This window comes from Lemur catta, chromosome 1, assembly GCF_020740605.2.
Source record: "Lemur catta isolate mLemCat1 chromosome 1, mLemCat1.pri, whole genome shotgun sequence".
Classification (NCBI taxonomy): Eukaryota; Metazoa; Chordata; class Mammalia; order Primates; family Lemuridae; genus Lemur; species Lemur catta.
Genome location: NC_059128.1, coordinates 56,665,838 through 56,737,926, shown reverse-complemented (window position 1 = coordinate 56,737,926; position 72,089 = coordinate 56,665,838). Strand labels below are relative to the sequence as shown.

Here is a 72,089-nt window from a genome sequence, read left to right as displayed (position 1 = left end):
TCCTGGGTTGTTTGGTTTTCATATCTGCCTGTTGCTATAAGCGGGAACCAACCGAACAATGGGCCTGCTCACACTGGGGCCTTTTCCAGAGTGACACCGTCTGGCCCTGTGATTCTTCCATCTTGCAGGGATGTGAACCACGAAGGACGTGTCTGTTTCTGGGCCACAGCCGGACTCCAGGAAGAAACCAAACAAGGATGGAAACTACCCCTAGAAGAACTAGCAGCAGTGGAAGAACTTGAGATCTCTTGAGGGAAGCATAGGGGCAAGGTCATAGAAGAAGTAATAAAAGCTGTTTTTTATATTATTTCTCTTTACTAAAATACAACAATAAAGAAGACACTGGATAACTAGAATTACTAAACACATTTCACTATCTTAAATTAATAATGACGGGTATGATGCAATTATTTTTCCATTTACCATTTAATGTTTACATAAAAATATTGCAGATTTTTTTCTTCCTCAAAGTTTGAATAAGATGAAACTTCTAGATCTGATAACATGACAACTAAAAATATCTGCAAATGTTGGAAAAATATAACCAAAAAAATTTTATTGTTAGGTACTATTATGGTTTGGATGTTTGTCCCCAACAAATCTCATGTTGAGGTTCAATCCCTAGTGTAGCAATGTTCGAAGGTAGGGCCTAACAGGAGGTCATGGGGGTGGTTCCTTCATAAATAGATTAGTGCCCTCCCTCGGGAGTGAGTTCACACTGTATTAGAGAGCTGGTTGTTAAAAAGAGTCTGACACCTCCCCACCGCCACCCCCTGCATCCTCTCTTGCCATGTGATCTTTGCACACACTGGCTCCCTTCTGCCTCCTGCCATGAGTGGAAGCAGCCTGAGGCCCTCACCAAATGCAGATGTCCTATCTTGAACCTTCTATCTGTCAGAATCGTGAGTCAAATAAACCTTGTTTCCTTGTAAATTACTGAGCCTCAGGTATTCCTTTATAGCAACACAAAACAGACAAAGATACTCAACTGAGCTCACAAGAGCAAAAGTTGAGGGCCTTTATGTGACTGGGTGGCTGGGAGGAGGGCAGGGAGAGAAAGATGAGAAGAAGGACTAAGGATGAAGTCTTGGGCCCACAGTGGGAAGGAGTTGAAGCTAAGTCACATGTAGATTTGAAATCTAAATATCTAAATGTATGTATGCTTGTGACATAGGAATTGCCAAGCCAAGAAATAAACATAAATATTGTTCCTGGGCTAGTGATTCCCTCAGAGTGTCTAAAAATAACAAACACAAATCCACCATTGAGAGAGTCTTTCTCAATTCAGGCTGCTTAGAATTCATAGATGCAGGCTGGGTACAGTGGCTCATGCCTGTAATCCTAGCACTCTGATAGGCCAAGGTGGGAGGATCGCCTGAGCTCAGGAGTTCAAGACTTACCCTAAGCAAAAGCCAGACACCCCGTCTCTACTAAAAATAGAAAAATTAGCCGGGCGTGGTGGCATATTCCTGTAGTCCCAGCTACTTAGGAGGCTGCGGCAGGAGGATTGCTTGAGCCCAGGAGTTTGAGGTTGCTGTGAGCTAGGCTGACACCACGGCACTCTAGCTTGGGGAACAGAGCAAGACTCTGTCTCAAAAAAAATAATAATAATTCACAGACACAAAAAATCCCCACTAAATGAACTTACAGTAAATAACAATAATAATAAAACATACATAGAACTAATTCAACATGAACAAGAGTCAGCAGAGACAACAAACTAGATAGTAGTTGCTGAAACAAAATAATAAGTATATTCTTAAATATTTTTAGATGCTATTTTTATTTTTAATTTATCAGTTGAAAAATAAAAATTATATATATTTATTGTGTATAACATGTTTTTAAATACGTATGCATTGTGGAATGGCTAAATTGAGCTAGTTAACATATGCGTTACCTCATATACTTATTTTTTGTGGTGAAAATGTTTAAAATCTACTCTCTTTGCAAATTTCAAGAATATAGTATATACATTGTTATTAACTATAGTTACCATGTTATACAATGTATTCTTAAATATCAAAGAAATAAAAGGACAATAAACACCAATGATAAAAAAAAACAAGGGGAAGAATAGAAACATCTGAGAAATAATCAAACAGAATGATAGACACAAGGAAAAATAATAAAACTAAAAATTCTTTTGTCACATGTTACAACATGGATGAACCTTGATGACATTATGCTAACTATAATAAGCCAGTCACAAAAAGACAAATACTATTTGATTCCACTTATATGAGCTACCTAGAGTAGTCAAATTCATACAGACAGAAAGTGGAGTGGAGGCTACCAGGGGCTGGGGGAGGTAGCAATGAGGAGTTGTTTGTTAGGCACAGAGTTTCAGTTTTGAAGGATGATGAAAGGAGTTCTGGAGGTTGACTGTGCAACAGTGTGAATGTACTTAACACTACTGAACCATGCACTTAAAAATGGTTGGGATGGGGCTAGGTGGGTGGCTCATGCCTGTAATCCCAGCACTTTGGGAGGCTGAAGCAAGGGAGAGTCAGTTGAGGCCAGGAGTTTGAGAGCAGCCTAGACAACACAGCAAGACCCTATCTCTATAAAAAATTAAAAAAAACTTAGCCAGGCATGTTGGCATGCACCTGTAGTCTTAGCTACTCCAGAGGCAGGAGGATCCCTTGAGTTCAGGAGTGTGAGGTGGCAGTGAGCTATGATCACACCACTGTGCTCCAGCCTAGGTGACATAGCAAGACCCAGTCTCTAAAAAAAAAAAAAAAAAAAAAAAATTATTACGCTGGTAAATTTTATGTTATGTTTATTTTACTACAATTAAAATAAATTTTTTAATTCATTTGAATGGGTTAAAAGTGGGTTAAAACTGGCTGAAGCAAAGTTCAAACTGCCTTTGAACCCCGAGACTTATACATGGCTTAGGCAGGTTTCTTCACCTCACAACTTCTTGATCAATCAGTGGAGGGCAATGGCAGCACATCTGTCACGGAGCAGTTGTAAGGAGTAATGAGATGACACAAGGAAAGTGAAACGCGCCGGCCCATAATGCTCACCATCACATTCTACTCTGCTGCATACTTCACCTCCCTTTCCCACTCCCACCCCTCAGCTCCCTTTTTCTAATTCTTCCAAATAGGAATGATCTACCTTCCTATCCCAGAACTTCATTTCTGGGAAGAAAAGATATAAGAGGCAAGTCTGTCTATATTTCAAATTGCCCAAAGAGGAATAGATTGGTATATGGTAATTTTCCAGAAAAGTCAGGCATTCTTAGGCATGGTTCTCTGACCCTGTGTAAGTAAGAACACTTCTTTCTGCCCATCAATGGTTTTTTTGGACAAAGAGAGTAACTTAAAAGCACCAACACGCAGAGGTGCAGACACCATTTTTCTGAGAGATAGTGTACCTCATTTCATCTAATCTAAGACACATATATTTTCCATTTTAACATACTTGAAATTGGGATTATCTAACTGCTGGTGTGTCATAATTTAATTGAAAATATTTTTTTCTTCCTTAGTGGAACATAAAATAATGGTGTATCTGACAATCAATGGCTTCTTCGATTTGATGAAACATAATTATTTTATAAACCAGAGGAATATCCTCAGCATCTCCTGGGGCTGTCAAGATACAGAGAAATAAGAGGTAAATTAGGGAAGGGGGTACTCTCATACCCACAAGAGCTTTCCTAAAACTTGTGTTGGCATCAGTGTTTCTCTCTGGGTTATTCACAGTGGTGCTATTTTATAGATGTTCTAACATCTAGAAGGAACACTGATGTTCAGGTGGTAGGCACTGCTACAGACCACAGTTCTTTCTGACACACATCTATTCTGATTGGTCAGAGCTCATGCCATACCAATTATTTACATTTATAATATTGCCCTGGGCTATAAATTGTCTCAAATCTGTTTAGGAGGTAAGCAGGGTATAATTCATAAGTATCTAGTCTCTCTGAACACATTCACTTTCAATAAAATGATATATTACCTAACTGGATATGAATGTTAATATTGGATTTTCATGTTTACACCACTGTCAACGATTTGGGTGCTACAAAGAAACATCGTCCAGAAATTTGGAAACAAGACAAAGCTGTCTTCTGAGAATTAAGAAATAAATCAACATGTAATGAATCAGAACAGAGAAATGCAGTCCCATAAAAGAGTCAGAATGGCCCAAGCCTTCAAAACAAAGCTATAATCTGATTGAATACATTAAGTTGTGTAACAAAAGAAGAACAGGCCAATTGGGAGCAGGTTGCATAGCCTGCAAAGCTTAAAAAGAAAGAGTCAAAGCTGGCAGTGTCCACCTGAGGAGACGCCTTGGGGAAAAGTACCATGGCCCAAAGACTAGACCTGTCTGGGCAGGTGATAGTTTTGTCACTGTGCTGAAGATAGATCCACCTTTACTTGATGCCATTAAAGATTGGACTCATATAACTAGCTACTCCTGTTCTAGCTTCTTGCTCACCAAGCAACCCTCCGATTATGATTTGGCTTGTCAAGCATGGCATCCCTACAGGGGAAAAAGGTGCTGGGCTGGACAACTCAGGCAAACAGTCCCTTCGGCATTTATAATTCTTGTTGCCTCATAGGAAATTAATAAACCAGCCTTGTTTCCTACATCACTGCCATGACCCTGGCTAATAGAACATCATCACAACTACTCCCACCAGCTATGAAAAACAGAGCCAAGCAGAGGAGGGAGGAGGCTTCACTAAATTCACCCTTGACCTCAGAGAGGCAGTGAAGCATGAAGCATCCCAGCATCTCCTTGTGTGATGGAAGTGGTACAGTCACAGCATTTCTGGGATGTGCTATGTCCACAAGGATGAGCAAGACAAGGTTCCAGCCATGAAGGAGCTCATTTCCTGCTATTTGGTATACAGTCCAATAAATAGTAGCTGAATTAATGAATGGATAAACTGCAGAGCTTGCAGGATTTAGCATTTTTGTTTCAGTCAAGGAAGCAAATCCTCGGCACACGTTCCATTGCTGCAGCTTTTCTGTCTTCCTGAATCCTACCAGACCCACCTGGACATTGCCCCTGCTCACTGTTTCACCTGACCTTTTCCCGGCCTTTCCATCCCAGTGAAAGGGGTATCAACCACCCACCTCACGTTTCCAAACATCACTCCTTGGGAGCAGGAGGCAATTCCTGTGCTCTTGCCACAGTCCTGGGACACTTAACTGCCCTACATAGTTCCCGTTTTGGGTTTTCTGTTTACTTTTTAGATAAATCTTTAACTTCTCTCCTCATGACCCTCTGAGATTTTCATTATTCTCTAGATTTAAGAACTTTGACCCTAATTCCCTCACCATCCATCACTATTCTCACTTCCTTATTTCACAACACCTTGTCTGACTAATCACTGTGATTACTATATATTTCTTTATTACTAGCACCTAATAACATGGGTCCTATCATTCCATTAATTAGGTGAGGACAAAATGCCATACATGATTACAACACATTTGTCTCTCTAGCGTGGCCTCTGGACTGTGGCTGTAGAGCGTCTCCTTGGCGAGCGTGTGATGGCAGGGATTGACAGCGTGTACATTATATTCATCCAAAGAACTAAAAAAATACGCTTGCTTGGGCCCCGCCCCAGAGATTTAGTTTAACTAAATTAAATTAACCAATTTAATTTAACTGACTTCCTTTCTAATGTGTCCTGGTCTAGGATGCAGCATGGGGATTTTTCAAGAGATTCTAAGGTGCAGCCAAGGTTGAGAAGCATCACTGTAGTGCCGACCTGGAAAGGCAGGCTGAGAACCCACCCTAACCATCAGAAACCATTTACTGAGGCCTTGCACTTTGCATGTGTGACTTCATTTGGTTCTCACAAGCACCTGTGAAATGTGGGGTTTACTAACTCCATTTTATAGAGGAAGAAACTGAGGCTTGGAGAAGTTCTGTAACTGATCCAATTTTGCACAGCTGTGAAGTGCAGAGCCAGGATTTGGAATGTGACATTGACTTTATGAGCAGATGTCCTGCTCCTACTCTCTGTGCCACCCTGCCAAACCCAAACTAAAGAGAGCATCTGATTTCAACCCCCTGCAAGCCTGCGGTAGCCTTCCTCTACACTGGTGACCTATGTCAGCCCTTGGCTATGTCTGTAGGAGGGTGTGTGGGCTCAGCCAATTGCTGAGGGGACTCTTGCTAATAGACGTTTATGGGTAAGCACAGTGTCCAGATGATGCAAAACATTGTAACCCTTCCCATTCAGTCCCCTGTGTCCTGTGTCCCTGGGGTCTCTTCACACTCCAGTCTCTCTTCTCTTCCTTCACTACCCCCTTGGTCTTTTCCCTTTTTGTCTATCATGCCCCAGGTCTCAACTCCTTGGAAGGGCTGTGGCAGAAACTTACTAGGAATCATTGGAGGAGACTTTTGATCCCAGAATGGAATGTCCATGGAAATAAACTTTCCTGTTGCTTGAACTGTCTCGTATCCTAAGTTCAATGCATTACTGTGTCCATCAATAGTCTGTTTTCCTCTATTTTACCAGAGTCTGCTCCTGGGGAGGAGTAAGGTGAAAGAGACATTCGGGACGAAGAGCTGGAGACAATCTTATACTGCCTCTCATCACAAGCAGCTTGGTACTTACTCAGAAGCAGTTCGCTTCTGTCCTGCTTTCCCCACTGCTGAGAGGAAGCGCTTCCCAAAGACAAGCCTCGCCAGGCACTGTGGGCACAGCCTGTCCCACCTGAGAGCCCTTGACAGGAACCGTAAGTTAAGGGCCCCAGGAGGAGTGTGAAGGTTGCAGAGGGCCTTTTCCTCTCCTCAAAGCAGGGCATGTTAGGCTGCTCCTGGCCCAGGAGGACACTTAATTCCAAATCAAACAAGGATCGCATCTGCCGTCTGCTGGTAACCTCGTTAGCCAAGTTGTGAGTAGGAGGGGAAACAGGTGCTTACACGTCTTTTCCTGCACCCACTCCCTCGGCTTTGTCATCCCTTTCTGTTCCCTGCCTTCCTGGATGACTGTCTGCTTCTCACCCTGATGCCCCTGCCAGGCCATGTAACAAAGATCCCCAAACATTTCGTCTGAGACTTCAGATAACCGGTTTGTTAGTCAGGGTTCTCCATAGAAAAAGAACCCATAGGGGTGTGTGTGTGTGGAGAGAGAAAGAGATTAGTTTAGATTCATTTATGTTAAGGAATGGGCCCCCACAATTATGAAGGCTGGCAAGTCTGCAATCCCTGGCACAGGCTGGCCATTCCAGCAAGACGCTGATGTCTTGAGTCTGGAGGCAGAATTCCCTCCTCTTCAAAGAACCTCAGTCTTTTCTCGTAAGGTCTTCAACTGACTGAGTGAGGCCCACCCATAATATCAAGGGTAATCTGCTTTCATCAAAGTCTACTGATTTAAATGTTAATCACATATAAAAAAATACCTGCACAGCAACATCTAGACAGGTGTTTGGCCAAACAGCTGGGCACCATGGCCTCGCTTAGTTGACACATACAATTAACCATCACAATCAGAGTGAAGGGAGGATGTCAACTAAAAAAACCTATGAGAGAAGGAACTACTGCCCGCACCTGTGCACCCTTTCTCAATGGAAACCTTGAAACCCTCGGAAAAGGATTTGGAGAAAGGACAAGGAAGGGGCACACAGCCCCACAGTCTATATTCTGAGCATAACTCCCTCCTTCTTGAACCACTAAATAAATTCCTCATCCTCCGCATTGGATTTAAGCCATTCGACTTAGTATCAAATTTGTTGCCGAGAGACAAAAGAACTGCAAAGAAATCTGAAGCTTCATATATTTTCATATATTACTTCACTCATGGAATATTATTGTCAGTATTAATGTTAGTAAAATTTTGAAATGTTTTATGTAAATGTAGAATAAAGTAAACAAAATATATTGATATTATTAAGAACTAAGATTTTCAACATAAGAGAAAAGAGACACCTATAAAACAGAGTTAAGTGGGGGGAACAAACCACTATAGTGTTAAATTGGAATTGGAATTATCAGTTCAAACACATGATTTTGTTCTTTGGTGTGTTTCCTAGCTTTGTCCATAAAGGAACTAAGCCTAATGACATCCTAGTAGCAATGACCACAAATAATACCCAACCCTCAACTTTTAAAAGGGCTCTTCAGAGAAATGGCTGCTTCCAGAGCTTGGGCAGAGGACACAAAAGATAAGCTAAGTGATCTACACAATTAATGCAGTCCCTATCAAAGTACCATCATCATTCTTTACAGATCTAGAAAAAATAATTCTATGCTTTGTATGGAACCAGAGAAGACCTCATATAGCCAAAGCAATCTTAAGTAAAAAGAACAAACTGGGAGGTATCAGTCTACCAGACTTCAAGCTGTACTACAAGGCTATAGTAATTAAAACAGCATGGTACTGGCACAGGAACAGAGACATTCACCTTTGGAACAGGGCTGAGAATCCAAAGATGAAACCATCCACATATGGTAATCTAATCTTTGACAAAACAGACAAAAATATACACTGGGGAAAAGAATCTCTTTTCAATAACTGGTGCTGGGAAAACTGGATAGCTACATGCAGAAGATTGAAACTGGATCCCCACCTCTCACCTCTCACAAAAGTCAATTCAAGTTGGAGAACAGACTTCAACCTAAGGCATGAAACCTTAAGAATTCTAGAAGATGTTGGGAAGACCCTTTCAGACATCAGCCTAGGCAAAGAATTTTTGAAGAAGACCCCTAAAGCAATCACAGCAGCAACAAAAATAAATAAATGGGACCTAATCAAATTAAAAAGCTTTTGCACAGCCAAGGAAACTATCATTAGAGCGAATAGACAGCCTATACAATGGGAGAAAATATTTGCTCTCTACACATCTGATAAAGGGCTGATAACAAGAATCTATCTAGAACTTAAAAAAATCAACAAGAAAAAACCAAACAACCCCATCAATAAACGAGCAAAGGAAATGAACAGAAACTTTTCAAAAGAAGACAGAATAATGGCCAGCAAACATATAAAAAAATGCTCAGCATCTCTAATCATTAGAGAAATGCAAATCAATACCACAATGAGATATCATCTAACCCCAGTGAGATTGGCCTCTATCAAAAAAATCCCAAAACAACAAATGCTGGTGAGGATGTGGCGAGACAGGAACACTCTTACACTGCTGGTGGGACTGCAAATTAGTGCAACCTCTGTGGAAAAGAATTTGGAGATACCTCAAAGAGCTAAAAATAGAAATACCATTCAATCCAGCAATAGCACTATTAGGCATCTACCCAAAAGAGCAAAAGACATTCTATAATGAAGACATCTGCACCCAAATGTTTATGGCAGCACAATTCACTATTGCAAGGATGTGGAAACAACCCAAGTGCCCGTCAATTCATGGGTGGATTATTAAAATTTGGTATATGTATACAATGGAATACTACTCAATAATAAGATCTAGCACCACTTATACTTTCCTGGGTAGAGCTTGAGCCCATTATCCACAGTGAGGTATCACAAGAATGGAAGAATAGGCTCCACGTGTACTCGACGTCAAATTGGCACTGACTGATCAACACTATGGTGCTCACACGGTAGTAATATTCTCCAGGGATTTGGGGGGGGCGGGGAGGGTAGACTCACAACTAATGGAAACAGTGAATATTGTAGAGGGGAAGGGCATGCCTCTAATCCTCACTTGGGTGAGGCAAAGACATAAAATGTAACCAAAATGTTTGTACCCTCATAATATCCTGAAATAAAAGGAAAAAAAAAGATAAGCCAAGGACAACAACTTCCAGAAAGTAAACAAGTGTTATATCAATAGAAAATGGGAGGGAAACTGGCAGCATCTACTAAAGTTAAATGTACCCTGTGAACAAGCAATTCCCCTACTAGGTATATGTCCCCCATCCTCAAAAAAATGTGTTGACCTCAAGAAACAGAATGTACTAAGCAGCAGTATTATGTATTATATAGCAGCACATAGTAGTCAAAATCTGGGCTGGGCACAGTGGCTCACGCCTGTAATTCTAGCACTCTGGGAGGCTGAGGCAGGAGGATTACTTAAGCCCAGGAGTTCGAGACTAGCCTGAGCAAGAGCAAGACCCCATCTCTACAAAAAATAGAAAAATTAGCTTGGTGTGGTAGCACATGACTGTAGTCCCAGCTACTCGGGAGGCTGAGGCAGGAAGATTGCCTGAGTCTAGGAGTTTGAGGTTGCTGTGAGCTATGATGACATCACTGCACTCAAGCTGGGATGACTGGAGTCTCAAAAATAAATAAAATAAAATAAAATAGTCAAAACCTGGAATCATCCTAAATGCCCACCTACATTAGAAAGGATAAATAAATGGCAGGAACAATGAAAAACAAGAGACTACCATGAGACCCAACATGGAGGAATCTCATCTCATGAACATAATGACGAGCACAGGAGCCAGACAGAAAAGAGCACATGCTTGATGATTCCACTTACACAAAGCTCCAAACCAGGCAAACTGATCAATAGGCTTAGAAGTAAGGCTGGGGTACTCCTGTGGGGGCAGAAGTGGTATGAAGAGGGTGTGATCAGGGCTTCTGGGCCAATGTTCTGTTTCTTTGATCGGAGAGCTGGCTATACAGGTGTCTGCTTTGTGAAAAGTTTTTCAACTATAGACTTGATTTTTCTGTGCATTTATCTATATGTTATATTTCAATGTAAAAATTTTACTTAAAAAAAACAAAACCACCTTGAATGGGCTCCCACTGTCCAGATTTGGTACAATTCGAGCATCAAAAAGAATAATGGGCCAGGCATGGTGACTCACGCCTCTGATCCCAGCACTTTGGGTGGCCAAAGCAGGAGAATAGCTTGAGACCAGGAGTTGGGGACCAGCCTAAGCAACATATGGAGACCCTGTCACCACAAAAAATAAAAATAAAAAAAATTAGCCAGGAATGTGACATGTGCCTGTAGTCCCAATACTTGGGAGCCTGAAGCAGAAAGATCACTTGAGCACAGAAATTCAAGGCTGCAGTGAGCTATGACTCACTGCGCTCTAGCCTGGCAACAGAGGCAGACCTTGTCTCCAAAAGGAAAAAAAAAAAAAGGCGGGAGGGTGAGGAGAATGATGGTAGCTGGTTATTAACTGAAAATACACAAGTCTCGGGGCAGGGCTTGGGGAGAATAAACAGGACAAGCTCTTCTTTACAAAAGAAAGTCACACATAAATGTGGAAGAAATGACAAAACTGAAAGATCACAATTCTGTAACCCCTGATGTAATAATTGATCCATGTAACAATCACCAATGAAAGCTAAAAAAATTGGATGAAGTCTTGTTAACATACAGGATATCCATAGAGTACTAAAGTATCGTCCCAGGGACTGCTTACTTTTACAGAGAAGAGCAATTGTACCTTTGCAATGGAGAGGTCTGGTGGTGACAACCTTAATCTAGTGATTAAAGTTTGCATCACAAAAGTGGAACAATGTGGCAGTGGCAGTACGGGCCTGCTGATACCACGCATATTAAACAAGCAATCTAACCTTAAGGCACTGGGGAGTCTTGACTACATTAGAATCACCTGAGTTTTTCACGCTCCCAATGTCAAAGATATCAGAATCTATATAAGGACCCAAAGCATCAGTAGTTGTTAAAGCTTCCCAGGTGAATGCAATGTACAATTAAGCTATTCTGGACAAAAACATATACCTGAATCTGACTTCTATTAATAGGTGAAGGAATATATAGAAGACAGAACAGTGGCTCATAATGCTGGCTTCATATTAGAAACACCTAGAGAATCTTAAAATTAGGGCCACCTGGGCTTCATGCCGGAGATTCTGATTTAATTGGATTAGTGCAGAACTCAGTCATTTGTATTTTCTTGTCTAGGTTTTAAGTTTTATTTAAATAACCTCCAGTGAGAACAGAGAAGACCAATTACCCCTTCCTTATAAGGCCAACTAATCAAGACAGGTGATTCCGATGTGCAGACATGCTTAAGAACCACCGGGAAAGAGGAACAAGTTGCCATCATGAGGAAACAGTCAAATCTACAATTGGGACATGCTATAGGACCACTAGCCTGGATTCTTCAAAAGGTCAACGTCATGGAGGGAAAGAAAAGAGAGAGGAATTATTCTATGTTAAAATAAATTTTTAAAATGTAATGTGTGCATTAATTTCATAAAAACAGCTATAAAGACATTTTGGAAGAACGATTGCAGAAATTCAAATATCAAGTTGATTTTAGGTGATAATTTTTTAGTAGGGATAATGACATTGTGTTGCTGTAAACAAAATATCTGTGTTCCAAAGCAATGCTTGCTGAATATTGAGAAGTGATGTGTCATAAGGTGTATACAACTTACTTTCAAATGGCTCGACTACAAAAAAAAAAAGGTACATAGAGGGAAATACAGCAAAATATTAACAATTGTTAAAGCCGGGCAGAAGGCATCTGGGAGTTCATTGTACTAATCTTTCAACTTTTCTATGTTTGAAATATTTCATACTAAAAAGTTGAGGAAAAGAGAAAAATTTTAAATAGAGATAAAAACCTAGTCAACAAGGCCATGTAATGTCCATTTGTTTTACTTCCCTGAAGGAAAACCTACTCACAGCTCAACCTCACTCAACCGACCTTGCACCACACCCAATAATTAAACGCTGCATTTCTCAACCTTTGCCCACTAGATTTTAATAGGAGTTATCTGAAAAGAATCTCTCATTGAAACGAGTGGAAAATGCTGGGTTATGCAGAGTTTATCTATAATCAGGCATGGTGAATATCACCTCTTGCAGTGACTGGCCTTCCAAGAGGATTGACAGTGATGGTCCAAAAACAACTTTTCTTATCTCGTTTGGGTTTGAGAATTGGGCTTCCTCTGGTCTCTTCCAGAAGCACTTCAAAGCAAGAAGCCGGCAAATATTCTCATGACACAATACAAACCATATAGAAAATAAAAACTAATTTGCCTTCATGCCCTGTCTAGTCCCTTGTGGGATGGAAATGCCTAAGCCATGCTGGCTGGGCTCTCCTGGTAAATATTTAGCAAAAGAAAGGAAGCTTTGAAACATGACAAATGGCAAAAGGCTCTCTCAGTCTTTTCCCCTAGAGTCATCAGGGGCTCTGTCCCCTCTGATGAGAGTACAAAGCAGAGAAGACACTGCCGGCCTGCAAGGGCTCACAGTCTACTGCAGTGGACAAACACCATGCTTCCAACTAGGCAGACTGTAATAACCACCACAACAAGGGTATTTCCAAAGTGGGTCGACAGAAGAGGAAGTATTGATCCATCTGTGGGTGTTGGGGAAAGATACCCAAAGCAGTTCCTGGGCTTTTGACGGATGGAAATGCCCAGGAAATGAAGGGAAGGGCGTTGTAGGCAGGCAGAACCACATCAGTAAATGCACACAGCATGGGAAGGCGCCCAGCGTGTTTGGGAAGCGGCGCCTGATTGGGGAAAGATAGGACCGAGATGGCTTCCCTTCCTTGCAGGGCAAATTTTACTTAAGTGATTTGCCTATCTCCTGTCCTTTTTTCCTCCTCCTTCTCCTCCTCCTCTTCCTCCTCCTCCTCTCTTTCTCTCTCTTCATTAAGCATTCAAAATACATCTTACACAGGAGGAACTCAGGGGAGGGAGCACATTCCATAGTGGAATTCTAAACAGGGCTTTCCTAGGCTCAGAAATTATCAGTGACAGGATAATGATTACTTGATAAGCAGACTGTAGGTGTCAGGGCAGGAGATTTCTGGTCACCATAGTGCTTACACTGAGGAGAGCTCTCCCTGAAACTAGGTATCTGGGTTCTAAAAGTAGGGCAATGCAGCCACTACATCTTAAGAGCAGATGAGTTTTTTCAGTTAATTTTAAATTACACTGTCTTTACCAGTACCAGTCACAAAATAAAAATGGCTAAAGTTAATTGTGTCAAACACTTTTAGATATCATTTCTTTAAAAAACTCCCAAGAACTCCAGAAAATCGGCATCATTATTACTGCCATTTTACAGATCATAAAACTGAGGCTCAGAGTTCAGTAACTTTCTTAAAGTCATACAACTAGTAAGTGAAGCAGCTGGGATATGAATTTCATCAGCCCAACTCCAAAGCCTACGCTCAGTCAATTTCATATTGTAAGACACATTTAAATAATAGTTCTATTATGTTCTATTGCTAGGAACAAAAAAGCTTTTATTTAGGTTTCTCTATACTTCAGACTTGCCAAATTCTTGCTAATCTTCTGTATTCCCCATAGCACACAACACAGAGCTGGCACCATTGTTCACATCCATGTCGATTCATAAGAAACATGTAAGGAAATATTATACTGGAACCCTATACTAGTAAGAGAAAATTGAGAAACAGCAAGAGACTTAGTGGGTTGGTTGGTATGTCTGTCAGTCTGTGCATCTGTCTGTCTCTCCCTTCTTTCCTCTCTCGAGTGTCTATCTTTCTGTCTGTCTGTCTCTCTCTGTCTCATGCCTGTGTGTGTCTCCGTATGTCTGTCTCTATCTTATTTCTCATTTTGCCTCTAAGTCTCTCTGTTACTATCTCCGTCTCTCTCTCTCAAACACACACACACAGACACACACATACACAATTAAATTTCAGAGCTGCACGCTGCTTCTAGACCTGGAAGAAATAAATAACCTAGAATCAATTTGATATAAAACATCCCTATCAGAAGCCTCAAGTCCCCAAGAACTCAAGTTACCAGCTAAAGGGAGCAGTAGCTTGCAAGCTACATGACATAGGGCAAGTTACAAACCTGTATGGATAGTAATTTCCTTGTCTATGAAATGAGTAATGTTGTAACTACTACAAAGAGCTGTTATGACGATTAAATGCAATAATGTGTATAAAGTTCTTAACAAATGCTAAGCAAATAGCAACAGTGCTACTTACTATCATTCCATTATTATTCACAGAGTTTTGTCTTTAGACACTCAGCATCTAAGCATAGAACATGGCACACACTTGGAGCTCAGAGAAACAAGGTAGAAAGAGACAGACATACCAAGACACACAGACAAGACATAAGACAGACACAGAGAAAGCAAGGGAGAGAGACTGAAGAAAGTCAGACGTGCGCACACGTGAGGGAGCAAGCAAGAGAATAAGAGAAAGAGACACAGGGAGGAAGGGAGAGACAGGCAGATGCAGACTGATAGGCATGCCAATCCACCCACTCACCAATCTTTTGCTCTCTCTTTCTAAATTTTCTTTCACTAATATGAGTCCAGTATAATGTCTCCTTACATGCTTCTCATGAATCAACATGAATGATGAACAAGGTCACATTCACCATTCCACCACCAGACTGCCCGTGCTACAAAGAGGAGTTTAGACATGAGGAGGAGGGTGCCCACATCTGGCGCCATGTCACAGAAGTAGTGAATGGCTGGCTAAGGAGAGAGGTGACCAAGGAGCAGTCTGTGCTGGCACTCCCTGAGGCAACCCTCAAGGAGAACAGGGTGACCCCACATCCATCAAATACAGGGTATGCAAACCCCATGACCTTGAACTCACTTGCAGAGGCCTCATTAATCGAATGAGAAGGAAACCATTCTCCTTCCCTGGCAGAGCCACTGAACCACACCATAGGAACTTTGCTCCACCGATAGTATAGGGCAAACTTGTATCCCCACATCAAAGGAAAAAACAACTCAGTCCTCCAAAGAAGACATTTAATCCAGCCAGGAAGACTCCTGGATCCTTTCTGTGCTTGTGTTGGCCCTTGGTATAATATTTTTCTGTTGTTGCAGCTGTAAATTGTGAGCTTTTTAATACCTGTCATCAACATACTTTGACAAAATCAGATGAGGATGGAGGAAGACACATTTGGAACAAGCAGATCTTCTGGGAACAGGTGTTGAGCAAATCACTGTGGAAACAATACTTTCCTTTCACATGGCTCCAGAGGAAGACTAATCATGGGGAAAGAGTTGCAGAGCACCAGGGTTCTAATGCATAAACTGAACCACCCCACCCCCAGCCAGCTGCATTCCTTAGACTGCATGGGGAAAAAAGGGATGTTACTAACAGGATGGTAAGCTGATTTCAACTGCATCAGCGTGATCTCTTTCCTCCAAGGAGCAGGCTGGGACACTGCCCTTCTCCTTCCCTGAGGACAGACCTTGTGCTGCTTTAGTTCCTCACAGCCACCTTCCTGCTCCCCTCCTATTGCTTCCGTGTGGCTGAAGCCGGCTAATTTGGGCCATAAAGTGTTGTTGCGCCACTGTTACGAAGTGCTTCTGAGCTCTGTAGCTCCAAAGGTTACAGAAACCTGGGAACTCTCCTCTGCCCTTCCAAATCAAACCCACTTCATCTTGTCAGCAAAGGACAGTTGTGCGGACCATCAAGCTGAGATGGAATCAGAATCCTCAACTGTCGTAGACCCTGACAACGCCTGTCATTTGTGGGAGCCTCTTCATACCTTTGAATTTCATTTCAGAACCATTCCTCAGAAATAAGAGGCTTCCAAGGAATAAAGAGTTGCTCAGCCTACCCACTTGGTCTCAGATCCCCAGCAAATGGAGTCACTGAAGCCAACAAACAGATCATTTACTTTCATTTCTAAACAAGTACAACTAATCCTGGAGACAGATGGTGGTCATGGTTGCACAACAATATGATGTACTTACTGCCACGGAACTGTACACTTTAAAATGGTTGGAATGGGCCAGGCGTGGTGGCTCACGCCTGTAATCCTAGCACTCTGGGAGGCTGAAGTGGGTGGATTGTTTGAGCTCAGGAGTTCAAGACCAGTCTGAGCAAGAGCAAGACCTCATCTCTACTAAAAATAGAAAGAAATTATATGGACAGCTAAAAATATATATATATATGGAAAAATTAGCCGGGCATGGTGGCGCATGCCTGTCGTCCCAGCTACTCAGAAGGTTGAGGCAGGAGGATCACTTGAGCCCAGGAGTTTGAGGTTGCTGTGAGCTAGGCTGATGCCACGGCACTCTAGCCCAGGCAACAGAGTGAGACTCTGTCTCAAAATAAAATAAAATAAAATAGTTAGAATGGTAAGTTTGATGTTATGTATGTTTTACCACAATTTTTAAAAATTTAAAAAGAATAAATCAAATGCAACATTTAAAAACAAAAGTACAGCTAAGTCCCAAATAGCTTAATGATTGATGATGTATTATTATTAAATTATTTTTAGAGAGAATCTCAGTGGTACAGAGAGGTTTCCAGCTTTTAGGATTCATAAAAATCAAAAGCAGGAAACATGACTTTCTATCAAAAAATGCCTTTAAGTAAAAAATCAGTGCACTCTGTGAATATTGTCAGTGAGTAAGATTTTCAAAAGAATGCCACTAAGCTTTTCTTCCAGAAACTGGTTCTTCCACAATTGCAGCTTGAAGAACATTCAGATCACAGGAGTGGCTTATAAGGGCTTCCAGCTCTTTATTTAACGATAATACCTTAAACAGTCTGTTCTCATGGTACCTCTCAGAAATGTGAACAGACACAGTGAACATAAGTAGAAAACAGTATTTGTTTTTGAAGATGGTAAAATGTAGGCATGAAAAGCATAAAAGACTGAGCTGAGATCATTCCAGGAAAAGAGAAGTTCAGATTCCATACCCAGAGTATCTGGCCCATAGGCCACCCTTTCCCAGCCTTCTGGCCCAAGATCACTTAAGAAACAAAGATTACTCACTGTAATTTAATTAACTCCAATAAACATCCACCCACAGAAGCACTTACTGTCTGGAATCACACCTGTTGACTCACCTAGGAGAGTCCAACACAGAAAGCCCCAAACCTGGGGGAAAGTTCCCAAATGCAGCTCACCCTTAGGGAAAGGGAGAAGATGCAATTAATTGTTCATAACTGTCAGTTTCACCTGCAAGGAGTAATGAGTGACCTTTAGAAGGTCTTGGGGGCCAGGGAAGCGGGCCAGATCAGCACAGCTCAGGTTCTAACTCACCATAGATGGTACAAGTGACAAGGCACATCAGTGAGGAGCAATCATGGGAGCAGAAAACCCAACGACAAGCCTAAGAAAGAGAACAGCTATCTGTTGAAAGAGCTCTTCTATTGTGACTCAAGCCAAGATGGACCAAAACAAAAGAGAAAGCGACGGAATCTGTTAGGAATGACTCTCACAGTTCCCTACCATCCTACCCACAAACACGTCTGCATCTACCCTGGATTTCACATCCTCCCTGGTCTCAGAAGAAAAAAACAAACCATCCTATTCCCAACTAGGGCAATCCTTAAATTCTGGCTCCTACTGTGGCCCCTTCCTTACAGGTGAGTCAAGCTATCCATCTCTCCTATTTCTGTCACCTTTTCCTCTATTGCTGCCATTCCTTTAGCACAGTGGTTCTTAATATTTGTGGATCACAAATCTGTTGAGAAGCAGGTAATTTTGCATGCCATTTCTAAGGGGTTGATAGATTCCCAGAGCCCTGGAGCCCAGATAAGGAATCCCTGCCTTAGCAAAACTCCCTTCTACCTTAAACCTTAGCTGCTAGTGGACATCCCTCCTTCCTTTCAAAGCAAACTTCTAGTATACAGACTTTTGTGCCCCTTTCTTCCTACTCTTTCTTCAATCCACTGCCCTCACTCCACTAAAATTAATCCTGCTACTTACCACTCACATCCTAAATGCCAAACCCAATGGGTATTGTTTTCACTTTCATTTCACCTCCTGCTGTATGTCACAGTGACCCATTCCATATCCTGAAACTCTTTTCCTCAGTATCTTGACACCACTGTGATAAACCCGCCTTCAAGCCTGGTCAATAATTTCTCCTACTCTAGGAAATGCCCCTAACACCCAGCTGAGCCCCCAGCCACCAGGTGTGTATACTTACATGCCTCCACTTCCCCACCATGGTCGACCGGCCCAGGGGGCGCCTCGCCAAGTGAGACCAACCGGTGACTTCCGTAGAATTTTGGAATAGAAAAGGAAACACATTTCTTGCATTTCCCATAATGATCTAGTCACAAATTCCAGTTACATGCCTATATCTGCACATATGATTACCCCTGTATCTTTATAATACATTCCCTTTTTTCCTGCTGTCAGCTTGCATTTGGCTCCTATGATTTACCACCTAAAGAGTCCTGGCTGATGTAAACTCCACTGCTCCTGACTCACTGCTCTCTCTCTGGCTGCTGCTTCTCAGTGGGCAAGTTTTCCTCTGTCTGCCCCTTAAACATGGACTTCTCTCTCAGGATTGCAGGGCATAATGATCAGTCAGACAGAAAAGTAGTCATATCAGTGAACCAGATTGACTGAAGCCTTTGGATTTCACCGAACCAGACCGGGCCTCACTCAGAGTAAGCTACTTGTAACACAGGTTTCTATGGGAAGATAAAACCAAGAAAAAAATAATCTGAATAAATAGCTGCAAAGCTGATTTACATTAAGCTATACTTTAAAGAAGAGAGAACCAGGGCCACCAAAAAAACGTATACACACACACACATACGTATACATATATATGTCTAATTTGGCAGATCTAATAATTTGGACAATTTCTGATATAATAGTCAAAAATCTAACTATAAAACGGTCCAGTCCCCTGACATTAGAATCTCTCTGATATGATACACTAGGAGGTAAAAACATCAGTTACTGGTGAACTACTAGAAGTAGCTGGCCTAAACCTAACTATGACTCAGAATGTAGGCTGTCCCATAGGACAGCTGGCCTAGACTCTCAAATGTCTCAGGTCATGGAAAAATCGAGGAAGGTTGGGGAGCTTTCTAGACTGAGACTACAGAGAGCTGACAGCCAAATGCAATGCATGAACCTTGACTAGAGCCTAGATTTTTAAAAACCATCTATAAGGAACAGTTTGCAGAATTTGAGTATGGACAAGATTTGGAATAATGTTATTGAAGTAATGTGGATTTTCTTTGGTGTAAAAATGATGCCATGGCTATCTAAGAGAATGTCCTTGTTCTCGGGAGACGCAAGCTGAAGTATTTAGGCTTGCACCATCACGATGTGTGCTGTGTGGGACTCCTCCATTATCTCTCTTCTCTTCTCTTTCTTCTTACTCTACTCTTACGTACTCAGCCACCCTTCCACTCTCTCACCTGCTCTACACACACTTCCCTGACACAGCCACCCACAAGAGTAACTCCCAAACCAAGATCTGTAGCTCATAACTCTCTGCTGAGCTCCAGACCTGTGGGGCCACTTTTCCACTCAATGTTCCCATCCTGAATGTCCCAGCAGCATCTCAAATTCATTACGTTCAAAGCCAAACTCATCTTTCCTCTTCCCAACCCCTCCCCCAGAAAAACTGTTCCTCTGTCTTCTCTATCTTGATAATGTCAAAAGTTTCCAACCAAGACAGAAACTTGTTTCTTGCCCCATATCTACTCAATCACCAAATCCTGTATACCTCGTAAATCTCTCTTGTCCATCTCCTCTTCTCTGCACTTGCATTAGTTTTACCTTCATTGTCTCTCCCCCAAACTAAATATTATAAAAGCATCCTCACTGGTCTTTCTTGCTTCCAATTTATCTTCTACCCTTCCACCAGAGTGGATGTTTCAAATGTAAAAATCTGATCATACTCTGCTCAAAATTCTTCAGTGGCTCCCCAGTGTCTCTAAGATAAAATCTAATAAACTCCTTTTCCATAGCATGCAAAGCCTTTCATGATCTTCATCTCTGTCTTCATTCCCAGTCTCAATCTCTCCTATTCCCCACCTTGAAGCCAGTTCTTCAAACATACTAAATTACTGTGCTAACTCTGAGTATGTCCCGTCCTACAGAGCTGCCAGGCCTCTGCACATGCCATTCTCCCAGCTACATACCATCCCTGCCACCTCTGTACCAGTCCCTCCCCACGCGGCATACCAGCACGCTCCCACTAGAGAAGATATGTCTGCTGGAGCCTTCTCTGCATTCCCCGGTCTGCTTAGGAGCTCCATATCTCCTATAGTCCCAATAACCCTGACACACAACCTCATTAAAGCAATTTATCTTATTGTATTAAACTATTTGTTTAGGCAACTGCCTTCCCAACAGACTGTAAGATTCTTAATGACATGAGACCTTGTTTTTAATTTTTTTTAGGTGCCTAGTCCATTGTCCTAGTTTAAAGTAGGCAATCAACAATTGTTTACTTAAAAATTGTCATCCCAATAAAATCATTTTCTTTGTTTTCAAGGACTTTATTTCCAAATTATAAAGAGCTATGACCTGCTAAAAAATAGGAACAAGAAAAAAGATTGGGAAGGTAAGCAACTAAAGGAAATGAATTACTAGAAAATAGAAAATAATTCAGCTCTTTCCCTCTCAGCCTTGAGAGTAAGATGGAGAAAGAGGGACTGGGAAGATTAGGGAGCTGAAATGCAAAGGAGAAAAATAAGCTCGTTTTGTATATAAAATGAATGTAATGAAAATTTACCTACACCTCCATATTCTAACTTTATATTTTAAAAAATATAATGTTCTGTGCACATAAGAGGTGGTAACCAAGGGAAAGAAGGGGAGCGGGGTGCGTTCTCATTCTCTGACCAATAATCCAGAGCTTCCAGTGAGCACTAACACCAAGGAATTTGATCTCAAAGAGGGATTTTTCCTATTTTGCGTACCACAAATCACTCTCAAAAAACCTAGGTTTCAACGACTATGCAGCAAAAGTCCATTTATTTAGAACACATTTACATGTTTAACTTCTTCCTATAACTATTTTTTGTAAGGTAGAGTAAGCTTTAAGAACAAGAACAAAAAAAAAAACAGCCAGGCCAGTGGGACTGTTCGAGGGAACTCCATTGTGACTTCTTGGTAGCTGTATGAGGACAGTGGCCAGTGCTCAGGCGGTCTCAGAGGAAAGCTTGCAAGCTTCCTGGGGGAAACACAGGCCTTGATTCCAGGTGGCATTGAGAACTCCTTTGACGGAAACCTTCCATCTGCGGAGGAAAAGAATCCTCCCTCTCATTCCCGGAGCGCTCAGTCGGCCGGCAAGGTCAGCGACGTTTTTCCAGTGACTGGCTCGGCCAGAGAGCAGAGGAGCCCTCAGGGGCTGGGAGACTCAGGGAACCAGATGGCGGTGTCTGGTCAAGGGTTTCAAGGTCTTCTTCAAGGTTTTCCTTTCCCAGAACTCCTCTGTCTTCACTTTATCAAGAAAAAGTTCCTGAAGGAAACCTCGTTAGTGGCCTCTGAAGGACATAGGCAGGCAAGCAGAGCCCAAGGGCCCCGTGGGCAGACCATGAAGGACATCGAGGACAAAGAGGCTCACATAAAGGCGATTAAAAATATCCAGTCACAGGTGCCTCGTTAGCGCAGTAGGTAGCGCGTCAGTCTCATAAAAATATCCAGTCACCTCTGCAGCATAAAGTAAAGAAAGAGAGAAGGAAACATAGAAACATCAGGATGGACCAGGGTACAGCAGCTATTTACCAGCAAAATGAAGAAAGAAATGGAAAGCCAGAGATAGCTTTTGAGAAGAGTTTGTTGAAAAACTATTTTAGATGAATTACCATAAAAGTATGATTAACAAGCAGGAGAATTTTAAGGGGAATATTAGATATTCGGCCTTCTGCATTCAGTTGTAAGGGACAAGGAACTAGTCAAGCTGTGGAGATGACAGATAAACCAGGAATGAAGTGAAAAATTTGAAAAATCCCTTGAATAGGGATGGCAGGATAATTGTTTAAGGCATGAAGGCAGTAATTTAGTTTTAAAATGTCACCACCATTAATTCTAAGTTTTATTGTAGTCTGTTAGGGAAGAGTTCTCTGGGGAGTATGAATAACTGCTTCTTGAAATGGAAACCCTGCAAAAACAATTGACATTTCTACCATCTTTAAGGAATAGGACTTTAAGAAAAATGACTTCTCAGGTGGCTATCTGAACATCAGGGCCTGAATAACTAACATTCATCCATGCTTTATGTCACCCTCATTAATCAGCTCCCATTAACAATAGTGCCATACATGTAATTATATGGCATAGCATTATGTTAAATATTTAAGACAATCATATTGCACCATGTCTTGGCCATGGTAATGTATTGCCCTAATTTGAGTACACATGTCAATTTTTCATAGATTTTTATCTATATTCATGATTCAAAGGCCATTAGCAAATTAATAACCAAAAGAATATACAGTAGATACCTCTGTAAGTCCATAATCTGTTGCTTAGCATATTTCTCCTCACTTTTTTTAGCTCCTTAAAACCTATTCAGTTTTCTAAAAATATGCTTGACCTGTTTCCCAACTGCCTTTGTTCCTGTGTTAGGCTATTTTTTTTTTTTTTTTTTTTTTTAGAGATAGGGTCTGGTTATATTGCCCAGGCTGATCTCAAAAGATTATCCCGCCTCAGCCCCCTAAGTAGCTGGGACTACAGGCTCACACCACCAAACTCAGCTTGTTAGATTTTTAAAATCTAACACATGTGATTTTAAAATTACATCACTCTTGTATACTGAGTCATTGAAATGAAAGGTGAAGGAAATGAAACAAAATAATACACTATAAGGTAATGCCAGATTAAACTAAATCCAAGATCTTGCACTAAAATTTAGCTTATCTACATTTTTAACATAGAACAAAACTCATCTTTTAAAAAAACTCATCTTTACAAAATTTTCAAGTGCTTAACAGAGGCTTTTGTTCATTACTCCTTACAACAACCTTACGGAGAAAAAGTCAGCACTATCCTAATTTATATAATCAGAGAAGGCAAGATCCTTGCCCAAACTTCTCCAACAAACAGAAGAATGAGGATTAAAACTCTGTTCATACGTTCATAGTCCATTTTCTCCTGCATGTGTTTTTGTGAAGATTCTGCTTCAGGTACCTGGTCTCCCCTGAGCTGCTCGCGTTAATCATCACCCAGCATTAAATCAACAAACTCCTGCTGCTCCACCCTGAGCCTCACGGGACAAGTGGCACTGTCAGAAATCAGCACTTGACCTGGCTCTGGAAGATGGCCGCCTCTCTCTTCGAAGGACACCCCTCCTCAGGAACCCCTAAAATAAATTTTCCTTACCACTTAAGTCAGATGAGCCCCAACATGCTCTTCTAATCTGGTGAAAATCTATCCAGCTGTTTTCACTTGATGTAATAAAGAAGAGGCAGAAATTGTGTTTTATCCGAATTGTGTTTTATTGTCCTGGATTCTGGGACAAACTCTGGTAATCAGCAACACATGGTCTGACACCGTAAGCGCTGCCCTGGTATGTGGTGCTGTTTAGAAGGCCAGATTCTTATTTCTCCATCAGTGGCCTTTAACAAAGTGCTTGTTAAAATGCAGATTCATAGGTCTCCAGACCTACTGAGTCACACTTAGAGGCGAACATGCAGTGAAACCAGTGCCACAACCAACAGCACTGTGATTCTTATGCAATGTGACGTAAGAGACCCCCGGGCTAGACTGGGACTTCTCAAACTAGACTGCATGCTTCGTGAGGGTGGGAACTATTAATAGCTCTTAATCATCCTTTAGGCCCAGTACCCAGCTGAGGTGCTTAATCAATGTCCATTGATTGAATGCATGTTAATTGGATGTGTTAATTGGTTGTGTATTATAAGTGTCCACAGTCTCTTATGCTAGCATTAGTTCCTGTGTAATTGCTTAGGAAGCAGTGTACATAAAAACTTATACATTGCTATAAACAGTGTAAACACATACAAACTCTTTAAGCTGATTTTTAGCTTTGTCCTATTCGCGCTGCATGGAGTGCAAAAAGCATGGCTGCCCCCCGTGTGGACCTGCTCCCTCCCAGCCTAGGTGCATAGATCCTCTAGTCACTCAGGTAATAACCCTGGGCACTTTCAGGCAAAAATTCTAGTGTGGTCAAACTGCCAACGTCCAAATTCGTACCCAATTAAAACTTCCCTACCCCCCGGTTGGGACCTGCCTTAGCTGGGAAACGCCTGTGCAGATGGGGATGTGGGACGCAGTCAGCCCCCTCTGCTGCCCCGGGCTGCTCCCCAGGCTGAGGGAGTGGAAGGCGGGGAGAGAGGCCGGGACAGCGAAGTCTTCCTGCCCTGGTGGAGCTGTCCTCTGAAAGCGGGCTTCCGTGCAGCAGATACGCAGCTGCTGGCTCTTCCTCTTCACTGGGGACCCTTCTTTCTGCTGAGGGACCTGCTCTTGTCACCAATACGGCAGGACCTGCCCCAACTGGCCACCAGGGCTGCCCACCTCCAGTCACTTGATGCTGGGTTCACCTTGCCCCTCCAGAAGATCCTCTTTTTTGAGCTAACTCAAGTGCTACTTCCTTCCATGGTTCTCACCTGTTCCCAACTTAGCCTTCCACCTGTGGGCATACAGTTCCTCCACCATCACCTCCTCACCTCACTCTGCCAGCTCTCATCAGAACAAAACAGGTACCAGTCCCTGCACCCTGAACCTGAGGCTCCCCAGCTTGGCTATGACCGGGGAGGGCACTCTGTCCTGCCCCCCAGGGAGGCACACTGACAGCTCTCCCGCCAAAAGAGTCCCACTGGCCACTCCCATGATGGATCTTCACCCTCTTCACCCTCACCTGGAGCAGGTGAGCCGCTAACGCTGCAACGCCAGTCCCATAATCTCTCAGCAAGTGCCGCATAGGTAGTCCAGCATGTCATGAGGAAAGGAGGACATTTGTCACCTGTCACAGTGTTCTGAGACAACTAGAAAGTCACATCTAACATCCTGTTACATTAGTCTGACTCTCAGTTACAAGCAAAAAGACTCACTCAATTCATCTCAATTAGTGGAGGTTTGCGATTAGAATACTCACTGAAATAAGGAACACTAAAATATTACGGCAGCTCTAAAATATTAGAGCAGCTGTACCCGGACCTCACAGTGACTAGAAGGCAGTTCAGAGTGTAAAACAGATCTAAGGACCAGAAACTCTCATCGCCGCCCCAGCAAAGGAGTTTCTGGACTCCCCTGTCGTGGGGACTGAGCTGCCTCTCTGTTTTGGGGGCCACTCCTTGTTTTGCTCCCATCCACAGATGCCAGCTCCTACTCTAAACTCTGTTCCACAGGACACAAGTGTTACAAAAGATGTCAACAGGTGACAGTTCTGTTATCCAGTAAGTGTGGGAAATGCTAAGTTAACGTTAGAAAAGCTTCTTGGTGGTAAGAGAAAGCCGTTAAATAAAAAAAAAAAACAATAAAATAGAAAAGCTTCTTGGAGAAGCCTCAGGCTTTAATAAACATCATGTGACTCACCAGAAGGGCAAATTAAATGAATTAAATAATGTGCTGTTTCCCAGGTGCTCTTGCCTAGGAAACCCCATTTAAGGAACACCTGTGAACCACAGGTGAGCCACAGCTCAGGCTACACTGCTGGGAGCTATATATGCCCTTTCTCTACCTCTTGACATCAGCATATCTGTGGCTTTGAGGGCCAGTGTCACCTGCAGACTGCCCTCTCTCTGTGTGTGTTTTCAGCTCCTGCTCCCACAATCCAATAACTCTCTCTATATCTTGATTCTCTTAAGACAAAGCAATTGCTTGTTCCAGTATGGTCACCATCATACTAATGTGGGCTGATCCTTGGTACCAAGCCATATTATAAGCCACTGACCAACCTACAGCCTAACTTTGGACGAGACGCCCACCCCTGACCCGGAGGGTGAAACAAAATATAACCCCCCCACACCCTTAGCAGGAGACTCTGAAGAGAACAGCGCCAAGACTGACCACCCTAAAACACCACAGTCTCTCTAACCCCTTTGTGACAGCCCACCCGCAGAGCAAGAACAAGGACCAGACTGCAGCACCCTGACACCCTGAAAGCTCCTTCACTTGGCGTACAACCCTGGGGGATTGTAATCGTTTGTATCTAGGAAACAAGTTAAACAAATGTTTTCCAAGAGCCTTGTGAAATATACTGTGATCAGAATGAGACTAGGATCCATATTCGTTCCTCTTCTCTGAGTGTCTTCACTGAATGAGGCACACCTCAAGCGTATATAGCACATTGACTTCTTCCCTCAACCGGCTGCGCAGCTCGTATATCAAGGCTAAATTATATTTCAGTGTTTTTGATCACTATTTCTCCATATGTTTAAAGTCTTTAACAACTAATGGTAAACCAATAGTAAATGATTTTTTAACTTAACCCAAAGTAAAAGAATAAATGCAAAAATATTTTCTAGGCTTCTGTTTTTTAAAATGCTTATTTGCAACACTGAATTAAAAACCTGCGTGGGTGCACTTTGGTCTTCCCAGCATGCCCTTATGCAGCCCTCCTCATCTTCACCTCAGCAGTGACGTTCAGCCCCATGTGTGGAAAGTACTGGTTCATTAACCTTCTTCCACAGACTGGATCATAAAAATGCACCTTCAACATTATGAAAACACAAGTCGACCAATGTCTCTGAAGGTCAATTTAAAAAATCATGCCCTCCTCCAGGCATTTCCTGTCAGGGCTATTTGTGAATAAACGGCAAGATAGAAGACTCCGGATGAGGAAAAGAGGAATAGCATGGTGAATGTGATTGTGCGGCCTAGCCCCTAACTGCCAGCCCACTCTTGATGCAGTTAGGCTGCCCAGCCCACCAGCATGAATTCTTCCAGAGTCTGCCCCCACCCGCTGGCCCCACTGGAAGGGGAGTCCAGTGGAACAGCCTAAGGCAACAGGACATGCACCTGGTTGCTCCGCCAGTTTCCATCTGCTGACAGGGTTCTCTCTTTCCACCAGCAGGATAAGACATAACTGGGCTTTATCAAGGACCTGTGGCCCACTGGGACATCGCTGCCCTCCCTTCTCTACTGTCACTATGGATGGAACCTGGCCCTATATGCCCTTGCCCTTCTGCCTAGGGACCCTCCCTTGCCTTCCCCACTGGGACCTAGCAAGGCAGGAGGCAGCACTAAGGTTGGTTGTGTTCTGCCCACGCCCTGTGTTTTTGTGTGTCATCGTCAATGTCCTTTCATGTGGAGAAAAAAACTAATCTGTTTCCAGTTCCACCTCCTGAACCAACAAATTAGTGATGAATTAGACTAATACAAATGGTGCCTAAGACCACTGGGGAAAACAGACAATAAGGTTTTAATTAGGATACAGGGTCAGCTGCATAAAGCAGAGAAAATAGAAGTTAAATAACATGTTTTTTCTCCCTCATGGGACAGTCTAGGTGTAGGTTGAGGGCCGCGGAGCTACCCATTCTGTGAGGTTGTCCAGAGACCGAGGCTCTTTCCATCTTGCTGCAGCGTCATCCCTTGAAGGTTGCCGTTGTCTACAAGGTTCAAGATGACTGGCTGTCACGTTCACATTCCTATCAGCAGGGTGAAAAAGACGGGAAGAAGAAAGGCCTGCCCTCTGTCTTTAAGATCACGACCTGGAAGTTGCACACCTCACTTTCCCTCACGTCCCACTGACCAGATGTAGCCATGTGGTCACAACTACTTGCAGAGGATGCAGGGAAATAGAGCCTGTATTCTAAGGGCAGTCATGTGCCCAGTTAAGGATGAGAAATTCCATCTTTACAGAAGAAGGAGGAAATGGACAATGAGGGGAACCAGCAGCCTGTATCACAACAGGCAATTACAACAGTGTGGGAAGTGGTTCACGTGGAAGACGAGGTGCAGTGAGCAGGCCTGGGAAGGCTTGAAGGGATAAGAACATGTCCCAGAGCTTAAAATTTCTGAGACGCTGGCAAGGTCCAGATGTGGCTTGGGGTGAGTGGCTAGAGTAGTAAAGGTAAGCCGGTTCCACCTGGGATGAGTGGAAGACTTTCCAAGCGAGGATGCCGTGTGACTGTGGACATGGAACCCCAGGGGATAATGCTGTGCATTAGGGTGGAGGGAAACATTGGGCGGAAGCCTAGGTGGTTGAGACAAAGGCCTCTCTGAATTGTCATTCTTGGGAAAAGGTAGAATGAAAGTCCTACCCACAAAAATAGGATGTTGGGATGAGGCCGATTTTATACATATTATATGAGGTGAGAGAGGGAGACCTAGGTAAAAGTATCCCACAGATAGCTAAAAAAAATAGGTTTTCCCTAAGTCTGGAAAGCTGAGTTACAAATAATGCCTATCTTTGAAAACAACATTGTCAATCATAAACCATTGTGCATAAGGGGGGCAGTGGCAGTGGCCGAGTTGGAACCAAAGCTGGGAAGTAGCAGAGATGTAGGTGAGATCAAGCCAATTTGCATAAAAGACTAAAGTACCTTTTCAGAAAAAAAAAATATGCTGTGTTTATTGCTCAATTCATATAAATTTGTATATGTCTGATGAATCTGTGCAAGAACTTAACTACAATTTATTTGTTAGGAGGCTGAAGACCCACCTGCGAGAAAACTTGCCCTACAAGGAAGGAACCAGGCACCATGAACTAGTGCAATAAAGAAGTTTTAGTTATGAGGGGTCGGGATGATGCTGAGAATAGCATAATGTCAGCCAGTTGGATTTAGCGATTAAGATACTGCACTCTGAGGTCAGGCTGCCAGTGTTAGCTGGGTAACACTGAGAAAATTGTTTAACCTCTGAAACTTCAGTTTCTTCCTCAGTAAAATAGAAATGATAATAGAATCTACTTTGTACAGAATTAAAAGGATTCTGTTAAAGGGCTTATAGAATAAGTCTTAAAGAATAATTGTTAAAGGGCTTATCACACTGCTAAGCACATAGTAAATGCTCAATAATTGTTGACTGACTATATTAATGATGATGACACGCCCCAGGCCCATCCTCCAATGGACCCGTACTAGGGTCCTTTGGAGAACAGGTGCTATAAAAAGGAGAGCTCGGGCACACAGTGCTTTTTGACCTCTAGCTGAGTGCAACACCACCAAGCTCCAAGGGGAGAGCTTACAGATGCCACACAGCTCTGGCTCTGTGAACACTCTGGGGCAGCAGGGGCAATATCAGGACTCAGACACTTGGCACTGGGACCCAAAAGGAGACAGCAAGACCCAAACTGCAAACTGCAGAGGTGGCAAAGCAGTAGCGGTGGCAGGCTGGAGAGTGTTAATTTATGAGCACATGGTAGATGTCGCCTGGGAACTCCCAGAAATATTGCACAGGTTGAAGCCCTGCTGGAGTGGGTGAGATAAGAGCCAGTGTCATTCGAGTCATTATGATTGCTGTGATTCCATTTGTGCTAATAATAAGGTATCTTGAGCCACATGTACGATGTTGCCTAAGAACCAATTATCATCATGTTGCAATCAACATCATCTTTGGCAGTAAGAAGCCTTACATTTACTATGACAACTAAAACATGCTGCCTTGTTTGAATATATGGGGTCTTCATTTTCCTGTGCCCAAGAAATGCTTAATGTCAAATTTATTTTGGCAATGAATCTGTACAAATACAAATATAAACATGGGTTCAGACTGCAATATTTCAAGTACTCCCAAGCAAAAGCCAGTGGGGAAAATATATAGATATGTATAATTGTGACAAGGCTGAATATCAGGAAATAAGATCTTCTCTTCTTGCCACAGCTACTTTCACATGTTAATATTAAATCCCGTATCATTCATGATCCAATACCTTAGAGGACATGCTAGTAGGCTCTTGCTTTGGACAAGCCAGATGCACAAAGAGCTTGACTCTGAGGGTTCCACGCATTCATCAGCAATGATTCATTTAAATGAGGAAAGCCAGTGCAGTGACTCATGCCTGTAATCCCAGCACTTTGGAAGGCCAAGGTATTGAGATTACTTGAAGCCAGGAGTTCAAGAACAGCCTGGACAATAGTGAGATCCCATCTCTATAAAAAATTTTAAAAAATAGCCAGACATGGTAGCACACTCCTATAGTCCCAGCTACTCGAGAGGCTGAAGCAGGAGGATCACTTGAACCCAGGAGTTTGAGGTTGCAGTGAGCTATGATCACGTCACTGCACTCTAGCTAAGACAACAGAGTGAGACCCTGTCTCATAAATAATAAATAAATAAATTGGAATGCAACTTTGCCATCCTCATTTCTACTAATGACTCAAGTATCTATCAACTCCAGGATATATAGAAAAATTGGGTTTGGTTTCTACTAACATAACTTGCCTAGAGGTTTGGTCAACTATGCTAGAAGGATAAGACATTTTGAAATTATTCTAGAGGGTTGCCAATAACATACATTTATTTTTCTCTCAAATTCATTAAAAGAGAAACCAATGTATTAGCTAAGGAAAGAGCTGACTCCCTAAAATTTCTAGAAGGAAACTCCTTTTGGGCAATCCAGAGCTCCTTGAATCAAATGGGAAGTACAAGGCCACTGCTTTTGTAGATAACAAATTGGTTCCGTCAAGGAAAGACTGTGGATCTGACAAGGAAAAAATGGCGTGCTCAAGAGAAGACAAATTTTTACCATATTTCATTATAGAAGACCACAATGAAAGAAAAATGACTTTATCAATCCCATTCCAGGAGCCCTGGCAGGGCTCAGGATGAAAGGAGAAAGCCATTGGAACTGGCTTCCCATCACACAGGTTGCATCCATCAATCTGAGGCAGCTTCAGAGAGGCACATGCAACCACAGCTGACAGTGGATAAATCACAGTTATCAAGACCTCATTAGCTATTGCTCTAGAGTTAAAGAGCGTCATTTGCCTCTATAGGGTAGCAATCAATTGCTTTGTATGGGCTACAACTTATAAGGCCAAGGTCAACGTATGGTGATGGAAAATTAGGTTAGATACCATAAATCCTCCAGCACCAATCCTTCTTATCTGAATGAGAGTACTGTGAACTATTAATCCTGAAGACAGGTTTGTGGGAAATATAACAGAATCCAAAATCACAGTGAACTTTCTGATGGATAACACAGTATACCAGAACAAACTAGAAAAGACTGAACTTTCTCCACTTGCTAAGAAGAAAAGAAAATTGAATTCACCCTGCCTTGATGCACATGGTTAATTCTTCAGACCATCAAGTACTCATCAAAAAGGAGGAAAAGACATTTTATAGAGGAAAGATTCTCTCATTTTTCTCCTCTTGCTATGATCCCAGAGAACCCATGCCCTAAATGAACAGAGAAGGTATCATAAGAAACAGATATCATAAGGTAGGTACTGACTAATTCTAATTCTGTCATAGTGTCTTTTAGCTCTGTTACTAATTGCCAAAAAGAAAACTAACAAAAACGAAAAAGGAAAAAAAGGAGAAACAATTTACAATTCTCCAATTCCCAAATAATGGATATGTTGAAACTTTTTAGAATTGTCAGAAAATATTAACATTTAGTAAATCTAGGCAAAGGCTATATATGTGTTATTTGTACCACTTTTCAACTTTTCTGAACGACTAAAAATATTCCAGTTAAAAAGTTTGAAAAAGTCTTGTCATGGTACTACAGTAGAAGTGGCTGTGGTTTAATTCATGGACTCTCTATACTTCTGGGTTTCTTATGGAATTGTTACTTGCATTTTTATTGGCATAATAAAAATGGTTTCTATTTTTATGTATACTCAAGTTGTTATACCTAGCATTTACAAACCAGAAACATTTATAAATTAGCATTTTTATACTGATCACAACAAATAATCAATCAGTGACCCTACCCTTCCCTATTTAGCAATTTCAAAAAACTCTTAAAAAGATGAAAAAGCCAAGTTTAATATCATCTCTGATGACTATCTATAACATAGTTGAATCAAATAAGAAAAAAGAAATCAATTTTCTCAACTGTCCACAGCTGAAAAAGCATAGAGTTGTAACAAGTCTATTAAAAATGACAAGTATTTCTAAAATGAATCTTGTTTAGAAATGTCAGAAGGTAAAGATTCTTCTTAAAAACCAATGGGCAGGCCGGGCACAGTGGCTCACGCCTGTAATCCTAGCACTCTGGGAGGCTGAAGCAGGCGGATCATTTGAGCTCAGGAGTTCAAGACCAGCCTGAGGAAAAGTGAGACCCTGTCTCTACTAAAAATAGAAAGAAATTAGCTGGACAACTAAAAATACATAGAAAAAGTTAGCCAGGCATGGTGGTGCATGCCTGTAGTCCCAGCTACTCGGGAGTCTGAGGTAGGAGGATCGCTTGAGCCCAGGAGTTTGAGGTTGCTGTGAGCTAGGCTGACCCCATGGCACTCTAGCCTGGACAACAGAGTGAGACTCTGCCTCAAAAAAAAAAAAAAAAAAACAACCAATGGGCAAGGCTGGGCCTGGTGGCTCACGCCTGTAATCCTAGCACTCTGGGAGGCTGAGGCAGGAGGATCGCTCGAGGTCAGGAGTTCAAGACCAGCCTGAGCAAGAGCGAGACCCCCGTCTCTACAAAAAATATAAAAATTACCCACATGTGGTGGCACACACCTGTAGTCCCAGCTGCTCAGGAGGCTGAGACAAGAGGATGGCTTGAGCCCAGAAGTTTGAGGTTGCGGTGAGCTATCACGATGCCACTGCACTCTAGCCAGGACAACAGCGCAAGATTCTGTCTCAAAAAAAAGAAAAGAAAAGAGAAGAAAAAAGAAAAGAAACAGACCCAGAGATGTTCCAGATGTTGACTGAGACTTTACAGTAACTATAATTAAAATGCTAAAGGATCTAGTGGGAAAGATGGACAACACATTTAAAGAGATGTAGAATTTCAACAGAGGCATGGAAACTATTTTTTAAAACTCTAATGGAAATGTTAGAATAAAAATTATGATATCAGACGTGAGGAGTTCATTAGATGTGCCTAACAGCAGATTAGACAAAGCAGAGGATAAGATTGTGGAGACAGAAAACAGGTCAATATAAGTACCCAACTGAAACACAAAGAAGAAAAAAGAATGAGAAAAAAATAAATAAAACCAGAACAGATCTGTGGGACAATATCAAATGGTCTAATATACATGTAATTGGAGATCCAGCGGCAGAGTAGGGAGAAAATGAGGCATAAGAAATATTTTAAAAAGTATTAGCAAAACTGATAAAAGACAACAATCCAAAGATTCAAGAATCTCAGTAAATTCCAAGCAGGATGAATACAAAAAACTCACCTAGGCACATTAAAATCAAACTTCTGAAAACCAAAAGTGAAAAGGAGATCTTTAGAAAGTGCAGCCAGAGAGGGGGCTGGTAAATACATGATATACAGGTGGGAAAGGATGCAAATGAAGGCTGACTTTCCCGCCACCCACCCACAACCCCCTCCCACATAATGAAACTCAGAAGACAAAGGAGAAATATCTTGAAAGTGCTAAGAGAAAAAAAGAAACTGTCAACTTAGAATTATATATTTAGCGAAAATATCAAAACTGAAGAAAAAATAAAGGTATCCTTAGAAAGGTAAAAGCCAAGAGAATTTGTCTCCACAACTCTTTACTATGAGAAATGTGGAAAGTAGTTCTTCAGGCTGAATCTTCAGGCTGAAGGGAAATAAAATCTGATGGAAATTCAGTATTACAGAAAGAAATAAAGAGCAAGAGGGTAAATTATCTGAGTAAATGTTAAAAGAAAATATAGTACTTTTATTTTATATATTTATTCTCTTCTTAAATTTCTTTAAAAGATCATCAACATTTTTTCCAAATTTTTATGTGGCAAAATACACATAAGATAAAATCTACTATCTTGAAATAGGAGTGATGTCAGCAAAATAATGGAATAGCACTTTCCAGTGCTCAATCCCTCACAGAAACATCAATTCCAACAACCATCCATGTATAAAAATACCTTCACAAGAGCTAAGGAATCCAGATGGGAGATTATAGCACCTGGGTGGAATGCAGAAATTGGAAAAGATGCAACAAAGAGGACTGGAAGATGGTTTCACATTAGCCATTCCACCCCTACCCTAAGCCCACATAGTGCAGCATACAGAGAGAGAGAGAGCCTCTGTGTGGGGAAGGAATATAGACCTAATAGACATATACAAAACACTCCATCCAACACCAGAGAAGACTGCTCATGAAACATTCTCCAGTATAGATCATATGTTAGTCTACACAAGTCTTAACAAATTTAAGAAGACTGAAATCACGTCAAGTTATCTTTTCCCACCACAATGGTATGAAACCAAAAATCAGTGACAGTGCATGAAAAGAAAAGATCACTAACAGAAGGAAAACTAAAAAATTCACAAATATATAGAAATTAAGTAACGCACTCCTGAACAAGCAATAGGTCAAAGAGGAAATCAAAATGGAAATCCAAAATTATTGAGACAACAATGGAAACACCATATACCAAAATTTATGGGATGCAGGAAAAGCATTTCTAAGAAAGAAGTCTATAGCAATAAATGCTTACATTAAGGAAAAAAAGATCTCAAGTAAACTAACTTTACACCTTAAGGAACTAGAAAAAGAAGAAAAAACTAAGCCCAAAATCAGCAGAAGGAAGGAAATACTAAAGATCAGAGCAGAAATAAGTAAAATAGAGACTAAAAAGAGAGCAGAAAAGATCAATGAAATTGAGTTGATTTTTTTAAAAGAAAAGCAAAATTGACAAACCTTTAGCTAGACTAAGAAAAAAAGAGAGACGACACAAATAAACAAAAGAGGAAACATTACAACTGATACCACAGAAATATTAATACAAAGGGTGATAAGAAACTGCTATGAACAATTATATGCCAACAATTTTTTTTAATTTTGCAATATATTATGGACATCTTTCCAAGTTATTTCAGATAAAGTTAGCCCATTCTTCTAATAAATAATTATATGGCATTTCATTGCATAGATGCACTATAATTTACCTATCAATCCCTTTGATAGGCATTTGGGATGTTTCCAATTTTTCACTATTAGGAGCAAGGCTGTAACTCATTCACTGCTGATAGGAGTATAAATGAGCATAGTAGAATAGATAAACAAATTGCTGTGTATATTCATAAAACAGACTAGGATACACAGCAATAAAAATGAATGAATTACATCTATATATAACAGCAGGATAAATTATACAAACATATGCAAAGAACCAAGATTCAAAAGAATACATAAAGTATTTCCCATTTATATAAATTTCAAAAATAGGCAAAACTAAACTACATTATTTTATGGATGCATACACAGGTGGTAAAAAAATCTAAAGAAAAGGAGCTGGGCATAGTGGCTCATGCCTGTAATCCCAGCACTTTGGGGAGGCCCAGGTGGTAGGATCACTTGAGACTGGGAGTTCAGAGAGACCCAGCCGGAGCAACCCAGCAAGACCCCATCTCTACAAAAAAAATCTCTTTAATTAGCCAGGCATGGTGGAGCATACCTGTAGTCCCAGCTACTTGGGAGACTGAGGCAGGAGAATTGCTGGAGCCCAGGAGTTGAGGTTGCAATGAGCTATAATCATGCCTGGGTGACAGAGCAAGACCCTGTCTCAAAAAAAAAAAAAAAGGAAGGAAGGAAGGAACAAACTACAACCCACTTAATTACTGCATGATCTCCCCTATACCTGATCCTTTTCTCCCAGTCCCTGTATTAGTGAATGTCACACTTACTAAGTAGCTCAACCCAGAAACCTGGGCTCTCTCCTCACCCTCACCCTCCATATCTAATTAGTCACCACATCCTGTTGGTTCTACCTCCAGTGTCACCATGTTGGTCCAAGCCACCATCTTTTCTCAGCTGGACTGCTAAATCTAACCTTCCCACACCAAAGTAGAGGTAAAACAGATGGTTCTCCTGAAGAGCTTACCAATCTGGCTTAGTAAAGAGTTTAATTTTGTACTGTAAAATGGTAAATGTGTAAGAACACATAGTATGCTCTTGAAGACCCTGGAGTTTCCAAGTAAACTATAAAGAAAGCATAAAATCAAGGCATTTATATATTCAAAGATTGGAAAGTGACAAAGCAAGAAGACAAATACAAAAAGAATTGTAATGCTTTAATTAAATCATGCTACTATTTTATTATTCAAGATAAATTCTATAAAGAACTATGAAGGGTCTGAGACTTTACCCTACTTGCAAGCTAACATACACATAAGACAGAAGACATAAGACCACGGGGTTAGAGACGAAAGTCTTTATTGCTCACAGCAACAGCAGTAGCTAGAATATGAGCATTTTCTTGCTCTGGTCCCTCAAGCTCCAAATCCTACAGTGTGACACAAAGAGGGCTTAGGTGACATCTACACATACAACAGGTTTTATTATAGGAAAGGACCCCTGAGCTTAGAGAACCCAAATTTTTTTATAGTAAAAAAGTTTTTTATAGTATAGATAGTAAGCATGCCTGCCCTTTGCTCCAGAGGTAGACACTATATCTACCTTCCAAGACTCTAAGCAAACCTGTCTCTTGCTCTGGAAGCAGACACTATCTCTATCTTCCAAGGCTGCTCCCTACACAAACATCTTTGAAGAGATAGTCTGGAACAAAGACAATCAGTGCCACTGCTCACAAGACATGCAGAAATGTGAGAGACCTGGAGAGAACTTTCTCCCAATAATATCCACAAGTCTGTGCCTTTTCTACATAGTCTTGGCCTCTGGAAATTTTTTCTATGATTATGTCACTCCATCAGCCATTCTAATTAGTCTGACAGTGGCTGGGACCACATCAATTTGTCTCACACAGCATCTAATTAAGGTGACTATCAATAAGACTCTGTACAGCAAGATGAGGCCATCCTGCAGTGTTGGCCTCAATCAGTTTAACACATCCTGTACACCATCAGGGTTTACCTAGAAAGTCAAGCGGCTTTCTCCTTACGTCTCTCTGTTCGCCTTTCCACTTGGCCAGAAGCATTAATTCAGACACAACAAGACGTAATCAGGGATTGCACAGACTTCACCTGAGGAGGAAGTCTAGGGCAGTTCTTTCACCCAGAACTACCCTGGCTAATGACCTGACGCTTACCTGAATTCCTTGCAGGGCCAAGGAAGCGTCACTAATAAATTCAGATGAAAGTTTAGCACTTTTTCTAACTGGATGACTACTGTTGTAGGGATAACTGCCAGCAAAGTGTACATAAATAATGAATGGGTTATCTTTTTGGGGAGATCACTCCAGTAACTAAGAATAGCCTCATTTTGGAGAGATCTCTGTGGTCATCCAAGGGTCTTCAATGGCATTTTCTTAAACATTTGAAGGGCCCTTATGATTGCTCCTAAGGGTGTTTTCAGGACAGACAAGTTAACTCCTGGCTTCCACACAGAAAAGAAAGTCCTGAGGGCGCACATGGTGCCCTTGGAAAGAAAACGCTGTTTACAGTTGTTGGCCTCCCGGAGTGGGCAGATGTCACTGGGAGGGCATGGGTTGACAGTTCCTCCAACAGGCCCTCCCAGCAAGCTGGTAAGCCTTAGGGCTCCCAGTTCAGTTTCAGTGATTGAGTCTAGTACCTGGTTTTGGTGGAACTGCCTGAGGGATGTTGGTCCAAACTGTCCTATTTGTCTGCGCCATCAGACAATTGGCATCCACTCACCCCACAGAATGACCAAGCAAAGGGAATGGTGGCATTCACCAGTGTTTTGCATGGAAGACGCAGAAACTGGGGCTATCCTCCGCTTCATCTGTAGACTCTTGCTAAGGTGAAGGGGAATGACAATCAAAACCACGGTCAGAGCTGTCTGGAGGGGATGGCAGATTCAGCAGTTTTACTATTCAGGTGTTTACAACAGTTTGGGAGAGCTGCCTCTGGGCATTTTCCTTCCTGAGGAAGGACCCAGGGGTGGCTCTGAAAGATGAAAGATTACTAGAGATCCTTCCTAACCCCTTCTGGTGTCTAGCTCTCAGCTCAGGTGTTGGAGCTGCTCTCTCTTCATCACCACAAAAATCAGTTTGTTCCATTCCAGTGGCTCCAATTCACCTTTTTTCCCCATCATCTGTACTCACGCTCAGACCTTTCATACAAAACAGTCAGGTGCAAACAGAAAAAGGCATTTTTATAAAAGTTACAGAGACTCATTACGCTGCCCACTTTGGCCTGCATGAACCGCTGGGTGGCTCATGAAGCAGTGTACTCAGCCAAGGGGTGACTAGCCTTCCGATCCAGGGCTGTATCAATCCAACAAGAGAACCCAGGTAGCTGAGCCAGAATTAAGTTTGAAATCTCTAGGCCCAATCCACTGGCCCGGGGCTGCCATTAGTGAACAGAAAAGCATCATGGCCAAAGAGGAATCCCAAATTTTAAAATAGCAATAGGTCATCCTGATCACTAACCAGGAAGCGGCTGAGAGATGATCCCATTCTGAGCACAGCCACATTCAGTGACCAAACTGCCTTGCTGAGGTATGTGCACTAGGAGATGTGGGAGCTAGAGTCAAAAATCTATTTGAGTTGATTTTGGAAGAGGCCATTTCAATATTCAATATCAGATTCCCAAGTATGAAATGTCCACTGAATACCTTGACTATCTGCACTTTGTCGAGTAGCTTTTGTGATAATAAGCATACCATTGTCAAACTGCAAAAGGTCCAGAAAGCCAAAAACATGACACAGATTAGATTCAAGGTCTACAATAGTATGGCTGGAATCTGCTGATCAGGATGGAATGGCAATATTGTAGCCTGAAAAAGTATCAACAGCATTGAGGCAAAACAGATATCCCTGAGAGGTCAATGGTCTGATGTCAATTTGCCAAGAGCAAGACGGGGGCAGGTGAATGATGGCTCATCCTATGGGACCCCCTTACTGCAGCACTTTTCACGAGTCTAACATGAAGGTAGCCTCTGCATCTGAAACACAGTCCTGTACTTTGTGCCAAGCCTGTGATGCTGGATGGGATGCCGTGTCCAGTACGATGATGGATCCAGGCAGTAATGGCGGCAATGTGGGCGGTGCAGTCTTGGTCAGCAGCGATACCAGAGAACTGGCCCTTACTGTGGCCGTCTACCTGAGTGTGACCCAGACAGTTCAGTCAGCAGCTGTGACTTGTTATCACATTCTGTGGCCTCAAAGAGGGGTGTCTTTAATCTACTAGTCTGTAGTTTTCAAACTCCCAGGCTATGACCTACAGCCCAGAGGTCAGTAAAACTATAAGAAACTTCAAGGTAATGTCAGCCAGGACTGTGCCCCAGCCTTGAGTTCTGCACAGTGAACAGAGCAACCACACCCGTGTTTGGTCCTGCAGAGCTGGCACCAAGGCTGAACAGCAGCAGCAACTCAGTGGACACCATCAATTTTAAGCCTAGCCAAACGATCAGGCCCAGGCATTTAGGGTAAACTGTGAACTGAGGTCCCCATTGAACCAATAGTTTTGCTTCAGGCAGAATAGGCAATGAAGCATCCCCAGAGAGATAACAGCCACTTTACATGTAAAGCTGAGATGCTGCTGGTGCCGGGTCAGCTGCATTCTTGAATATGACATTTCCATTTGACAAGGAAGTATGTTTGGCCTCTCCCACCTTGTTTGTGTTTGAGTCCAGTTGACCCACGCAACAATGGGACTATCATGCCAGAAAATCACAAGGTCTCCATGGGTCAGTTTGGAGAACAGCCAAGTAGCAAACCAATAGCAGTTTTTTAATAGGGATACTTGATAGCCATACCTGGGGGACAAGGAGTCAATGCTCCAAGGAGCACCTCTGGATGAAGGATGCCTCTTTTCATCAGACTCTAGTTGGTTAAATCTCTAGTCACAGAGACTCCTAGCTCAAAGGAGTAATTAGGATTGTTGGGACCCAAAGGCACTAATATTTCTCTGTATGCATCTCTTCCCAGTCAGTAGAATCATGTCTGGCACTCATAAGCATCCAAAGGCCAGGCACGTAAAACATCAACATCCATTATACATTTATCAATGGACGCTGCAACAATAGTACACTAAATAGGCCCAGAGGGCCCTATATAGCAGGGTCACATTAACTTCCTTTCTCCACTGCAAAACTGCCCAATCCCTGTCAGTTGAATTCAGGTGCCCTCTCCTTCCATGGGACTGGGAAGGATAGTGCCTTGGGTGGCTATATCCAACAGAGCCAGAGGTTTGAATCCCCCTCTGCACAGTTTCCCAGCACACTCAAGCAGTTGCATACTGGGTCTTATCACTCGTAACCATCTTTCTCCTTAATGAGGCTGAGGTCAAGGTAAGAGGGGAGGGAGCAATCAGGGGCACCAAAGGAGAAAGCAGCTCTCTTTGAGGAAATTGAGGCCTTGCATTCAATTTCAGTTTCAAGTGGCCACTCACTTGTGGCTCACCTGAATGAGCATCCAAGGTTCTCAGACCACCCAAAGGTCTGTATTGAATAGCATGTTCCTCACTGATGACACTATTTACTTCAGCTTTGGGGATTCTTTGGCTTATCAGCCATAGCCATACTACCCATAGTCCAGGGCCATGAAGCCTATTGTCCCACTGTCATCAAATCCCATCTTCCACCTGCCCAGAGTACAGTAACAACCAAGGCATCATTTAGGTAGCTTATTTCCATCCTAATTCTCACTGCACAGCCTCTAATTAACAAGTAGGATATTGGGGGATCTTATTCCCCTAACACACCCAATACTTGGGCAAAAACATTTACTACTGGATCCTAGGGAGTTGTCTCCTCTTCAAATCTGGCTTGTGGGGCCATTATCCTTCCTCTTCCAGAAGACCATGTCTGTCAGCACCCCAGCCTCATCGCCAAAACTATCAAAACCAGGATCTGAAATTTTACTGCACTTGCAAGCTAACAAGTTAGCCTGACCCAGTTTTGTAGATGCTGGCAGAAAACATGAGATCCTGGGGTCAGAGGCACAGGATTTTATTACTCAGAACAACAGCCAAAGTATCAACATTTTCTTATTCTAGTTCCCAAGCCCAGTTCCCACAGAGCAATGCAGAGAGGCTGAGGTGATCTCTCTATATGCAGAGGGTTGCATTGCAGGAGAGGAGTCCTAAGCATGGGGAACCCAAGTCTTTTATAATGCCCTGAGCTCCAGGACACTTCCCATTTTCTAAGGCTCTGAGCACATCTGCTCTTTGTTCTGGGGGGAGACACTATCTTCTCTATCTCTGTCATACAAACATCACTGGAAAATATTCTAGAATTAAGGCAGTCAGTGCATCTGCTGGCAAGATATACAGAAACACAAGTATTCCATGGAGAATTGTGTAATAAATACCTTATTTTTAACAAATAAAGTGAAAATGATCTCCCCACTTGTTATTTACTAGCATACAGACCAGAAGCTTCCATCAGTTGTTAAGAATATACTTCCCTGATCACCTCTCAATGGATGTGCTCCTATTTCTCTTTCTGACTCTCCTCAAGATTTTCTGTAATATAAAAACAATGGGAAAAAAATGACTTCATAAAAGGCTAAACTTATCTTCTGTGTGTCTCACAGGCCAGTGTTTCATAACAATCATCATCTACACAACAGCAAGTTAATGTATTTCAGCAAAGAGTGAGGATGAATCAATGATTTCTGAGGGCCAGGATAGGTCATCTGGATACACATCTAAACTGGTGATTCTCAACTTTTCCTGTCTTCAACTCACCAGGGGGATATTAGACATACACATGTCAGTGACTCTGTATGGGGGACAATGGAGGAAAGGCAAATCTGGGCATTAATTTAAAAAATCCTAAGTAAAATGCTCATATTCATTATTTTGCTTCAGATAATACAAATACAGCTCAGGTGTAACCACACCTAATTTTTTATTTTTTATCTTTTTTTTTTTTTTTTTTGAGACAGAGTCTTACTCTGTTGCCTGGGCTAGAGTGCCATGGCGTCAGCCTAGCTCACAGCAACCTGAAACTCCTGGGCTCAAGCGATCCTCCTGCCTCAGCCTCCCAAGTAGCATGCGCCACCATGCCCGGCTAATTTTTTCTACATATATTTTTAGTTGTCCAGCTAATTTCTTTCTATTTTTAGTAGAGATGGGGTCTCGCTCTTGCTCAGGCTGGTCTCGAACTCCTGAGCTCAAACGATCCACCCTTCTCGGCCTCCCAGAGTGCTAGGATTACAGGCGTGAGCCACTGCGCCTCGCCAACATCTAATTTTTTAAATGTTTCAAAATTAAGTAATTACGTATTATCCTTTCCACTCCTATCTAATTGTGATGATACAAACTGACTCTTTAAAAATATTAAAGTTTTATATATTACTTCAGCCTCTGGACTAAAAAATATTTCAAAAGCCTAGTCCTTAACATTGAGGGCCAAAAATACCTAAATTTTTAAAAATTAGCAAAACTTGTGCTGGCAGGCATGTTAAAATATATAATACCTAATTTTTTTTTTAATTAGCAATACTTTTGTTGAGAGACACGTTCAGATATACTTATGGCCTATCTGATCCCCCACAGCAATCAATTCAGAAATACAAATACTAGGTCATATTTAACCATCGAGGAAAGATATACTGCTACATCAGCTGATTGTTTTTCTCTTTGAATTTAATGAATTTACATCAAAAAATTAGGTAGTCATTTTACATTTAAGGAATAAAAATTTTAAAAAAAATACAAAGAGTGAAAGGATTTTAACCGCGTTTACACTTCTTTTGCTATAATTTAATAACAATTCATCTCATCATAACATATTGCAATGTGCAAATGCATTTGCAGCACCCATTACTGTCATGAAACTAAACTTAAGGAAATACACTGTTAATAGTGGCCCTCGTGAAAACCAATTTACCTTCTATTAAAACTCTGTGGGATATAAGCATTACATAATAATGCTACCTTTTGTCACAAGAATCACCACCAAAATTTTCTGGAAATAAGCCCACATAAGAATTAAATATTTAAAAGGTGAAATGTTCCTTATTTTAACTTTAGCAAGGTCCTTTCTTTTTCATGGTTAAGAAACACTTTAATAGTTTGAAAGCAAAAGCTGTTAGAGTCTAGATAGCTAAAACTGTACTCCTGAGTTCAAGCTTACAGGTAAGTCTTTTGTAAGTAGGTCTCAATAAAATGTCCTCCCGCCCCATCCCCCTGCCCCAAATCTTGTAGTTTCTTACAAAACTTTGGTCAAGAGTAGAAATATATCCAGGCAGATGTATATGCCATACAATAGCAAGAACAGTAGAGCCCAACTAATGACTTTGAGTTTTAAAAATAGAAGGCAATTAAAATGTACTCAAAGTTACATTAAGAAAAGCTTTCACGGGGTAATATTGAAACAGTCACAAAGGTTAAGAAAATACTGATATCAAAGTACAAATGACTACAATGTTAAAATAGACAAAAACTACTATACAAGAGCCTCTTTTAAAATTAAAAATAAAGAACACAACACATGAGTCAGGATGATTTTCCTGTTCTACTCATGAATTTTAGTCTTTACAGGGTTGGTGATGTTGACATCAAGAAGAGTTTCTTATGACATCTGACGAAGTCTCATTCCAACTTCGTAGGGTGGGTCTTCCACAAGGAACCTCCGGATCCTGCTTGCATCTCGGTCACTGTACAATTTCAAAGTAGTGCAATATCGCCATGATGTGCTGGGGCATGAAGACATATCCTGTGTACAGTGCCATCCCCATAATGGAAACCAGCATGGAATCTGAGTTGTAGTTAAGGAAACCTATTATTTTTCCTCATTTATTCAAAACAAAGTCCCCAAATTTTTTCAATTGTTTTATACTGAAGTAACCATTCACTTAGTGCTCTCTCATATACATGAAGTATTTACAAAGAACTAATGATAACAAGAATCGCAATGCTAGCCACTGACTGCTCATTTGTCTTTACCATGACTGTACAAGGTAGGTACTGCTACTCTCCCTATAGAGCTGAAAATATCAGTCTGCTTAGAATTAAGCACAGAAAGTGACACTGTTCGACCTAAGAAACAAATGTATAGGAATAAAATTGTATTTAGTGACTGTAAAAGGCCTACCAACTTAAGTAATAAGAATGTATCATCCAAGAATTTCAGAATTAGTTAGACTAGAATGTGGCTAAAAGTATTGACTTTAGAATCAAACAAAGCTAAAATCAATCATATGCTAGCTTAGTGATATATAAAGTGACAGCACTTGCTACTATCAACATTTATTATTAGCACTGTTAAACATTATTACTATACACTACTACTTGCAACAACTTCAAATAACATTCATCCAGATAACCTAAATAAAAACGAGTCTGTACTGTGCTCCTTTCTTCTCATTATAAAAGGAACTGAAACTGAAACAAGAGGCCTCCCTCTAGGGCCACACAAATTACTGCTAACAAAAATTATGTCAAATTTAAGGGCTTTTGGTTTTTCAGACTCACAGAGCCATGCTAAAAGGAATAACTGCTTCTTCTAAACTGGGACCATGTTTTAATAATTCATGCATTCATAACCTCATCGTTCTCTCTCTCCTTTTCTTCTTTTCCTCTCCCCGCCACTCTCTCTCATATCTTTGAGCTCTACATACTAGTGTTTCTATAATAACTTATATTCTTTTATAAGAAGATAGGGTTTAAATAAACTATGTGCTTATTACCAACTAATATTTGTATAACTGTGTAGGTGAAAAGTCTCTTTCACATAACATTAGCTTACTTAACACAGCTTTCCTATGAAATGTGTATTATGTTTATTACTCATCAGAAGCTGAGAAAACACTAACTGACTTGTCCAGGACCATACAGGAAGCTGTCTTTAGCGCCAGAGGTCAAACCAAGGCTGTCTGAGTCAAAACCTAAATTCATTCCTCTCATCCAGCAGACAGCAGCAAAAAGACTCTCATAATTGTTTTTTAAAATTTACTTTTTAATCTCCCTTAATCCTTAAACTACCACTTTCTATTTACTAAGTTCTTTATTAAAAAAAAAAAAAAAAAAGGATACACTTGCTGCTTCCATATCATTGCCTCTGTTTGTTCATCACCAACACAATCATGTGACTTCTATCCCTCCAGGCTGTAGACATTGCTCAAAGGTCACTGGTGACACTATTAAATCAAAGGGCTATTTGAATTGATACTGTTCTTGTCCTTCCTTTTCTACCCTGGGCTGAGGTACTTCTCTAGGGCTCTCCATCTCTCTCACCATTTCCCTGGTTTTTCACTGGCTGCTTCCCCCCGTCTGTCCCTTATGTGCAAGATGCAGAGTGAACTTTGTGCTTGTCTTCCACACATCCACTCCACCGCTCCTCCTAGTATAGCAGCCATGCCCTTTTGGTCAGCCCAACCCTATCCCATCTCCAGGGATACGCCCTGACTGGTCTTAACCAATTAGGGCATCCCCTTCTCTTGGTAACAATGCCCTCCCCCAAAACTGATCAACCAGCTCAAACCTTAGGACTTCCTCCAGGAATTCAGTAACACAGACGTTCTCTCTCCTTCTAGAATATGCAGTTTGCTCATGGAATCCTGCAATCACTGGAGTCACTTTTCCTCAATGAGGAAAACAAAACTCAAAACAAAGCTGATACATGAAGGTGGAAGGACAAAAATAATCACAGAAAAATGGAGCCAGAATCCTGATCAAACCACCCTAAAGCCCACCCTACCACTGGATTTTCACATACAAGCCAATAAATCCCTTTACTCTTAAACCAGTTTGTTAGATTTTCTTTGTTACTTGCAGCTGAAAGCATTCTAAATGATAGAATGGAGTTCTCAATATTTTTGTCTTGGGTCCTATACCAATTACAGGTTGAGTATCCCTTATCTGAAATGCTTGGAACCAGAAGTGTTTCAAATTGCAGATTATTTTGGACTTTGGAATATTTGCATTATACTTACCAGTTGAGCATCTCTAATCTGAAATCCAAAATACTCCAATAAGCATTTCCTTTGAGTGTTATGTCACTGCTCAAAAGATTTCCAGGCCAGGCACAGTGGCTCATGCCTATAATCCTAGCACTCTGGGAGCCAGAGGCAGGAGGATCATCTGAGAGCTCAGGAGTTCAAGACCAGCCTGGGCAAGAGCAAGACCCCGTCTCTACAAAAAATAGAAAAATTACCCAGGTAATTTGGCCTGTAGCGTAGTGTGTCTCAGCTATTCAGGAGGCTAAGGCAGGAGGATCGCTTGAGCACTAGGAGACCGAGGTTGCAGTGAGCTATGATGACGCCACTGCGCTCTATCCTGGGCGACAGAGTGAGACCTTGTCTCCTAGAAAAAAAAAGTTTTGGATTATGGAGCATTTAGGATTTCAGGCTTTCAGATTAGGAATGCTCAACCTGTACCTTAAGGTTGTTGACCTGACCCCACCTTCCATATTGCAGATATTTCCTACTACCTGCTGAACATTTCCACCTATGACATTCTACAAGATACCTTAAATTCAATGTAACCAAAACTAAATTCATTAACCTTCTCCATAAACTATCTCTTCCTATGTGTCCTGGTTTTTCAACTGATGTAACTATTTGCCTAATCATCTAGTCCAGAGTGTCTTTGATTCCTTCTCCCCACATTCAAAATAAGACTTCTCAATTCTTCCCTAACACCTACAAATGATTATTAAATCTCACCTTCCCTACCCTAATCAATGATAACTGATTGAGGCCTTTATCATTTCTTACTTAGACCATGCAAACGCCCCCATTTTAGGCCTCTTGCCACTTTCCATGCCCCTCTTTACTAGAGTGATCTTTTAAAAATGCAATAGACTTCCCGATGCCTAGAGGATAGCATTTCGATTTCTAAGGCAAACATTCAAGGACCTTTCCATTCTGGCCCCAAATACCTGTCTTAGGTTGGAGTCCACAGAAATAGACAGGGATTGAGGGACTGGACAGGGATTCTTGTAGAAGTTATTTCTTGAGGGAGTTTTACCAGAAGGGGAGTGAGTAGAATAGAATAGAAAAGGGGAAATAAGCTGAACAGAGACAGGGTCTCAACTCCCACAGCACACTCTGGAGCATGAATTGTGCCATTCAGTTGGTGTTGTCTTGAGACAGGGGGACTGACCTTTTGTATCCCCTTATCTGTCAATCACTGGCTGCAGGATGGGGTAAGGAAAATCCACCTAAGCAAGACAGCTGCTTGGCAGGGGGCAATACACTGGAGAAGGGGCAGGTGTAAAGCATTAGCAAGCAACACTCACAGCACCTGGGGGATAGGTACATCAGCTGGTAACGGCGATCCAGGTGGGGACCATAACTACCACGCTACTTTTCCTCTGTACTTTCCAACACCCCAGACCTTCCCCCAATATGCACCCACCCTACTCGCAGCCATGTACATGAGTCTCAGAAAACATCATATATTTTCATACTGCTGTGGCTTTGTTTATTGTTTAATAATAACACATTTAACAATAATAGTATTAGCACCAGCTTTCATTTTGTGAATGTCTAGTGTATGCCTGAGACGGTGCTAAGCATTTCATCAAGTTCAGCAACAGAGTAAGCAATGGAGCCAGTTCCAAACAAAATCAGTCGAACTCCAAATATCTGTGTTCTTAACCACTATGCTATACCACCTTCCTACATGTGAAAAGTCTTATTCCCCCTAGTAAAACCTAATATTCTTAGGGCTCAGTTAGTTATCTCCTCTTACATTAGGCCTCCCCTAGCAGTCATATTTTTCCCATGCTTACCCCAGCCTCCTGGCAGAACTAATTGCTCCCTGATGCTCATAATGCTCTCTATTCATATAATATAGCACTTATCACCCGACATGACCTATTTGTAGATGAATTTCTGTCTCACCCAAATTACCAACTCCTTTAGCACAGAAATAATGTCTTATTATTTTTGTATCTCCAGCATCTAAAATAACACATGTTCAATACATATTTGATAAATAAAGAAATTTCTCAAGAAGTATTCATTTGACTCTAGATTCACTGTGGTACTTTCTACATATTCCACACACTGTAGCTGACAAACTTGAACATGACTACAGAAAAGACAGACAAAATCGGTTTCTAGGCAATATTATACTTAAGAACTTTTTTTAGTTTATTATAGCTTTTATGTAAGTCTTATAAATATATACAAGCAAATTAAAATGATATAGTAATAACCTTCAGGTCATTGACTCAAGTTCAACTCAAGTAAGGAATGATTACTAGAAAACAGCCATTTGAATAATTATTTTACATACTGTTTATAGCACTATAATTCTTCAATTTATTATAAAGAATATATCAGTTAAGGAACATGCATAATTAGCTTCAAAGAGATTACTTCACTGCAGAACAAGAATCTGAAACAGAAGCTCAATTTGTGAACACTAAATTGTCAAGCTTTTAAATTTATTACATGCATATAAAATCATGATTTTTTTTTTCTCTAAGTGAAACAAAACTTAAAAAGGTTTTTTGCCTGGCTAAAATACAAGATACTAGAGTTCGAAACTGAATATAGCATTAAGTTGTGATGTATACATATGGAATAAAAGTAATAAGAAATAAATGGTAACTTCAGGCTAGTGGTTACTTGGTGGGGTGCGATGGGGACAAGGAAAAGGGAGAAGCAACTAAGAATGGGTGTAAAGGGGGCTTCAAATATTTCAGTCATGTTTTTCTTCAGCTGGTTGATAATATATGCCATACATTATAGTACTCTTTATGGGTTTTTTGTATGCCTAAATGATTTCCCTAACAAATAAGAACTGTAAAGGAAAATGGAACCGTGTATAGTACTAAACTAAAAAACTGTTTTCTGTGAAGGATCCTTCCTCCTCACAAAATTTAATTTAGGCATAATTGGACCTAATTTATTACAGAAAGTCTGAGCTTTCATGAATAGAACAACTCTCAATTCTAGTAAAGATAAACACAAAATTATTGAAAGTTACTTGAACCTAGATGCAAATGCCACTTTATGAGCTGCTAAAAAAAACAAGAACGCTTAACCCAACACTTTACCCATAGAATTTAACTTTTATCCTGTGCTTCCCCAAAAAATATTCCTATATTCTGACCCCATTTCTCTGAATTATTTCCAGAATCATATTAAGTAAGCCTACAAAAGGAAGTTTTCTATAAATTAAATTTCAAAATTATTCCAAAAAATTATCCTAAAGCTCTCAACCACAAGCAAATACTTAAAAATTGACTTAACTATACAGTGACATTCATACTAAGTAAACAAGTAGACAATGGGACAGTGAGGAACATCTAATAATCATCTTGCAAAAAAAAATGCAAAAAAGCACTTTTTAATAAGTAACTTTCCACAAATTCAATCTAAGCAATTTTAGCCATGAAGTTGAAACAACTCGATGTACTGAGTCAAATATTCCCCGGGGTTACACTTGGCATCATTTAAAGTGGTAGATTCTATTGACAATCTTGGGCATCGGTTCTACTGTGACATTTGTAAGGTTGGGGAATGTGTGACCTGCATCTCTGTAGAAGCGCTCTAACAAAGTTAAACATATACCTTTTAGAGTATACCAGCTATAATTTTCTATCTGACATAGATTTCTCAATCCATCTCATTCTGTAACCTAAGGTTAAAGTATTCTTGACACACGGTAAAGTACAAGAAACAGGTACTAAAAGCAGCACTGTGCTGGAGGACAGTTGTCACTCTGCCATCCCTGTTTGTATCAAAAATTCTCTAAACATTAGTCTCCTTATCTATAAAAGGGGGATACCCATCACCTACGTTTTTTTTTTCTTTTCTTTTCTTTTTTTTTTTTTTGAGACAGAGTCTTGCTCTGTCACCTGGGCTAGAGTGCAGTGGCATCATCATAGCTCACTGCAACCTCAAACTCCTGGGCTCAAGCAACCCTCTTGCCTCAGTCTCCCGAGTAGCTGGGACTACAGACTCACGCCACTGTTCCTGGCTGATTTTTCTATTTTCAGTAGAAATGGGGTCTCACTCTTGCTCAGATTGGTCTCGAACTCCTGAGCTCAAGCAATCCTCCCACCTTAGGCTCCTAGAGTGCTAGGATTACAGGTGTGAGCCACTGTGCCCAGCCCACATCACCTGTCTTTCAAGGTTGATGTAAGAATTTGGAAGCAAACCTATTCTGAAACAGAAGGCAATACAATCCTTATTAAGACTGTTCTTTGAGGGTTTGAGTATTTAATATCATGACTCAGACCTATGTTTAGGAATTGCCCAAGGTCACTCTGCTACTAATTTGTTATTAATCAATCCAGAACAAAATAAAAAAGAACCCTCAAAAACTAAAAAACGGGCTGTTCTCTTTCATATTTATGACCTATTTCTAACACTGAATGTTAAGTGCTTGATAGCAAAAGCACCTCTGCTGAGCCTTTGCTTCCAGCCACAGGGCATTGTTTGGTAAAGCAGGTGCTTCATAAATCATTTCAGAACTGAGCAGATAAGGTGCCAGGATATGTGCCGGCACTGAAGATAAATGTTTGTTCAAGGGCTGAATGAACAATGAGAGGTTATTTATAACCTGGACATAACATAAATATTTTATGGGTTCAATGGATATAAAAGCAAATAGATGTGAAACGATGTATAGTATCTGGATGTTGTTTTCTGTTACTTTAAGAAGCATCCCCAACTAATCATGTGCTAAGTTTCCAGGTAGACAGGGAAAAAAATAAAGATTTTTTTTTTGCCCCATAAAAAGGCCATTCCCCTTATCCCAACAACTTGGAAACAAAAAAGGCCCATAACAAAGAGAGGAAATGCTTTAAGGACAAGTACAGTACATCACAAACAAGACCAGAGCAACTCGCAGCAACTGACATTTCCTGTCCGAACCAGTGACTCTGAACTATCATCACCCACCTTAGTAATCTATTCCTAAGACTTAGGAAAAAAATCAAAAGTAGTTTCTCATTGGAAAAAGGTCAGGGACCTTTGTTCCAGTGGGTATGACTTACACCTTTTCAGTAGTATAAATAATTTGAGTGCTTTAAGTCTCTGGTTGTACTGGTCACTTCAAAAAGCAAAGCCAAAACAACATTTAAAGCAATCCAATCTTATATTAGTCAAATTCCTCCTGTAAAATTAATTCTAAAATGCTACTTATCCTTACAAATACTCAAAGGTTTTCATAAATCTATTTTAAGGAACCATCTTAATGAAAAAAGAAAACAAAGATTTGACAAAGTATTATCATAGGCTGTTTAATGAAAAGCAATCAAAGGCCGAAGTGGAAGCAGTTGCCAGCTACTGGATGAAGCTCCACACAGGAAATCTTCCTTATTACAGCAGTTTTTTCCCTTGACCTCAAAAAACTGCAGGTTGTTGTCAACAGAAATGTTAAGAAAGGTTATTTTTCCCAAACATATCAACTATCTATTAATATTTTTCTATTTACCTTAAACTGAAGCAAGGGGAAGATAATATTGTTAGAACCCTTTGGATGTTAACCAATCTGATATTCTTGGATCATATTAAAGGATATTACATCAGCATCGGAAGTTAGTGTTTAGCAATCCATTCCCTGAGCTTTCTATAGTGTGCTGATTATACAAGCCTAAGTATAGAAATTGTTTTTAGGAACTACAACTTGATGACAAGCCTCTTTAAAAACTAAACAACAAAGCATGCTGCTGAAACAAGCAATGATCATGCACTGAAAATTTTTCTCCCTGAAATGAAATCCCAGAAATGGTTTAGAGCTCTAAACCCAGAGAAACCAAGGTTATGAATGAGTATCCACATTTATTGATTAGAGCTTCTAATATCTTTATGAAGATTTGAATCCCAGAGTCAAGGTGGGGAAAAATTCCCAGTTTGCTCTGAAATATAATCTGTTCTGGTCCAATACACGTTTCTGGAACATCAGACAGCTCACATATGATGGGTACAGCATGGGAATATTGTTTCATATGGGATTTTTCATCAATGAGGGGAGCCAGATTAGTGGGAAAATAATTACAGTTGACCCTTGAACAATATGAGTTTGAACTGTGCAAGTCCACTTACCCAAGGATTTTCTTCCACCCCTGAGACTGCAAGACCAACCCCTTCTCTTCCTCCTCTTCCTAATGATTTTCTTAATAACACTTTCTTTTCTCTAGCTTACTTTATTGTAAATTACAGCATATAATACATACAACATACAAAATATGTATTAATCAACTATTTATGTTATTGATAAAGCTTCCAGTCAACAGCAGGCTAACAGTAGTTAAGTTTCTAGGGAGTCACAAGTTACTCGTGGATTTCGACTGTTGGCGGGTGAGTGGCATCCCTAATTCCCACATTGTTCACAGATCAACCATATAACCTTCATCAGGAAACGTCTCTCAGCTCAGCTTCTATACATGCAGAAGTCCTTTTAACTCTATTTTAAGAAAATTAGAAATTCACGGCCGGGTGAGGTGGCTCAAGCCTGTAATCCTAGCACTCTGGGAGGCCAAGGCGGGTGGATCGCTCGAGGTCAGGAGTTTGAGACCAGCCTGAGCAAGAGCGAGACCCCCGTCTCTACTAAAAAATAGAAATAAATTAACCGGACAACTAAAAATATATAGAAAAAATAAGCCGGGCATGGTGGTGCATGCCTGTAGTCCCAGCTACTTGGGAGGCTGAGGCAGGAGGATCGCTTAAGCCCAGGAGTTTGAGGTTGCTGTGAGCTAGGCTGACGCCACGGCACTCACTCTAGCCCAGGCAACAAAGTGAGACTGTCTCAAAAAAAAAAAAAAAAAAAGAAAGTCACATCTGCACCCAGGCTCCCTCTCCAGAGAGGCACACCTCCAGGGCAGCACAGCGCTCAGCTAGTGGCAGGTGGCACTGCCCCCTGCACTGCCTCAGTGGCAGCCCACACTATCTGCGTACATCAGCACCCACTGTTGACATTTGCATTCAACTTTGGCCACGCATTTTTAATGTTCCCTTTGGCAGCTTCCAGACACTGAACTGCCCATCTGAGCTATACAAGTTAACTCCAAGATGTCAATTATTGCTTTTGCTACAAGTTGCATAGATTTTGAGTGGCCTACCCCAATATGATTTTCCCATAAACTCCATTATTTTGAGATTTTTCAGGAACATATAAAACACATGCTGACCAAAATCGTTATGTTAGTAAAATGTCTACTTCTCATAGTATTGATCATAAATACTATCTTTCTACCATTTCATAACTACTATTTTTTAAGCATTCCAACTTATGAAAGGCGTATATCCTCTATCAAGTAGATCTTCTGGAAGATATAGCTTAAATTATTACATTTGAACATTTGGGGTTTGTCCTTTTAAAAAAATCAAAAGAATCTATCTTAGCTTAGCTCCTAAGTGCCATCAATGTTACAACACTCAAGACTGGAGGGATCATAAAGTCTTTAACAAAATGGAGACTGGACCTACAGTCATCGCTACTGACAAATCACTGGTATCACATGCTGAAACAATGTAGAATAGCGATGCATGGTCTGTCCCTACCGCCATTAACCACCCATCACTTTCCCTGCCTGTCCTGGTATAGACCACCCAGTTCTTCTTTCTTTCTTTCTTTTTTTTTCTTAGCTTAAAACAACAGCTATTTATTTAGCTCATGATTCTGTGTGTGATCGACTGGGCTCGACGCTGGTCTTGGCTGAGCCAGAGTCATGCCTATGCAGGTAGCGTCCAGGTCAGCTTGGTGATGGCTGGTCTAGGATGACCTCGGCTGGCGTCTTCTTTGTTTCACATAGTCTCTCACTCTCAAGGAGGCTTATGTGGACATGCTCACTAAGGGTTTCAAAAGAGTGAGTGGAATTATGCAAAGCCTCTAGAGGCAAAGGCTTGGAAACCAACATCACTTCTGCCACATTCTATTGGTCAAACAAGTTGCAAAGGGGTGGGAGAAAGACTCTATTTCTTGACGGTAGAAGCTTCAAAGTCACATGAAGGGAAATTAAATTTCATAAAATTAAGAAAGTGATATTTATTACACCTTTGTTGATGTGTGGCCTATACATGATAGTGGCTTAGAGAATAAACTCTGGGATTAGAGTGGAATAATTTTAGCCAATTCTGCATGCAATCTACCATACTCCCTGCCATGGTTACTGTTTTGTTTGCTTGTTTTTACTCTGTACTCCCCCCGTGGAGAAATTATCTCAGACCTGTCTTCTAGTTCACTAAAGTTCCCTTCAGCTATGGACAATTTGGTGGGGTATTTTTTTGTTTTTGTTTTTGTTTTGAGACAGAGTCTCACTCTGTTGCCCAGGCTAGACTGCCGTGGCATCAGCCTAGCTCACAGCAACCTCAAACTCCTGGGCTCAAGCAATCCTTCTGCCTCAGCCTCCCGAGTAGCTGGGACTATAGGCAAGTGCCACCATGCCCAGCTAATTTTTTCTATATATTTTTAGTTGTCCAGTTAATTTCTTTCTATTTTTTAGTAGAGACAGGGTCTCAATCTTTGCTCAGGCTGGTCTCAAACTCTTGATCACAAGCAATCCTCCCGTCTCGGCCTCCCTGTCGCACCCGGCCGATAATTTGGTGTTTAACAATCACTAAATATTTAATTTAAATGATTATATTACTTATTTCTAGAAGTTTTATTTGATTTTTCTCAAGTATTTTCATAGTATGTTTTCTCTCTTATGTTTTTTACTTCTTTTATCATTTTAAACATACTTACTTCATAGCCTCCTTTTTTTTTAATTAAAAAAAATTTTTTAGAGACAAGGTCTTGCTCTGTTGCCCAGACTTAGTGCAGTGGCCTGATCATAGCTCATTGTAACCTTGAACTCCCAGGCTCAAGTGATCCACCGGCCTTGGCTTCGCAGTGGGCTGGAATTATAGGCATGAGCCACCACAGCCTTATTTCATAGTCTCTATCAGATTGCTCTTGGGTGTTTATTCTGCTGTTTGCATACCTCTTTTATTTCTTATTTTTTTAATTTCAGAATATTATGGGGGTATAAACATTCTGGTTACATAAATTGCTTTTGTACCATTTGTACAAGTTATAAGTGTGCCCATCACCCAGACAGTGTGCACTGTACCCATTAGGTGTGAATTTACCCATCCCCACCTCTCCCTCCCACCTGCTTGATTTCCAGTGAAGGTGATTTCCATATGTGCACATAAGTGTTGATGGATTAGTTCCAATTTAATGGTGAGGCCAGGTGCGATGGCTCATGCCTGTAATCCTAGCACTCTGGGAGGCCGAGGCAGGTGGATCACTCGAGGTCAGGAGTTCCATGCCAATTTAATGGTAAGTACATGTGGTGTTCTTCCACCTTTCCTGAAAGCTACTAAAGAAAAAGTTATAATATCCTAATGGGTACAGTTAAGGAATATTTTAATGTTCTCAGTTAGCCAGCCAAATATAAAGGCAGTATAAAACAGGCTAGAGCAGTTTTCTTCTTCAAACTAAAATACAGGAGCCCTGGAGGTAACAAGACAACCTTCCAGGAGGTTAGGACAGTTTCAGGAGACTGTTTACAGACCACCTGCTTCAGCTGTACTCCCTCCTAAAGCTGACCTGTCTGAGAACTGTTGTAGTCGGCTAGTTCTCCTTCCCATTCCCCCTTGCAACTTCATTTCTCCCACGTTACTTCCTGAATCTTACCATTGTACATTTCCCCATGAAACAAAATAACTTCTGAGACACCAAGCAAAGGGATAATACCTAGCTCGGGTTGTACTTTAGTTCATTCAGGTAACAAACTTCTGGCACAGCTCCAAGCCCCATCTCTCTATCCACCTAATAATTTGAATTCAGAAATGAGACAAGCGTAAAGTTGTTTACAGTAACACAATTATTTTAACAGAAAAATCGAACTGAGGTTTTTCTGATAGAAATTAAGGATTAAAAAAAAATGTTGAGGATGATTTTGCCTATTTGGCTTCACAGTGAGGACTGGCTTTGCCAGTTTGATTATATAATGAACATTTCCTATGAATTGTATGAGAAAAAATTATAGTTTTAAGTTTTAACAAAAATATACACATATGAAAAGCAAGAAATTAAATACTTTGTAACTGTCTAAATTTACTGTGAAAGATTCATATGTCAACTTAAATGAGCAAGAGTCTGCACAGTCCATGACTTTTGCTGTTTTGGGGGTGCACAAAAAAAAGCCCAAAGATCACAGGCTAGAGGCTTGAAAGTACTAATTTCTCACTTACAGTAATTCTTGCCTCTGCTTCTCCCACTTAGCACTCCCTGGGACTAGAAAGCTGCATTCACTTCTACAAAAGTCAAAGGTAAAAGGAGAAAGTACAGAAGAAAGATTGAAGAAATTATTTTCCTATGTAAGCTTGAAAGTAGTGCAAAATATTCAGGTATTTCAAGTCTATTCTGAAATCATAGTTTGCTTAAAAGTATCTTGATAAAATTCTTTCTAAAATGCATTAAGCTTACTTACTAAAAACATTTTTTCTAGAAGTAAATTTCTCTGATACTGAGAATTTTGCCTAATTATCAAATCACACATTGATTTTTATTGGCAACCTATTTAAAGTCTCAGATGATTTTATATTTTTTTTTCTTCAAAAGAACATTAAGAAAAAAGTTCTAGTAAAAGAGTCTGGTGAATTGGGGTTTTAATGATAATTCCCTTTATTGACTAGCTCACAAGAAGCTCTGCCAAAGGCAGGCACAGATAATAGCCTAAAGGTGTCCACTGGCCAAACACTGGGTTTTTCTTTGTCCATTTTGTTTTGTTTGCCGTGTTTATCTACAAAACAAACTTTATATACAAAAGACAGGCAAAGATATTAATTTAATTGTAGGGAATCATGCCAGTCATTATTAGTACCTCCAAAGGTGGCATAGCAAAATATATTCTCCAAATACCTCTCTTTCAGTTTATAAATACTTTGATCTCATCAAACCATGCATACCAAAACCACTACTATTCAGAGTATATTTTCCATGTATTCACAGAATATCTCAGTAGAGATGTACAGGAAACTCCTGACATTGGTTGTCCTGAGGAGGCCTGGGCAGGAATAGAAAAAAGTCTGTCACCTTCTATCTACCTTTTTGTACCTTTTGATTTTGAACGAGGAGGACATATAATTTACATTTATTTACAATTTAAGAATAATAACATCCAGCTTAAATTTTTTAATGTTTTTTCATTAGCATTCAAAGCCTTCCTCAATCCAAAACACCTACTTTTGCCTCTACCATTGCCTCCTCTCTTAGACCTTTAACCTATTCCAAACCCAGAGTTAACTTTTAGGTTTTTATTTTTATTTTTTTTAAGAGACAGGGTCTCACTCTGTCACCCAGGCTGCAGTGGTGTGATCGTAGCTCACTGCAGCCTCCAACTCCTGGGCTCAAGTGATCCTCCTACCTTAGCCTCCCAAGTAGCTGGGACTACAAGCATACACCACCATGCCTGGCTAATTTTTATTTTTTTATTTTTTTTTTATTTTTTTTGAGACAGAGTCTCACCCTGTTGCCTGGGCTAGAGTGCCATGGTGTCAGCCTAGCTCACAGCAACCTCAAACTCCTAGGCTCAAGCAATTCTACCGTCTCAGCCTCCTGAGTAGCTGGGACTAAAGACATGCCACCATGCCCGGCTAACTTTTTCTATATATTTTTAGTTGTCTGATTAATTTCTTTCTATTTTTTAGTAGAGACGGGGTCTCGCTCTTGCTCAGGCTGGTCTTGAACTCCTGACCTCGAGTGATCCTCCTGCCTTGGCCTCCCAGAGTGCTAGGATTACAGGCGTGAGCCACCGCACCCGGACATAATATTTAAAATTTATTTTTTGTAGAGACGGGGGTCTCGTAATGTTGCCCAGGCTGGCCTCGAACTCCTGACCTCAAGTGATTCTCCAGCCCTAGCCTCTGTAGGTGCTGGGATGGGAGGCATGAGCCACTGCACCCAGCCAGAGTTAACCTTTTAAAACTTAAATAAAAGGCAGCTTGGATCACTCCTCATGCAAAGCCTTCCAAGAGCACCCTTTTGCACTAAGATGAAAAACCAAAGTTCTTACAATGGCCTACAGGCCCTCCATCGACTCTCTGGCCTCACTGTCCACCACTCTTGCCCAGGCTCACTCTGCTCCATCCACACCCACCTCAATGACGACCCACCGCAGTGACGGTCCTCACACACTCTGGGACGGGCTCCTGACTAAGGGACTTTGCACTTGTTATTCCAACAATGCCCCTCCCTCCTGCTGACTCCCTTATAACCTTTATGTTTTTGCTCAAATACCCCTTTCTCCCAGAAGCCTCTCCTGATATTCTCTTTTTAAAAAACCAGCAACTCCATCCCAACCCTGCATTTCTGATGCCCCAGCCCTGGTCTACTTTTCTGTTTTCCATAACACTTGCCACCTAACATACAATAACTATATAACTTACTTGTTATGAAAGTTCCATAAGGGCAGGGATCTTTCTCTCTTTTGCTCACTAATGTAACATGAGCACTAATGCCAGCATCTGGCACAAGGCATACACACAGTATTTTTTTTTTAAGCTCAGGCAGAAGTAAAGGGAATTTGCACAGTATTTGTTGAATTAATGAATGGCCCCAACCTACTCTTTCAACTTTACTTCCCACCTATTCTGCCTTAAAGAATGCCCATTCCAGCCATTCACACTGGAGTACTCGCCATCCCAGACACCTCTGCACCTTCTCCCCTATGGGGGATGGGGCAAACAGCACTCAAATACCTCCCGAAAGTTCTCTGAGCTCTCCAGTCCACCATGCTCTTCCTGCCCTGCATCCCAAAGCACTTGCTGCCCAACTCCCTCAGCTGAAACAACACAGGAAGGATCCATCTAAGAACATGTATAAATTCTAATTTTTCCTGAAACTAGTCTCTAATTTCCTTGAAGGAAGAAATAAATTTCATCTTCTTGGAAACAGTACAGAACTCAGGACAGTACATAAAAAATGAGAAAAAAACTATTCATAGGTTGTATTTTTTTTTTCCATTTGAAATGAAAATAGCCTGAAGTCCCAAGGAGAAAACAATGCTCACTTTCCTACTTTATTAAAATCCAGTGAGAAAACTGTTACTGGATTTTAACCAGTGAATCTATTAAAAAGGTCTGTGCACCTCCCTTCATCTCCTCAAATCTTAGCCTAGAGGCCCTACATTATCTGACCTTTCCTACTATTCACGCCCCCTTCACTTGGCTCCAGCCATAAGGGCCTATCTGCCATTCTTGAAACAAGCCAGACTTGCTCATGCCTCAGGACATTTGCACTTAATGTGCCTTTGGCCTGGAATCTTCTAGAACTCTTTCTCTGCTTAAATATTTCCAAATGTCCCTCTTCCTTACTTCTCATCCTCTTTTGTTTTACTTTTATCCATAACAGTAATAAGGGTCTAATAATCTAATATTTTATTTATTTATCTAGTGGCATTTAAAGAAAAATTTTTATGTTTTATTCACATTTCTAGCCCCAACATCTAGAATAGTATCTGGCAAATAGAAGGTACATAATACTTGTGGGATACAGAATTCAACAAACATACATATTTTACAAATAAGTAGATAAAGCAATGTAAATTTTGTTAATGGCTCCAAGGTAAATCAAAGAAGTTCTTCCAATCTATAGCATTTTCTACTTCTTTAAATTTGAATTTTCTCTGAGCAGTGAATTCTGTTCATCAGAAACAGCCAGGCTTCAAAGCTACTCTAAAAGTGGTTTAAAATCATATCTCTTTTCCCACTTCCAAATACTTCTGAAATTGCTGTAAAACAACAAATCAACTTATAAACAAATGTTTCTCAAGCATGATTTGTGTGCCTAGCACTGTGGTTTAAAAGGGGAAAAAAATCTTTTGAAGAAACATGGGGCAATCTAGTTCCTAACATAAACCAAAAAACTGCCCACATTTTGCTTAAAATAAAATAAAATGCCATGGAAACATAAGCAGCAGCAGAGAGATGGCAAATATAACCCAGGGATTACAGACTAATATGACTTTATTTTTTAATTAATAAACCTAGGTTAAAATAACATACTTCAGATCCAAATTGTTTTAACAAACCATTTTTAATTTTTCCACCTTTTCTCAACAGGCACAGTTACAATGTTCTTCAATGAGGCACTACAGGGCCTGTCTCACTGGTTACAAAACCTTTGAAATGTATGTTAAAAACATCCCCTTCTGAGATGAAGTCAGTGGTTCTCAGTCTGTGGTAGGTCTCCTTATTTAGTATACATTGTAACGGTAATTAGCACTTACAAGATTCTTTTTATTGTTACCTTTTATCTCAACGCAGATACCATGTCCTATTTCTCTGTAAGATAGCACCCAGGTCTGAATGTGGAAAAAGTTCAAATATTGGCTGACAAACCAAAAGCTAACATATCATTTCAAATGTGATATCAGAAAACAGATGTTAAAATGCCCTAGCATGGAAAGATTTATAAAATCCACTTATAAATCTTACTTTCTAAAGAACTATTTATAATGTGTCTGATTTGACACAATAGATGCATTTCCTTAAAAACATTTTAAATTCCTTTTATAAATCACAATTTCCTTACTTAGATAAGCTCAAAAACGATTATATCCAATTGAGATTGACTTTCAACTTAAAACAGCTTTTAACGAACTTCTAGCTATTTGATTTGGGAAGAAACAGAGAAGGAAATAATTTCTAAACATATATGGATGCTCAAGGGTGTGAAAATAGTTACAGCAGGCTATCAATTTTCCCTAAAAGAACAACTTAAAAATTTTTAAGGAGTTATAGCAGAGAAATGTAAACTAATACATTTATCTTCTTTTAAGAAATTAAAGATTAATCTAGAGTCTTCCTCTGTACAGGACTTCTAACTCAGAGACCAATTTTCACACACACAGGCAAATTTCTCTTACAATAAATTTAGGTTTCTAGCAGTCATGCTTATGTTCGATGTAAATATTAACCTATGGAAAATATGCCTCTTTCCAAAACCACATAACTGGCCACAAAGTAGTTCTGGGTGAAGCTTACCAATCATTAACGAATTTATGAAATTCAAGGTACTTGACAGTAAGGCTCCTAACAAGTAGGAAAAAAATTCAGCTTTCTCATTCAGTTCTTTCCTCCAAGCTAGAATGAGGATTCAATCTCAAATTGATGTTCCAAACTACAGAATAGTTAAATAGTTTAAAATAACACTAGAAGATGAGGTGGAATAATAGAAATACAACAACCAACAGAAATTTAAGATTGGTTTTTGTCAAAAGATTGCATTTCTACCCTGGGTTAATTCAATAATGTGAACTTTGAAATGAGATTTTTTTTTTAAATCTTAGGTTTAAAATCATAAGGTTCTACAGTACCAAATGCCAGTTGATTGCAGTTCTCACTAGCTTAAAACATTTTTGAAATCACTTGGACACACATAAACCAATGTGTCAAAAACATCAAAGGCAAAAATCTAACACACTACATTTCGCTTCATAGTTTATTTCTCCATCCCCCAATAAGCCATCACCTAGGTATTTATAGGACACTGTTACTACTGCAACATAATATGGAAAAATCTTAACACTATTGACACTGTAGCACTTATCTATATGCCAACAAAAGGTTTTAAATGTAAAATCTATACTAGATTCTAATAGTGAGCTCTATATTCCACCTTGGATTTAAAGAATTTCAATTTAACCCAACATTGTTTAAATTAACTTTAGGATGTTCTAAGTGAGTCAAGATATGTGCTTCTATTGAGAAAATTCAATTAAGTATGCATTTAAGCATACACTTTACAAGACATGACCTTGTGAGCCTTACCCTACAGAAACTAGAATGAGATTAAACTGCAGCCACAAATAAATGGTACAAGAAATCAGAGTAGATTATATATTCGGAGTCTAAATCCAAAATACACATTCTAGTTCTTAAGTTCCAGATTTGGAAAGAAATGTCAACAGTAATAAATAAATAAGTTGCTTTAAAAGCAACTAAAAATTCCTCAAAAGTGCTGAAACAAAAGATCTGGCTTTGAATACAACCTTATGCTATTCCAACACAAATAAACACACTTGAGAAGACTCGGAATGAAATTACCTCAGTCCCTCACTGGAACGCAACAACGCATTCGCAAAGTTGTTCTGACTCCAACTAACCCACACTGAAAAGGAGAGAGCCTGGATGAACTACAAATGTTATGTGAAATACGTGTTTCGTGTTGGCCCCGGGGTTTTTTAAAAAGTCACCTCTCAATATTAGTATTTATTTTGCAAGAATAATACCATCAGAAATGTCAGCATAAACAACTGGAGACAAGACACACCGTAGACTTCAGGGAGCCTATCTTCACATCCTTGGGTTAGTAATTAGGGTTATGAAAGTTAGATGAGTTCAGATCAGACAAAGTGCTTAGCACAGTTGCTTTGCTAGCAGTAACCACTCAATAGTCATTAACAAGAATTTATTAACCAGCCACCAAAACAGTTTCAAACCCTACCGACAACTAACCGCAAATTCCCTTTCGGGCACGACTTCTGTGGATTGTGCAAAGTAATAAATAAACTTTTAAAACTACCCATCTTGAAGACCAAAAAGATAAAATAACTTAAACTGCCTTCCAAAACTGTACTGGGGTGTCGTGGCCACAAATTCACAACCTGGTTAAAAAACTGGTTAGAATTCTCCTAAGAACCAAAGCCAACTAAATTAGGAACAGTTAAAGGTCGAAGGCGCCCAAGGCGGGAGCGATCCGCTCCCCTAACACGGTCCCTGCCCGGGCCCGGAACAGGGGACTGAACCCAAAGCGGGCGCGGCCGAAGTGCAAGCGACGACAGACCGGGTGAGACATCGCCCTCGGGGATTTCCCCCAGAAATAAGGACGCCTCCACCCTGTGTCAAGTGACCAGGGGCGACCCTGGATCACAAGAGTTCTCACCTCCCCCCTCCCGCTTAACCACGCGGGCGCCGCCCTCGGCCCAGGCCCCCACGGCCCCCAGCCCCGAGCCCTGCGCCGGCCGCGGCGGGGCGAGTCCGCCCGCGGGTCCCGCGGAGCCGCCTCTCCGGCCGCCAGCGCAGGCCCTGGGCCTGGGAGGATGCGGCCCCGCGGCCCGCGCCCCAGGCAGGATACTGAACACAGTCCGCTCCCAGGGCTCCAGCATGTAGAGCGCCGTGACGAGCAGGTACTGGTAGTAGAACCACGACATCCGCTTCCAGGCCCGCGCCAGCGCCATCCCCGCCATCCGCCTCCCGCGATGCGGCCACACGTCAGTCTGTCCGGCCGGCCGCCCGTTCGCGTCCTAAAGCCCCGGGCCTCGGGGCCCGCCCGCCACCCTGCGCCCATTGGCCCGCCCGGCCCTGCGCGTCACCCGCGGCACGCCCAGCCCCGCGCGCGCCCGAGCAGCCGGCCACGAGCCCCGCCCGGCCGGTGCTCATTGGCCGGGCCGCTACCTCGCGTCGCGACCGCCGCCTCCCCCGTCCCCGCCCGGGCGGCGCCCACGCGAGCCGAAAACCGTCCCCCGACAGCGCCCGGCCGCGCGCGGCGCACCTCTTTCCGCCCGGGCCCGGCCCCCCGTGGGCGAGGCGTCGGTGCCGCCAGGGTCCCCGCACCCGAACCCGCGGAGGCCGGCCCTGTGGCGGTCTGTCCTCCCAGACCCGCCCAGAAGCGCTTGTCGAGGAAATGGAAATGTGTATGGAATACCTGCTATGCCTCAGGCATCCTTCTGGGAAGGGGAATTACGCGAGTGAACCTGGACGCGTTAGGTTCCTTACCTCGTGCAGCTTACAGTCTAGCGGGGGAGACACGCATTAGTCACACGGATGCAAGGAAAGTTGTGATCAGTGCGGTGGGGGGGTCGGGGATCGACCGTCACTGTCACCTCGTCAAGAAGGTCTGAAAAGGTGTCTCTGCAGAAGTGATGCACACATCGCCTCCTTCCTCCTTCCTCCACCCATGCGCGCACACAAAAACAGACTCACCTAGACCAGCCAGTATACCCCATGCCCTCCCTAACCTAAAGACCGTATACCATAAATATCTATCTGCCCACCTCTTAGTGGCTACAGGTGATCGTGTAGATCAAGGCCAGGAGAAGCACGCTGAACTAGTGGGTTCTGCAGATGACAGGCAGCTGAAGATCAATGTGTGAGCTGGTGCTATCTCCTAGAGAGGCACTCCTAAATGCTCAGATTTCCTACTGGCAAATGAGCCAGCAACATTGCTTTCACCATCAGGAACTCCATGCACAGTTAGTATGTGAAATGACGCAATTAAATGGCCTGCTGTTTAAATGTTAGAAGTCTTCCAGGTTAAATGGCCTACTGCTTACACTTTAAAACCTTCGTGGTCCATAACTCTTTTTCTATTCATTTAGAAAGACTGAGTGCTAGAAACTAGGGACAGCAAGCCAAATAGACTGAGACCTGCCCTCAGAAAGTACCCAGTCTACTAGGGAAGAGAGGCAAGCTTACTGATTACAGTGAGGTGTGGTGAATGGTATTTTTATGGGATGTGTAGTATGCCAAGATAGCCCAGAGAAAATCAGATTGGGATTGTAAAAGGCTTCAGGAGCTACCTAAGATTTGATAGCAAAGAGGAGAGGCTTACTTACAGGTGAAGCTCAGAGAGGAAGAACAGCCAACATCAAAGAGCCCAGGGAGCTCTTTAAAATGTGGAAGGGAAGTGCGGATTTGTTTTGTCCATGAGGGGCTCAGTTGGTGACTCATCACTTCATTGTGGAGTGGTGAGGGCAGAAGCCAGATTATAGTGGTTGGGATGGAAAGGGAGATAAAACAATGAAGAGAGTTAATTCAGGCTTAGTTTTGCAGGAAGCTTGCCTGTGAATGGAAGGAGATAGGACGCCAGCAGGAGTTTTTGTTTGGTTTGATTTTCAGATGGAAAAGGTATGAGCACATTTACGGGCCTAGAGTAAAGATACGGATAAAGATGGTGGCATGGGGACGGGATCCAAAGCTTTAATAAACAGGAGCTGCTAACTCTTTCCCTAAGAGGGGGAGGATGGAAAGATGGACACAAACACAAAAGTAAGTTAAGGAACTTCCTACCTTCCTGCCTCAGTTTTCTTAGTGAAAAAAGAAAGAACTTCCTAAGGCAGGCCTTCTGTTGAGAGTGAGCAAGATGTTGATGATCTGTTGGGGCAGAGAGGTGGAGGGTATAAGAAAGTAAAAAGGGGTGGGAGAAGCTTCCTAAAGCTGTCTAGGGATTGTCAGGCAGAAAAGTCACGTAATTTTCACCAGCAACACACAAGCACCCACATATAGAACTGGCGAAGTTGAGTTAGGAGACTCGCTCCAAGGAGGGTTTTGCTGGGTGAGTACAAAGGAGAAACAAGGAAGCAGGAAGGTTGATGAGAACAACTGAAACAATGCCTGTGAGAACTGGGCCAGCGGGAGGTAAATGCAGAAAGGAGAAAGTGGAGTAGTCAAGAGCTGTGTGCGGTTGGAAACTGCAGGACTAGGTGCTGGGGAGAGCTTCTATGCTGGCGCCTGGTAACCACAGATGTGCTTCTGAAGCTTCAGAGCACAGAAATGGGCCAGTCCTATGCAATGACAAGGCACGGGTTGTGACCATGGGATAGGCAGCCACTGTGGAGTGGAGTGGGGGTAAAGATCACATGAATGGTAGAGTTGTCCAGGATGATGGCAGGATTAAGAGTTGAGAGGAAACATCTGGAAAGCAAATGTCAAAGCCTTCAGTGAGCAGGGAGAAGAGCTGAAGAGACAGGCAGACTGGAGAGGGGTAAAGCCCGTGGCATGTGGATTTGGTTCAGAGGCAGTAATGGGAAGCAAGAAGAAAGCCAGCCCCTTCCTGCCTGCGGTCCCACCCCCAGCTCAGTGGTAGGAGGAGATAGGTCATATACTCAGGGCAGAAGGAGGTAGAGTGTTCCGAAGGGGTTGACAGTACAGACTTTGTTTATACTGGAAAGTAGAGTCTGGGGCAAGAGGAAGAGGGCTGACAGGATGGGTGCAGTTCCAGGGAAGTATCTGGAAGATGGAAATGCCAGAGCAGAACACAGGGAGGTGGAACATTGGTACCTTAGGGAGGCAGTGCCAGGCTGACCTCCACGTCTGGCTTACGGCAGCATGAACACAGACGCCAGCAGGCCCCAAGTGGTAACCAGGGCTACCGGGAAACCACTGACTGCTGTCCAGTCAGCAAGCCAGGGCCTTCACCCACTCTCAGCCCGTCTTTCAAATACATAGTATTAAGAAGTAATTTTGGCCGGGCGTGGTGGCTCGCGCCTGTAATCCTAACATTCTGGGAGGCCGAGGCGGGCAGATTGTTTGAGCTCAGGAGTTTGAGACCAGCCTGAGCAAGAGCGAGACCCCGTCTCTACTAAAAATAGGAAGAAATTATATGGACAGCTAAAAATATATATAGAAAAAATTAGCCGGGCATGGTGGCGCATGCCTGTAGTCTCAGCTACTCGGGAGGCTGAGGCAGGAGGATCGCTTAAGCCCAGGAGTTTGAGGGTGCTGTGAGCTAGGCTGACGCCACAACATCTAGCCTGGGCAACAGAGCGAGACTCTGTCTCAAAAAAAAAATAATAATAAGTAATTTTGTGTCTCAGCAAAGCTCAGCCCTGGGGGAGTGGGTGAGGCAGGTGATGGAAGCAGCCGGGAGCCCACGCAGACTGCCCAAGCTCAGGCCCTCTCTGGGCAGAGGAGAAAGGCGCACAGGAAAGCACGTCAGCCCAGGGCTGCCAGCCTCCGAAAAGTGGAGCCTGGGTAAAAGCTAGTGACATAATTAGATCTGAGACAGATGAGTAAAAAAACAGAATGCCGACGGCAGCACCTTTGAAAGAAATACATATACACAGGCATAGCCACATAGCTGTGTTCATAAATAAGGTTAGTACCTGGCTGATATCTAATAAATATACCTTAATTCAATCGGCATTTATTAAGAATCTAGTTACTATATATTTTCAGATTTGCATGAAAGTTTAATAGCTCTTGGTTGCGTATGACAAATGAATATTTGTATTTGCCAAATTTTGTATGCTTTTTATACTACGAGAAACATTTGCTAAATATCTAGAGTTTTTTTTTTTCTCTAGGACAGTTTCAAAGCCCCCTTCCTAAACTACCCAACTTCTGTCCAGTTCTCTCTCATTCTGCACTCAGAGCATGGCCTCCCTCCTGCCCTGCCTCACTCCTGCTCTGCCAATGCTCTGAGACCCTCCAAAGTTCCCCTTACAACTACCACCACCCTACACTTATCACCTCACATTTCCTCCCAGACCTTGTATATTTTGCAGGGATGGTTGGGACGAGGTGTTAAGGTACATGAAGAGAGGAGTGATGGCTGTAGCTGTCACCACAACTGTACATACTTTTCAGCAAAAGGAAGATAGCTTAATATGATTTTGTATACTCTTATCCCAAAAAGGATTTGAGTGGTTCAACAGGGGCAGAAAGATTAGCTGAGAATGTTTGGAGGTGCAGGAAAGTGGGGATGGAGAGAGAGGTAACTCTTGAGGATCTGTGACAGAGGCGACATTCAAAGTCCACGCAGAGGGAGTAGCTTTCCAGATTAGAGAGAACTCCTGTGATAAACTCTATTTTCCTCCCTATCCCTATAGACCTGTTGGCCCCTCTGTCTGTCTCCATCCACACCTGCTTCCTCTGTTGGCTTGTCCCTCCCTTTGGGTCCCAAATATTACTTCAAGTCTTTATTCTAACTGCTGGGAGAATATGTTTAAATATAATTAAAATTGGCCAGGTGAGGTGGCTCATGTCTGTAATCCTAGCAGTCTGGGAAGCCAAGGCGGGAAGATTGCTTGAGCTCAGGAGTTCGAGACCAGCCTGAGCAAGAGTGAGACCCCATCTCTACCAAAAAGAAAGGGGAAAAAAACCTAACCAGGCATTGTGGCATGCACCCATAGTCCCAGCTGCCCGGAAGGCTGAGGCAGGAGGATTGCTTGAGCCCAAGAGTTGGAGGTTGTGGTGAGCTACAATGATGCCACTGCACTCTACCCAGGGCACAGAGTGAGACTCTGTCTCGACAAAAACAAACAAGGCAAGTGAACACCCCTCTTCCTCACAACCCCCAACCCCTTAAAAAAAAAAAATATATATATATATATATATGTATATATATAATTAAAATAGTGATAAAATTTATCATTAATTCATTACAATTATCTAGTCCTTCCCAGTTTACAAAGTGCTTTCATCATCTCATTCCTCACCAAGAGCAAGGATAACCCCTATTTAATTATGGGTACTGGAGTTGAAAGACACAGTAAAGTCCAAAGTAATCTTGCACCACAAACTGACTTTTCTTTCCACTTTTCTCATTTCTGTTTATGGCAGAAAATACCTTGATTTTCAGGCCAGAAACCATATAGTAGTTTTAACTCCCTTCTCTCTTCCCCACCCCTTATTTTTATCCCTAAGTGATATCAAGTCATTCTTCCAAGTGTCACAGGTTTGCCTTTCTTGTTAGGATCTGCTGTCTTTTGTGTCCCCACACAACTGCACTCTTATCAAGTCGATGAGCTGGTTATTGTCACCCAAACTTGGCTTATGTGCTACCACTGGCTATTCCTATTTATTAATCATGTACTTTCAGTTCTAAGAAAACTTTCGTACAGAAAACACTTTTAACCTATGAGAAAAAAAAATGACAGGTTTTCAAGAAACTATCCCATGTTGTTCGTCTTCTGAAAGCTTTCACTTAAATTGTCTTTTGAATTAAAATGACCCAGTTGTTTCACCTACCCATTCACTTATTGCCATTACTGTGTGCCCACAGTGTGATGGCTGTGCCAGTACAGAGTTATGGAGAGACCAGTATCACACGACCTTTGTCCTCAGAGAGTATATGCTCTAAAAAGAAATGCATCCATATGTCCTATGGAAAAAGCTGGTACAATTAAGTGTAAAACTGTATTAAGTTGTTCTAACCAATGCATTCTTTCATATATACATTTAGCAAAGCGTTATTGAGTCCCTGCTATATGCTAGGCCCTAAGGCCTGATTTCTAATATTCCTGTTTTATTTGGCACCAGGTTACTTACTAGTAACTTCTCAGAAATACCAAGGAGCAGCTGAGGATGTCCTGGTAGACCAGGCCCCCTTATGTTGGCTGACAGGTAGTCTAGGTGCCAGTCCTCTCCATGGTTTCCAAGGAGATGAGCAGCTGGAAGTTAGGGGCTGCCACACAAGGGCTTTACTGTCAGCACCATCGGTCCCCACTCTGACCTCAAGGCTTCAGGGAAATGAAAACTTGGTCCCCCTTGCCAAGTGCACACCCCTCGAATGCAAGTCCAGACCTGGGGGAGGAGAAGGGTGGCAAGATCTTGCCCTCCTCCTATCTGAAATAAATGGAAAGAGTTCATCCAAATACCCACACCAACCAAAGAGGGGGCTGAGGGAGGGAGACCCACACTGTGAAAGCAGATCAATCTGAGGGGCTGAGGGGGCTGAGGAGTCTGAGGCTTGAAAAGTCAAGGGCTGAACATGCAAAGAGGCTGAGACAGCACAGATGCTAAAAAGGTCCAGGAGGCTGAGGAGCTGAGATGCTGAGGTAGCTGAGAAAGCTGAGGCGTTGAGGAGATTAAGGAGGCTGCCGAGGCAGAGGCTGCCCAGAGAAGAGGACAGCAGAGAGCACAGTCCAGCTGGAAGGGTTGGGTCCTGCAGTCTGAAGGGAGGTAGATCCAAGAGCAAGGGCCAAGTGCCATTGGTCCCAGACTGGCCTGTCCCTTTAGCATATGAATGTAAACAAGAGTCCGCATTTAAACAAGCTTCACGTGACAGCTTCTGCTTCCTCTGACTCATTCTAATTTCCAAGTACAAATACAGTAGTGATTTCAGGTTTAGCCTCCTTTATGTTGCAAATAAATGGCAGTCCATGACCTTTGTGTCATTCTTTATAGCCTTAACATATCCTCTGTGGATGCAAATAGAATCGAATAGAAATAAAATAGAAATATAAAACATGATTTACCTGAAAACCTTGCTATGAAAAATGAATCATTTTGATAAGTGACCAGCAGTATTACAGTGCTGAATTAAAGTCTAAAATTCATATGCAGGTGATTTGGCTATTTTAGGGAGATATTTGATCTGATTGGCAGTTCACCTATGAAACAAAATTCTACAAAATAATCATTTAATAAAGTAAAATAACTTCCCTCCTAAAACTCTGAAAATTGTATCAAATAGTCTTTAGACTGTGCTCTTGGATCTGGACATAATTAAACCAACTTAAGGTCTTGAAAGAGCTTATCCAAAATTTAAAGTAGATGTGGTTTCCAAGTATTTGCTTAGATTACACTGCTGCTCATTAAAGCAAATTAGTGTTTTCTGTCATTGATACTAGAATGTTGAGCTTCCTGCTAAATTTCAATTCCAACTGGAATGCTTATTACACAGGCCAAGGACTTAGGAGCAGCTGCCCATATCATTATATCACATTATATGTTATCTCATTATAAGTTTATAAATTATATGTACAATAAAAGCCAGACTGGCCAGGCACAGTGGTTCACACCTGTAATCCCAGCACTTTGGGAGGCCAAGGTGAGAGGATTACTTGAGGCCAAAAGTTCAAAACCAGCCTGGGAAACATAACAAGAACCTGCCTCTACAAAAAATTTTAAAATTAGCCAGCTGTGGTGGTTCACACCTGTAGTCCCAGCTCCTCAGAAGGCTGAGCCAGGAGGATCTCTTAAGCTCAGGAGTTGGAGATTAGAGTGAGCAATGATGGGGCCCCTGCACTCCAGTCTGGGTGGTGGCAGAGCAAGACATTTTCTCAAAAAATAAATAAATAAAACTGAATTAGCTGACATTGCCCTAACTCATTATAATTTTATAAATTATGTGTACAATAAAGGCTGAATTATCTGCCATTGCCCTAATGAGTTCTAGGAATCCAAATTTGTGATACCCTTCGAAAATAAATTTTTATGCTAGTTGGCTACTGATACTGAAATTCAACCAGTATAAGTGCATTTGGAAGATGTCAGAGATGTGTCTCAATGTCTTTAAACAGAGTAAGCCAAGAAAAAAATAAATCTTTCTCCTAAAATTCAAATAAGAAAAGCTTTAGAGATTCATAAGAAATTCCTTGTTTAAAAACAAAATCTGACTTAGGATACAGGGCTATTGTGTTTCATGCAAGGGATATGTTCCTAAAGATGTTATATAATTTAAAACATTAATTCAAGAAATTCAGGACAGAGCCTGACAAAGGTTTATTTTTTGCTTATCTGCTGAAAAAGAAATGCCATGTAGCAATGCTTAAATGAAGTTTACAATTTACTAAGCCAACCACTTTTAGAATATAAGATTCTTGATTATTTTTTAATTTGGAAGGATTTTCATCATTTTAAACTTTGCATAGAAAATATGACTTGGCCAGGCATAGTGGCTCACACCTGTAATCCTAGCACTTTGGGAGGCCAGGGTGGGAGGATTGCTTAAGGCCAGCCTGAGCAGGAGTAAGACCCCATCTCTTGGGCATGGTGGCGAATGCCTGTAGTCCCAGCTATTGGGAAGCTGAGGCAGAAAGACCCCTTGAGCCCAGGAGTTTCAGGTTACTGTGAGGGAGGCTGATCCCACGGGCAACAGAGCAAGACTCTGTCTCAAAAAATAAAAATAAAAATAAAAGACCTCAGCTGTATAAAAAATAGAAAAATTAGCCAGGTGCTGTGGTGCAAGCGTATAGTCCCAGCTACTCCAAAGGCTGAGGCAGGAGAATCACTTGAGCTCAGGAGTTTGAGGTTA

General features: G+C 41.5%; 1 protein-coding gene across 1 annotated transcript; it reads right to left on the bottom strand.

Annotated features, from left to right (window-relative positions):
• Positions 1–43,058: 43,058 nt before the first annotated feature.
• Positions 43,059–63,643, bottom strand: SPTSSA (serine palmitoyltransferase small subunit A). The gene is made up of 2 exons (XM_045568896.1): positions 63,465–63,643; positions 43,059–44,190 (listed from the first exon to the last, which is right to left on the bottom strand). Exons 1-2 carry the CDS (start codon positions 63,574–63,576, stop codon positions 44,087–44,089), a joined length of 216 nt encoding a protein of 71 aa, XP_045424852.1. The 5' UTR covers positions 63,577–63,643; the 3' UTR covers positions 43,059–44,086.
• Between the last annotated feature and the right edge of the window lie 8,446 nt (positions 63,644–72,089).

What these genes read in the sequence shown, in the direction of transcription:
- SPTSSA (XM_045568896.1), bottom strand. Translation starts at nt 63,576, where the DNA reads ATGGCGGGGATGGCGCTGGCGCGGGCCTGGAAGCGGATGTCGTGGTTC. An exon ending in CTGGGAGCGGACTGTGTTCA is followed by an intron (nt 44,191 to 63,464) that starts GTATCCTGCCTG and finishes ACTACAACTCAG; the next exon opens with ATTCCATGCTGGTTTCCATT.